We start from the raw sequence: 50,724 nt of genomic DNA, 5'->3' as shown, positions 1-50,724 counted from the left end.
GTGTGAAAGTCATACCCCACTCTCCACTCAACTGTGGAGAATGTTCTGTCCATTGGCTAGATCTGGGTAGGGATTTAAAGTTTACCACCTGTATTGTCCTTGGCTGGTGCTTTAGTTTGTGTGGGACCCCTGGGCCCAAATTTGCCTATCATAATGTTCTACCTATAGGTTTCTAGGTCCCTCTGGATCCTTCTACTTTCCTATTCTCCCATGTTTCTCTCATCTAGAGTCCCAATAGGAAGTCCTCCCCTCTGTCCCAGTTTCCTAGTAAGTGAATGCTTTCTTGGGACATGCCCTTTGGGCTAGTATGCAGAAATAAGTGAGTATATACCATTTGAGTCTTTCTGCTTCTGCTTTACTCACTCATTATGATCATTTCTAGCTCAATCCATTTGTCCACAAATTTTGGGAATTCCTTGTTTTTAATAGCTGAGTAGTATTCCATAATGTATATGTACCACAGTTTCTTTATCCATTCTTCTACTGATGGACACTTAGGCTGTTTCTATGTTCTGGCTATTATGAATAAGGCTGCTATGAACATGGTTGAGCAAATTTTCTTGCTGTGTGCTGGAGCATCTTCTGGGTATATTCCAAGGAGTGGAATAGCTGGGTCTTGCAGAAACCCTATTCCCAGTGTTCTGAGATGGCACTAGATAGATTTCCAAAGTGGCGGAACCAGTTTGCATTCCTACCAGCCATGAAGGAGTGTTCCCCTCTCTCCAAAAGAACCATCAGCAACGTATTCCCTTCTAAAATATATGCATACCAAATGCAACTGCACTCAATTTCCTAATTGAAACACAATTAGATTTGAAACAATAACTCTACACCAACACAGTGATGATCAATAGAAGTCTTATAGAAATAAATATGTTTTCAGAAAATTAGCCAAACTAAGAAACCTTGGATTTACTCTGCCTTGTAAGTCAAAGTTACCTAGCAGATTCAAGGAAATCTTTAAGACACTGAAAAAGAAAAGAGAAAATGGAAACTGTACATGTTCAAGGATTAGCAGGAATAACCTTGTGAAAACATATTCTTTACAAAAAACAAACTACATATTCATATTCTTAAAAGCACCAAGGCATAATGGCCATGTAGTACATAAATCTATACTTTTAAAAATTACTCCAGATTTTACAACAGAGGCTTTACAAGCCAGAATGGCCTGGACAAATATCTTGTAAACCCTAAGAGATCACTAATGCCAGCCCAGAATACTATACCCAACAAAAATGTCAATCACAATAGATAGAAAATACAAGATATTCCATGACAAAACCAAATTTAAACAATATCCACTAAACAAGCCCTATGGAATAAAATAGAAGGAAAATTCCATCCTAAGGAAGATACAAGAAAACACAGTAAAGAAATATTTCCAGAAGAGCAAAAACAAAGTGAGGACACACACACACACACACACACACACACACACACACACACACACAAACATACATACAATAACACCAACAACACAAAAATAACAGGAGTTAACAATGATTGGTCAGTGATATTTCTTGACACCAATTGTCTCAAATTACCAATAAAAAAGCTGCAGGCTTACAGAATGGTGGCAAAAACAAGATACATCATTCTGCTGCATATAGCAAATATATCAGCATTAAACATAGACATTACATCAGAATAAAGGGAATGAAAATGTTTTCAAAACAAACAGAAACAAGAAAAAACCTGGATCAGACATTCTAATACCTAGTAAATATAGACTTCCAACTAAAATAAGCAAAAGAATGGGGAATGCATGTCTTACTCATCAAAAGAAATATTTACCATAATGATGTCTCAATTCTGAACATGTATGCCACAAATGAAAGGGCACCAACATTTATAAAAACATATTAAATTATTAAAACTTAAATCACACACTGAACACCATATTTCATAGTAGGAGACTTCAACACCCCTCTTTCACTAATGGACAACTCATTGAGACAGAAACTAAGTAGAGAAATAATAAAGCTAATAAACATGGTGAATCAAATGGACCTAACAGATACCTACAGAACATTCCATGTAAACACAAAGGAATATACCTTCTTCTCAGCACTTCACAGAACCTTCTCCAAAATTGACCACATACATGGTCACAAAGCAAGCCTCAATAGACAGAAGAAAATTGAAATAACAACTTGTATTCTATCAGACAGCCTGGGATTAATGCTAGACTAAAGCAAAAAGAAGAAAATGAAAACCTTATAACCACATTTATGGAGCAAAACAAACGCAGTGCTAAGAGGAATGTCCAGAGAACTAAGTTCCCTCATAAGGAAATTAGCAAAGTCTCATACTAACAATGTAAAATATGCCTGAATACTCTAGAGAAAAACAAAGCAAACACAAAAGGAGTAGATGGCAGGAAATAATCAAGCTCAGGGCTAAAATCAGTAAATAGAAACAAAGAGAACAACACAAAGAATCAAGAAAAATGGGAGCTGGTTCCCTGAGAAAAATCAACTAAATAAACAATACCTTAGTCAAACAAATAAAAGGCAGAGACAGTATCCAAATTAACAAAATCAGAAATGAAAAGGGACAAAAAAACAGACACTGAGGGAATCCAAGGAATGATTAAGTCTTCAAAAGCCTGTATGCTACAATATTGGGAAATCTACAATTAAATGAACACTTTTTTTGATAGATACCATTTTAAAATGTAAATCACGTCTATCCCAGAAAATAAAAAGGGAAGGAACATTGCCAAACTCATTCTAAGATACCACAGACAATCTGATACCTAAGTAACATGAAGACTCCAAAAAAGTAAGAAAATTACTGACAAAGATCCTTTAAGAGCATCTATACAAATACTCAACAAAATACTCCCAAGCCAAATACAAGAACACATCAAAAGCATTATCGAACATGATCAAGTAGACTTCGTCCCCAGCATGCAGGAGTGGTTCAAAATATGGAAATACATCAATGTACTCAACCATGTAAACAAACTGAAAGAAAAAACTCACATTAAACACTGAAAAAACATTTGGCAGAATCCAACAACCCTTAATATTTAAGCTTTTGTAGAAATCAGGAATACAAGCCACACAGCAAATCACAATAAAGGCAATATTCTCCAAGCCTACAGCTAACTTCAAATTAAGTAGAGATAAATTTAAAGCAGTCACACAAAAATTAAGAAAAATACAAGACTGGCTACTCTCTCTGTGTCTCTATAATAATAGTACTTGAAGTTCTTGCTAGGGCAAAAAAAAAAAAAAAAAAAAAAAAAAAAAAAAAAAACACCTAAAGTTCAAGGGGATAAAAATGGGACAGGAAGAAGTCAATGTATCATTATTCACAGATAATATGATAGTACCCATGCGTTAACCAAAAATTCTAATGGACAATAGCTGGTAAGCACCCTCAACAAAATGGCACAATAAAAAAATTAACTAAAAGATCATCATTATCACTCCAGTATACAATTGACAAAAGGGCTGAGAAAGGAATTGGAGAAACAATACACTTCATAATAGCTAGAAATAATATAAAATATCTTGTTTAATGCTAACTAAGAAAGTGAAAACCTATATGACAAGAAATTAAAGTCTCTGAAGTAAGAAGTGAAGAAGATATCAGAACATAGATACATCTTCCATACTCATGGATTGGTAGGATTAACATAATAAAAATGGCCATCTAACAGAAAGCAATCTACAAAATCAACACAGTCCCCATAAGGATATCAATACTTTTTAAACAGACCTTGAAAATACAATTCTAAATTTTATTGGAAATAAAAAAACCCAGATGTGGAAAAACTGTTGAGACCTGCTTTAATGTTTTGCATAACTATAGCCCCTCTTTTGAGACCTACTTTAATTTTTAGTATAACTTTTAATACATGCTTTTGTGTTTAGCATACCTTAAGCCATTTTATTTTTAGTCTTTATTTGAATCATAAGGTAAAACTGAGTTCAAGTTCTCAGGCTTTGTTTGCCTGACACAAGATTACCCTTTTACTTCTAATTCAATAGTTGCTGCCTAGAATAAAACAACAGAAGATAAATATGTGTCCTGCCTTAATTATGGGTAATTGTATGTTCTGTTGTAGTTAAAATACAATATCAAACTATATTTTCTCCCTGAACAATGAGGAATTGGGAAGTTTCCAAAAAGTATCCTACCCTAAATCCCAGCCAACCAGCTTAAAATGCTTAGACACCTGGGCACAATGTACCTGAAATAGAATTGATTCTTTTGGTTGGTTATGGTGTTTTTCCGTTAAAAAACTCACCCTAAATATGGATCAGGGTCACAGTCTTGTTTCCCAAATCCATAGTGTGTCTCTGATCAGTCAGATTTTGCTAATCATTCAACAAATTCCATCTATCTGGCTCTGATGTCCCTGGGGTCAATGTGCAGCAATTCCTTATCCCCTTTAAAAAACAAGCCTGTATAATAAAAGAACTTCTGGAGGCATCACCATCCCTGATTTCAAGTTGTACTAAAGAACAATAATAATTAAATTTTCAATGTATTGACTTGAAAAAGGACAGGTTGTTCAATGGAATCAAGTTGAAGATCAAGAAATAGATCCACACATCTTCAGACACTCGATTTTCAGTAAAGAAGCTGAAACCATAAATTAGAAAGAAAAAGAGATCCAAGATGGCTGCGAGCAGTGTGGACCATGTTTAGTAGATCCAGTAAACAATTCAGGGAAGTGTACACAATTCTGAATCAAGAACACTGAGTTCCCCACACCACTGCATCAGGAGTGCTCCATGGTTCGAAGGGACCAGGGTGCAGAGGACCTGTGTGCCCCTGCACACAGAAAGAGCATGTATTTTCCCGAATTGGAGTGTCAGCGCCAGCGGCAGCAGCAGTGGCATCAGTGGCGGCGGCGGCGGTGGCAGTGGCGGCAGTGGCGGCAGTGGCTGATGTTTGCAGCTTGGAGCTCTCCAGAGGAGGTAGGCCGGTTGGAATTATTGCAGGAGAGGGGATTCTGGGCAGGATTTTGGCTGCATGGTGCCCTGAGACCCAATCCGTACTTTGCAGGCAGTTTAGGCCCTGAGTCCCAAACTCAGCTCAGCGCGCAGTTCCACCCAAGACAGTCGCTCAGCTCAGTGCGAAGTTCTGCCATGGAGACACTAGCTATCTCAGCTCAACACGCAGTTCCACTGCTGTGACGCAGGCTGAGCTCAGCATGCAGATTCAGCCCAGAGTCCCTAGCTGGACTTGGCGACCAGGTTAGGCCCAGAGACTCTAGCTGGGCTTCGCGCACATCGTGGCCCTGAGAATCTGGCTGGACTTTCCATGCAGTTTAGGCCCAGAGTCCCTAGCTGAATTGAGCATGCAGTGTGGGTCCAGAGTCCCTGCTTGAGCTCGAGTACGTAATTCTGCCCCTGAGACCCTGGCAGAGATCGGCAGAGTCCCTAACTGCGCGTGGCAGGCAGGTTGGGCCCAGAGACTCTAGCTGAGCTTTTTTGTACAGTCCCGGCCCTGAGACTCTGGTTGGACCCTGTGTGCAGTTTGTGTCCAGAATTCCTGGCTGAGCTTGTTGGAAGGTCCAGGCCCTGAGACTATAACTGACCATGGCATGTACTTTGAGCTCTAAGAACATAGCTGAGCTTGGCGCGCAGACCTAGCCCTGAAACTCTGGCTGAATTCTGCATGCATTTTGGGCCCAAAGTCCCTAGCTGAGCTCACCAGATGGTTCTGGATCAGAAATCTAGCAGAGCTTGGGGCGTGGTTTGAGCCCAATATCCCTTACAGGACTTGGCAGGTTACCCAGAATGCTGTGGACACTTTAATCTGACCCAGCACACATTCAGAGACCCAGAACAATTGCAGGGCTCATAGTGCAGGGGAGCTGAGGATCACTGGCTGTGAAAGTCCAAAACGATAGGGCTAGCCTCCTGCCATGCACACCAGTGAAGCATCAGAGCTTCCGGCCTAGGGAAATTGTGAGAAAACAGGTGAATCTATCATCAGACTCCCTCCACCCAAAGCTGGAAGCTAATCAACAAAAACAAAGATGGCAAGATGTCTAAAAGACAGCGTAAACATATGCAAAAACCCCAAAACAATATGGCATCTCCAGATCCCAGCTATCCCATAGAAAACAACCCAGAGAACTCAAACACGATGGAAAAACAAGAAAATGACCTCAAATCCTTAGTAATGAGGATGATAATGGAGGAAACACATACAATTCGAAATCAAATGCAGGAAGACACAATCAAACAGGTGTGAGACATAAAAGAAGCTCATAGAGTGGAACTGGAAAATTTTTGGGAAAATACAAAGAACAAGATGAAAGAAATCAATAAAACAGAAATAGAAGCAATCATTGATAGTCTCCGAACCAAAAAAAGCCCAGGGCCAGAAATTCAAGGGGGCAGTAATACCGATACTCTTCAAGCTACATCAAAAGAAAGAAATGGATGGAACATTACCAAATTCATTCTATGAAGCTATAGTCATATTGATACCTAAACCTCACAAACATGCAACAAAGAGAGAATTTTAGACCAATTTCTCTTATGAACACTGATGCAAAAATACTGAATAAAATACCTCCAAGACAAATAGAAGAACACATCAAATATATCATCCACCATGACCAGGTAGGCTTCATTCTAGGTATGCCAGGATGGTTTAATATATGGAAATACATCAATGTAATCCACCACATAAACAAACTGAAAAAAAATAAAACACATGATCATCTCCTTAGATACAGAGAAAGCGTTTGATAAAATCCAACATCCATTCATGTTTAAAGTTTTGGAGTGATCGGGGATAAAAGGCACTTCCTTCAATGTAATAAAGGCCATATATTGCAGGCGAATAGCCAAAATCAAAGTAAATGGTGAGATACTGAAGGAAATTCCTCTAAAATCGGGAACAAGGCAAGGCTGCTCACTCTCTCCACATCTCTTCAATATAGTACTTGAAGTTCTAGCCAGAGCAATAAGACAACAGAAGGAGATGAAAGGGATCCAAATGGGAAAGGCGGAAGTCAGATTATCCCTATTTGCAGATGATATGATAGTCTACATAAGTGACCCTCAAAATTCTATCAGAGAACTACTGCAGCTGATAAACACCTTCAGCAAATTGGCTGGAAACAAAATTGACTCAAAAAAGTCTGTAGCTTTCCTATACACAAATGACAAGCTTGCAGAGGAAGAAATTAGGAAAACCATACCCTTCACATTATTTATGAGTTACTCTAACTAAGCAAGTGAAGGGCTTGTTTGAAGAACAAATGTCAAAACTCAGAAGAAAGTGTTTGAAGATGACATGAGAAGATGGAATGATCTTCCTTGCTCAAGGATGGGGAGAATTAACATAGTAAAAATGGCCATCTTACCAAAAGCAATCTATAAAATGAATGCAATCCCTATCAAAATAGCTACACAATTTTTAAAGACATTGAAAGTTCAATTCTGAACTTCATATGGAAAAACAAAAACCCCAGAATAGCTAAAAAGATCTTGTAGAATAAAAGATCCTCTGAAGGAATCTCCATACCTGATCTCAAGCTATACTATAAAGCAACAGTAGTTAAAACAGCATGGTATTGGCACAGCAACAGGCTGGTTGATCAGTGGAATCGAATCAAAGACCCAGCTATGAATCCACACATATATGGTCACTTGATTTTTGACAAAGAGGCCAAATCCATTCAGTGGAAAAAGGATAGCATCTTCACAAATGGTGCTGCTCTAACAGATGTTTATGTGTAAAACGATGCAACTGGACCCATATTTGTCACCTTGCACAAAACTTAAATCCAAGTGGATCAAAGACCTCAACATAAAACCAGAGACACTAAGTCCGATAGAAGAAAAAGAGAAGACTAGTCTGGAACATATTGGCACAGGAGACAACTTCCTGAACAGAACACAAACAGCCCAGGCCTTAAGGTCAACAATTAATAAATGGGACCCCCTGAGTCTGAGAAGCTTCTGTAAAGCAGGAGACACTCTCAACAGAGCAAAGCAACAGGCTACAGACTGGGAAAAGATCTTCACCAACCCTACAACTGAAAAAGGTCTAATATGCAAAATACATAAAGAACTCCAGAAATTAAACACCACCAAACCAAATAATCCAATTGAGAAATGGGGCTCAGAATTAAACAGAGAATTCTCAACAAAGGAATATCAAATGGCTGAGAAACACCTAAAGAAATGCTCAATGTCTTTAATCAGCAGAGAAGTGCAAATCAAAGCAACTTTGAGATTCTGTCTTATACCCTTCAGAATGGCCAAGATCAAAAATTCAAGCAATCCCACATGCTTGCAAGGATGTGGAGAAATAGGAACACTCCTTCATTGCTGTTGGGAATGCAAACTAGTGCAGTGCCGATGCCGCTCCTGTCCAGCAGGAAAGACACCAACACCGGGAATTCTTCTTGCAGCAGTTTTTATTCAGGATCCTGGAGTGACCCCGGGAAAAGCTCCCACAGAACCTTTTATAGTGTGCCTGTCCTATCAGAAACTGCCACGTTGTCACTCTTGGTTGGTGCATTCGGATCACACCACCTCACGCCATGCCTTGTCAGAATCATGCCACCTTACATCATGCCTTCAGGCATGCACATAAGGGGCTTGCTCACTGCGCATGCGCAAAGGTTTACTCACTGCGCATGCACAAAAAGGGACGCACTGCGCATGCGCAAAGGGTTTTCTCACTGCGCATGCACAGAAGGGGGCGCATTGCGCCGGTGAAGCAGCAGGGGGCGCTGCTATCTGTGGCTCTCCACAGTTCTCCCTTATTCATTAAATTTTGAGCAAGTGGCACAGAGAATGCCTGGTAGGTTGTTCCCCCTGCACTGGAGAAATAGGCTGACAAGATGGTTGACCATTGGCCTTATAGCCCGTCCCTAACTACTTCTTCTTCTCCTCCCTCGCTTTATTAGAAAAGGAGGTAGATGGATCCATCATATATAGGTGAGCTTGGGTCCCTGAAGGGAGCGGGCATTAACCAGAGGGGGCAAACATTGACCTGATCCTCCTGGGGCCACATTGGCCTGTCAAGATGTCTTTTTGAGGAGGAGAGGGGGGTCCTGATCTGCTGTCTATGGGCATCCCCAACATACATTGAACAAGACAGTTTCCGACATCAACCTCTATGCAATCAGGTTTACTTCTCGGGGGACTCAGAGTCGGACAATCAGGTCCTCTCCCTGCAGTACCTCGTCCTACACCCCTTGCAGGTGCCCATGCCTTATGGCAGGCAATATCTGAGTATATGCCATTCTCACCATGCCAAGGAAGGGGAAACGGAAGCACATTAGTGTCATGGCCTTGGTCCGCCAAGTGCATGGGGGATCTATACCCGTCATTGACTACTTCTCTATCATGCCAAGCCACATTTGAGGAGATTGCCCAGCCTCCAGTGCAGCAAATGCTTGCATCATAGAGGCCTGCGTGCGATGTTGGCAGGCGTGCATCCTGCATATGCACCAGAGTGCTAGGCAACTGGCAAGGACCAGACACACTGTCAAAGCTCTTATTCTCACCCATTCCTGCCAATGAGAGAAGGCATTCTGGAACCACTGCAACAGCCCAGGGACCATGGAGATGTCAGTTCGTGTAGAATTGATGTGCACCATGGAGAGACGCAGTTCCTGCAGGGGACTATCCAGGCTTCTGCTCCAGTTACCTGCAAGAAACTGGGAGAGACTGCTAGACAGGTTAATAATCTGAAAACATAAGCTTCCTTTAAGGGGAAAGCCCATATTTTCTGTATCAGGTGAAATCTCTTTTGTTAATGAAACATTGGTGGTGAAGATTCTTGGGAAAATTGCGGTTGTATGTTTTGGAAAACCCGACAAGATTCCCCACCTATACTCAGGCTGTGTCATGGAGCCCGGAATGTTTATAAGGCCTTGCAATGTAGTAGAACTATGGCCAATTAGTAGTCCCACCGTGTCTTTTGGTAGAGGGCCAGTGAAATCAGTGGCTACCAACTGAGGCCCCATTTGTGGGGTCAGTACGAGTCTGGTGGTGGAACAGAGGTCGAGGCCTGCGCTCCCTCTAGTAGCTCTCTGGGGCGTTGCCATTCTATGGGAGAACGCAGACTCGGCCACTGTTCTGGAGCTCTGGTCTCCTCCATTGCCCCATATATTTGAGGGCCCTGAGGACGAGGGCCCCATGTCCTGTTTTTTGGCTGTGCTCCCCTAAATCCTGCCGCTAGTGGTTGACCATTAATGTCTTTTAATGACTGGCATTCATTAGCCCAATGATTTCCTTTCCTGCATTTGGGACAGAGGCCAGGTGTACGTGGAGGAGGATTTTGACTAGTCTGATTAATCCCCCTGGGACACTGGTGTCTGAAATGTTCTTCTTTGCCGCACTTGAAGCAATTTTGAGGACCAGTAATTCCCTTTCTATTCCTTCCCTGGGCTGCCTGCATCGTGGCTGCAGCCAATCCTGTATTTGATAATGGTCCTCCTATCTCTCTGCAGATCTTTAACCACACATCTAAAGATTTATGTTTGTATGGATTTATAGCTTGTCTACACTCCTTGGTACATTGCTCAAAAATAAGTTGTTTTATCAAAGGCATTGCAGTATCTGGGTCGCCAAAGATCTTTCCAGCGGCATCAACTAATCTGGCCACAAAGTCGGCAAATATTTCATTCCCTCCTTGAATAATTTTTGTGAGATTTCCAGATACCTCCCCTCGTTTAGGAAGGGCTTTCCATGCCCTTGTGCCAATAAAATTAATTTGCTCAAAAACTTGCGCCGGATATCCTGTCTGTTGGTTAGCGAAACGTCCCTGCCCCATAAGCATATCCTGGTCCCATGCCGGTTGTCTGTTAGCTGCATTGGCAGTTGCCTGCTCAGCTGAGAACTCAATGTAATAAGCTTTCCAATCTAAATAGGCGCCAGGTGAAAGGCAGGCTCATGCTAAATTTTGCCAATCTGAGGGTGTCATGCAATACCTCCCTAGGGATTCCAACTGCGCCATAACAAAGGCTGCAGTCGTGCCATAAGCATGAACAGACTCAGCCAGTCTTTGGACAATTTTAAAATCCAAGGGTTCGTGATAACGATTCCCTTGTGCATTCTGAAAAACTGGGTAACAATGAGGGGCATTTTGCAAATGAAATTGCCTCCATACCTCAGGACAGGCAGACCTACCTCCCCCTGGTATTTGGGGCGGGGGTCTTATTCCGCCTGGAGATTTAGGTGGTTCTAGTTCAGGAGCTGACGGCTGCATAATCTTAGTCTCCTTCTTTTTTAGTATAATAATGCTATCTAGCTGTTCAGCCAACTCCTCTAATTCTTCGTCCTCGGGGCCAGAATTGTCCCCTTCAAACTGTTCCTCTTTCACTTTCCCCAAAATATAATTCCCCATTTTGTCCGAGTCCCGGAACTTTATTGTCTCAAAGCCTGAGAACTTAACAGTTATGTCCCACTGACCGGGAACTTAATTCCCCATTTTGTCCGAGCCCCGGAACTTTATTGTCTCAAAGCCTGAGAACTTAACAATTATGTCCCATTGACCGGGAACTTACCAGCTAGCTGCCCTGGCTGCCGCAAGTTCTGAGATTCCCTGTACTGGCCACCAAAATGCCGATGCCGCTCCTGTCCAGCAGGAAAGACACCAACACTGGGAATTCTTCTTGCAGCAGTTTTTATTCAGGATCCTGGAGTGACCCTGGGAAAAGCTCTCACAGAACCTTTTATAGTGTGCCTGTCCTATCAGAAACTGCCACGTCATCACTCCTGGTTGGTGCATTTGGATCACACCACCTCACGCCATGCCTTGTCAGAATCACGCCACCTTACGTCATGCCTTCAGGCATGCACATAAGGGGCTTGCTCACTGCGCATGCGCAAAGGGTTTTCTCACTGCACATGCGCAGAAGGGGGCGAATTGTGCTGGTGAAGCAGCAGGGGGTGCTGCTATCTGTGGCTCTCCACAGTGCAGCCACTTTGGAAATCTGTCTGGCACTATCTCAGAAAACTGAGAACAGCGCTTCCTCAAGACCCTCCTTAAAATATACCCAGATTATATCCTTGGAATATATCCTTTGATTACACCCAGAAAATGCTCCAGTAGAGAACAGGGACAAATGCTCAACCATGTTAGTAGCAGCCTTATTCTTAATAGCCAGAACATGGAAACAGTCTAAATGTTCCTCAGTAGAAGAATGGATAAAGAAACTTTGGTACATTTACACTATGGAATATCACTCAACTATAAAAATAATGACTTTCTGAAATTTGTTGACAAATGGATTGAACTAGAAATGGTGATAGTGAGTGAGCTAACCTAGAAGCAGAGGCTCAAATGGTTTATACTCACTTATAACTTGACACTAGGCCAAGAGGCATGTCTCATGAAAGTCTTCATTTACCAGGAAAGTGGGATAGAGATGAGGACATCCTAAATTGAGAGAAATATGGAGGTAGGGAAGAGGATGGATCCAGAGGGTCCTAGAAACCCTACTAGAAGAACACTATGATGGGCAGACCTGGGCCTAGGGGTTCTGCTTGATCTATGGCACCAACCAAGGACAATACATGCAGTCATCATCAAGCCCCTACCCAGACCTAGCCGAGGGACAGGATATTCTCCACAGTTAAGTGGAGACTGCGGACTGACTTTCACACAAACTCTGGTGCTGCGTATTTGGGCATGACCCCTTGATGGGGAGGCCTGATGGCACTTGGAGGAAGGATAGCAGACTACCAAGAAGAGACTTGATACCCTAGCATCATACTCAATGGGATGAGGTCCCTATCAGTCCCAGCCATAGGGAAGGGGAATGGGGAAATAGCGGGAGGGAGAGAGAAATGGGAGGGTGCATGGGATGTAATAGCAACTGAGATGTAATATGAATGATTTTATTTTTCAATAAACAAAACAAAACAAAACAAAAAAGAAAATACCAAGACATAAAAGGTTTAAAAAATATCCAGTATTGTTACCAAGATATACTGCCAAATCCATGTGTTTAAGTCTCATGCTTATCCTGCATCAAAAATTGTGTTGAAGAATTTGTCAGTGAACATTTTATTCTGCAAATTTAATACTCTTTGTCTAAGCTTGTTTGCATGGACTGAAACACAGTTTTCTACACTTCCCAGTATTTTACTCACCTGTGATTACTGCCTAGGGGGTTTCCCTGTGCATTTTCAGTGCATACAGTCTTATAATAGACAAGTTATGCCTAATTTTTTACTATTTGAACATTGTTAATCTGAAATAAAGAAAGTCAAAGCAAGCTGGAGTTTGACTTGTTAAGTTTTTTTTATTGTTGTGCTTTCTATTGTTGGATTATTTGGGCTTTCATTCACTTTATTTATACATATTTTCTTTGACATCTCAATATATTTGTGTGTGTTGAGGGTCCTTTCATTGCCATATCACATCCCAGACTAAACCAATTTCCTTAGTATTTTTGTGGCTGAGAAATAGTGCCATGCACAAGATGGTTTTCATCAGTATAGGTGAAATGACACCATCTAATGCCTTTAAATTATTATACAATTTTATAGAACTGAGGATTTTTCTCACACACTAACGTTTTCTGAGTAGAGTAAGCAGTGGGTGCATATATTGGACTAGATTCAGGGGTGAATCACAATGACACATTCACTCAATGATTAATGCAGGATGAACAAGAAAGAGTAGGAATGTCAAAGCTTCGAAGCTCAGAAGGTAAACAGGGGCTTGATTTTTTATTGACATTAGTAGATAATTTGGAAGCTAGGAGTGCAGAAGGACTATTGGCTCTTCCAAAGTCAAAATAATCTGATTATTTTGGGTGAAGCCAATGTAATGTTGTGCAGATACAAATATAACACAGAGACAATTTTTGAGACACCTATAGTCAGTTTGAATAGTTCACTACATTGGATGTCTGTTTTTTCTTTTTATTTTTTAAAGAAAAACATTAACTACTTATTTTCCCAGTGTGTGCATTTCGTGAACATATATAAGATTTCTCTAAATTCACCTACTACAGCAAACTCTGACAGCATGCTTTCAACAAACAAGTTGTTCTCATATGAAAAATTTCTTGCTTCAAGCAAACAGGGCAACATTGAAAATCTAGGATTTGAAAATATTAGCAAAGACAGATTAAGATAAAAAATGATATAGACAAAAATATTGTAGAACAAAAATATTCCCAAGGTAAAGATGACAATCTTATTGTGAAATCCAATGAATGTAACACAGTCTAGATTTGTCATTCTAAGAACAGCTAAAACAGCTCATTGAAGAAGTAGAACCCTGAGCTGTTGATGTCTATCTTCTTGGCTGAAATCAAGGTCCCTGTGGCTAAAAGAAGATACAAAACATATTTTCCAACTTGTTTTTAAGCAGAACACAGAGCCTCAGATGCAGAGCCCAAGGAAAGGAAGAATTTCAGAACTCTCAGTGGCACTGGATGCGGTGCCAGGAGGAACTTGGGGGTAATTAGTGTCACAGCTGCACTCATCAACAAAGTGAGAGGCACAAATGTTTTCACACACTTGAGCTGAATATATACCTCCTGGACATCATTAGATCTGTTTCTACCAGGCTTCTGGATTGGCACGTATATGTGTAAATACGATGTTCTGGGTTTTTATCATTGGGATCCTGCATAGTCTCAATTCTGTGCAGGCCTTTAGTGATAATGAGTGCTATGTAATGATTAATGAAAGTTTTTACTATGAAGGAGATGTGACCGTTGGTGCATTTTTTTCTCTTCATATTTACTACACAGGCAACAGAATTCCTGGTAAAACATTTGTGCACTATTATCAGGACCTTCACATACAGTAAGTACAATTATTCATTGTAAGAGTTCCTAATTTTTGTGACTTAAAATATTAAATGAGTTCAAACATGCTTGTGATTTTTTCTTTTTTTATGCATTTGATTCTCAAACTCACTCTCCCATTCTCACATTTCTTCATGTAAATTTTGTCTTCTTTTCATCTTGCAAAGTAAAAGTAATAATTTTTGGTGTTCATTTTGGTTTCATAAAATTATATTGGAACTTCCTTATCTTCCATTGTCATGTATGCAATGTCAGATGATTTGAATATTTTTATTGTTGTGATTTCATGTTATGGATAATTTAATCTGAGTATTACCATGTATATCTTGGCTCTCTTTAAGTGGAGATGTTTTCCTGTGAGAAGAAATTATGTTACTGAATGCAGAGACTCCTGAGTGCCCGGAATGTTGTTAGAGTGACAAATCTTGACTGTGCTACATGCATTGGATTTCACAATAGGATTGCCATCTTTACATTGGGAACACTTTTTGATCTACAATATATTTGTCTATATTATTTTTTGCATCTTAATGTGTCTTTGCTAATATTTTTAAAATCTTAGATTTTCAATGTTGCCCAGTTTGCTATACGTGTTTCAAGTGCTTTTTTGAATTTATATGGATGTGCTCACCAACATACATGTTGTGTTAGGATGGTTACTTAAGACTGCTTGTTGACATTTCTGAAAAGCCCAAAATTTAGGCATTAAATCAGAAACGTTTGGTTTACTTAGACGAATAAATTACAAATATGCAAGTGTGTCCATTTATAGAGGAAATAAACTGTTCTTACCACATACTGACATCCCAAATCTCTAAAGAAGTTTTCACCAGCACCATGACTAGAACAATAGAGCTTGCACATATCTGAACACAAGAGAAATATCTATAGGAAGACAATAGGAAGACATTCACAAAATGATATATAATTATCAAGAATATCAATGTGTCCTTATTATGTATTTGTAAAAAGCTTAGTATGTAGTAAGTAAAAATTCAAGAACAGTGGAGAAATAAATAAATTAAGAGGTAAATCATCATCAGATATTTCAGGTGGTAAAACACATAGTTTAGTATTATAATAACACCAATGTCCACAGATGCAAGATTTCATAACTAGATATAATAATTCATATCTTGGTAGTGTAATTCAAGGTAGAGCTAATTTCTTAAGAATCACATATTATCTCAACTAAAATCACAAAATTGCTTCTATGTCTCGGAGAGTGGGGACTTTGGATGCTAGCTAGAGCCCATTTTACTTCACACAAACTAATGTCACTTGTTACTCTTTTGCTCTGTACAGTCAGCAGCTCAGGAACCAATGTACATCTGTATGTGGTTTTCATATCATGAAACAACAAGCCCATATGCAAAAAGATTAAACTTTTTACTACATAAGCCATGATAACAAAAAGATCGTATCCTGTAAAAAATTAACTTTTTAAAATTTTATTTTATTTAAAATTTTTTATTATTTTTTAATTTGTTCAGTTTACATTCAACTTGTAGCTTCTCCCTCATTGCCTCCCAGTTCCACCCCTCCCTCTACTCAACCACCCATTAGTCTTCAGAAAGTGGAGACTTCCTCCCATTTCTTCTGACCTCAGTCTATCAAGTTTCCTCTGGACTTGTTGTAGCCTCTTCCTCTGTGGACTGGCAAGGCTGGCCCACTAGTGGCAAGTGATCAAGGAATGGGCTTAAGAGTCCATGTCAGAAGTCGTCCCTACTCCCCATGTTATGGGACCCAGACGGAGAGTATCCTGCCTATCTACTACATCTGAGCAGAGGGTCTAGGTCCTCACTGTGCATGGTCCTTGGTTTGTGCATCGGTCTCTGCAGCAACAGCACACTGGTCTTCTTGAGAGCTTCTATTGCCTCTAAGTCCTTCTACCCCCATACTCTTCTGTAAGACTCCCTGTACTCCACCTCAGATTTGTCTGTGAATCTCAGCATCTGCTGCAATCCCCAACTGTGTTTAGTTTTCCAGATGCAGTAGATATTTAAAAATAATACAAGAAATTTCTCAGATTTCTTATTTTTCTTATGGATTTGTCTGCATGTCTGTTCCTATCATTATCAAAAGAATTTTTTCAAATTACCACTTACTAAGATTATTTTGAGCACCTATTGTTTTATTATTTTTATTTTCTATATCTGTGTGTGTGTTTCATATGCTATTTCATGGTTTTTACTTATATTTTTGTTTTGTGGAACAGGCTCTCATTAACTTTTCACAGCCCCATAAATCCTGGAACTTACTACTTAAACAAGGTGGCCTAGAATTCAGAGATCTATCTTTCTTTGCCTGCTGAGTGCTGGATTTAAGGCATGCATTGCTATTCTCTGCTAGACGGCTTACCCTTTGTGTGTTTGTTTCCCTGTGTTGCCCTGGCCCTCATGTAATTCTGTATGTATGCAAGGCTGGCATAAAATTAAGAGATCCATTTTTCTGTGCTTCATGAGTGCTGGGATTAGTGGTGTGTAACATGCTTGTTAATATTCTAAAGATAGACAGACAGACAGACAGACAGACAGACAGACACACAAGAGAGAGAGAGAGAGAGAGAGAGAGAGAGAGAGAGAGAGAGAGAGAGAGAGAGAGAGAGAGAAAGAACAGAGCAGAGAAAGTGCAAGAACAAGATTTGGGTAGGTGGGGAGATAGGAGCAAAAAAGAAAAAGTCTTTCGTTATAAATGAAAGATATTGTATATGTTTGTGAATACATAGATAATTTAAATATATTAATCAAGATGAATATTTAACCAATCTATGAAATGCTGTATTCAAATTCTTTGTATGAAAAGAATGAAAAGGAAACAAATAAAATTGTGTTGAATTTTAAAGTGCTTTAATTATCATCTCTGAGTTGTATATGTTCCTGATACACTTTGTTCTTTAAAACATAAATCTAAAATATAGTGATGAAATCTTGCCTATAAAGTTACCATCTCACAATCATTGTTTTGTTTTGAGTCTTGGAGCCAATCTTCTGTTATGTCATGAAATACATATTAGTGAGTATATTATTTATTTTGTGTGCAAGGCTTTGCTTCTATGCATAGACTTGTCAAGGTGATAAATATCATCCTATTCATATATGCATGCAGTTGAACCTATTCCGTCCATTGGCAATATCTGTATTGATTTTTCTGGTCATGTGTAATTCTGACAAGTGTTCTTCCATTAGGCATATTTTTATATTGTTTGGCTATTAAAAGTATCTATTGATTGCTTAATATTTTCATAAAAAGGCTTTGATATATTCACCCATGCCACCACATCCTACTCTATCCACTTTCTCTGTACTTATGCTGCCTACCAGAAAATTATATATTTATTTTATTTTTTGCATTTATGTACAGTTTGTGTTTTAGAAGTGCTATTGTAGTTAGGGCATTCCCTTGATTATGGTTCACTTCCTAGGTGTCACAACAGTGAAGAACCTATCTCACATTAGAATCTCAGGTAGCGGTGAGATTTTGTTCCCATTTTCTTCTACACACTGTGACCTTCTGTTGTTTAAGCACACATGATCTTGAACATGCTCTCATAATCACTGTAAGTTCAAATGTGCAAGTAGTGTGTTGTAGAGATATTGCTTCCTTGAGATTAACCTCAACCTCTGACACTTACATCTTCCCACTTCCCACTATAGCTATAATTTTAGTTATAATCCCTCAGTATTGATGATAGTGTGATATGTAACCCATATTTATGTCTGAGAAATTTATAGTCTCTTAATATGCCCTGATATGTCATTGATTTTTGTGTTATTTGCCGTGTGTTGTAAAAAGAAGCATCTCTAATGATGGTTATGTGATGTACTAATCAATGGGTTCAACAGTAAATCATAAGGAATTAATTTTACACTGTGTCTATTTAGCAGAATAGCAATGTTAAATGCAACCCTTGTCTATGACCTACCTAGTTATAAGCTCTTGCCCATATTTACATGGATAAGCATATGTTCCATACAATTAAAGGAACCTCATATCAAATAAGACAAAAGCTGGTTTCACATATAACATGGGTACCCATTTTTGTACCAGCAGACACATTATATAAGGCCAGGCTCTCTGTGTCTTCCATGATTCACAGATGAGTGAAAGTGATAATAACATTTATTTACTTTGGTAGCATGCATAGCATCTTCCAGAACTATTAATCTAGCCAGGATAAGTAAAGCATTCATGCAAGTACCAGCTTGATTTCTGCATCTACTCTAATTCTAGTATGTAGAATCTTCAGAAAGGGAGTATTGTGGTTAAGTTCTGCAGGAACTTGTACCTTCCTGATTCATATATTATAGATAATGTACATGAAAATGTATCATATTTCACTTTTGTAATATTATTCAGAATGATTATTTTAATTGCATGCAAGTTTACAAAGATGGACATACTTCTGGTGTAATTAATTATCGTGCCTCCTGTTTTTCTTAGTTTTTAATGTTTTTTTATTGAAAAATAAAATCATTCATATTACATTTCAATTGCGATCCCATCCCGTGCATCCTCTGATTCCTACCTCCTTCCCACTTTCACGTCATTCCCCTTCCCTCTGACTGTGACTGATGGGGATGTCCTCTCCTTGAATATGATGCTAGGGTATCAAGTTTCTTCTTGGTAGTCTGCTATTCTTCCTCTGAGTACCATCAGGCCTCCCCATCAAGGGGACATGGCCAAGCCTCCTGTTTTTCATTTGAGAGTTATTTATAGTAGATTTATAATTACACTATTTCATTGCTAGTCTCTGCATTCCTACTTTAGTCTTTTTGGTTTGTCCCACTACACCTAAATTTTGTGGTATTCATAATTTCACTCTGCTAAATACAAGTACATTCTTACTTGTTAGTTTGCAATTATAATATATAAAAACTTTTGTTTCATTTCATGTCAAGTTTCTAGACAAATGCATTAAGTGAAAGGCATATAAACACACCTCAGAACATATAATCTGTAAGTCTCAGAAGCATCCCAGAAAGGGAGTGTCGAGTAGGGAAGAAACACTACCATCTTCTTTGAGCCAGCATGTATATCAGAAATACAGCAGACTTGTAACTATGCTAAAGAAAAAATACGTTTTGGAAAAGGAGTAGGGAATAAAAAAAACTGAGGTATAATCATTTGGTGAAGCAAACTAAAAACAAAACAAAACCAACCAAAACAAAGCATTTATGTTTCTGGAGCGCCAGAATTCAGAAGAAAAATATATATTCAATGACGCTTTTTCTTTTCTTTTCAAATATATTTAATTTCAATCCATATATATATTCAAAATATTAAAAATAATATTGCTTTTCTATGAAACTTTTAAAAATGTCTTAAGATGAAGTGTTCCTATACCTAACTAAAAACCATTTTCCTGAATATAACCTTAAGAAAACTTTTATGAGCAGCAAACTTTGACACTAAATGATTTAGTATTTCTTTTTGTTTACAGTATATGGAATCATTAAAAGCATAATTTTTATGACCATGTTGCTGTAAGACAGGTAAAGAATTACCTTATAAGGTAAAATGTCAAGGTACAAGTGTGAGGATCTGAGTTCAGATCTCCCGAAGAACACGAACGTACTCTTGCAAGCCATTGATTATGTGGAGGGCAAAACTAGGGACAGGTGACTCCAAACATGTTTTCTGGCCAGTGTCACAGGTTTATGTGCTAAAGACACCAAATGTGGGGTCAGTAGGTGCGATACACTTTCTTCTTCATAGTACTGTGTGAGAAATGACAGAAAGAATCTTAATAATCTCAAACCAGACAGATTTACAGAGTGTGTTTCAGGCCAGCCAGGGCTACATGGTTAGAATCTGTCTTAATGAATCAAAATGTCAGTCAGTCAAACCCAGTCTCAAAACAAACAAAGAAACATACAAATTCATTCATTCATTCATTCATTCAGTCAGTCAGTCAGTCACTAATTAAACAAATGAGTAAGATACACACTGTGGGGCCACTTGGGAGTTACATTAGCTCCTGTGTACCAGTATAGCAAAGTAACATTAACAACATTAGGGACTGGCTCTCTCCCATGGGTTGGGTCTTAAATATGAATATCTTTAGTTGACCATTTCTTAAATATTTGCTCTTTATTTCTCCCAGCACATCTCAGGCAAGACAAATTTTGTGTTGAAGGTTTTTTTGGTGGTTTGTTATTCCTATGCCTCCATTGGAAGTTCTGCCTGGCTACAGGAGGTGGCCATTTTAGGCTCTGTATCCCTGATGCTAGGAGTCTCAGCTAGGATACTCCCTATTGATTTCCTGTGGCCCCCATCATAGGTCTCTGGCATATCCCAGAGACACACTTCACCTACACTTTATGGTCTCTCACCCAGCCCTCTCTCCCTCACACTTCCTTCTCTTGATTTCCACCCCTGCTTCCCTCCACATACCCACTCCTACCAAGTTTTCACCCTCAATCCACCTCCAAGGCCTATTTATTTCTCCTTTTCAGTGAGGTTAAAGCCTCTTTCCTTGGGCCTTCTTTGTTATTTAGCTTCTTTGGGTCTGTGGGTTATCCTGTAATTTATGGCTAACATCTACTTATAAGTGAGTAGATACCATGCATATCTTTTGCAGTTTGGGTTACCTTACTCAGCATATTTTCTAGTTCCAACTATTTTTAAATGATTATTTAATGATGCTTTAAAAAATAGTTGAGATGTATACCACATTTTCTTTTTCCATTATTCAGCTAAGGGACATCTAGGTTGTTTTCAGTTTTTGCTTATTACAATGAAAGCTGTTATGAACATAGTTGAAAAAGTGTGATTTTGGTATGGGGGAATATCTTTCTAGTATATTCTGGAATTGGTAACTCCTCCTAGAGGCTTTACCCAGAAAATGATAGAAACTGATTCAAGGACCCACAACCAAACATTAGACAGTGTTCCTGGAGTCCTTTGGAAGAGTTGGAGGTAATGTTTGATGGAGTGGCAGCGGTCAAGAAGTCCATAAGAAGAACTTTAGAATTATGTAATCTGTTCATGGGGCCTCAGAGAGACTGAACCAATGTTAATAGAGCATGCATGCCCTGGTCCTTGTCAACCAGCATGTATGTAGCAGATGCACAGTTTGGTATTCATATGCGTTCCCCATAAAGGGAGTGGGGAACCCTTGTGACTCTGATAACTCTCTTTGAATGCCATTAACCTAAATGGGTTGCCTGGCCCGTCCTTGGTATGAGACAACGCATGTGGTCCTGCAGAGAGTAAATTTATTAGGAAGGGTTGGTACCCATGGGGGCCTCAACTTTCTCTTAGGGAGATGGGAGAGGAGAAATGTGGGGAGGATATATGTGGAGAGGTCCTAGAAGGAAAGGATGGGGGTTGTCCTGGACAGGATGTAAAATGAGTAAATAAATAAATAAATAAATGGGGAAAACAGAAACTGTGTTAATGTGGACAGAGTGGACTGATCTTGGAATTCCCTTCTCTGTCGTGCACTTCTAGTTACATAGAGAAACCTGTACCTGTACAGAAACTCACATCCACAAAATTGATGGACACACTTCATTAAAACACACAAAAGTAAAATATATTTGGGCTTGGAGTCAAGTGAATTAGAATCAGCAATTGAGATACAGAGGCAGGAAGATACTTATGAGTTGAAGACCCACCTGGTCTACATAGTGTGCTCCAGGCCACGTTATTAAAAGAAATCATAGAAATAGGAACTGCAGCAATATATGATTTGAATTAAGTTTGTGCGTTTTTGTAAGTAATACACTGCCCCATAAGTAAGGGTTTAGGGTCTATATTTAATGCCTTTTGATAATTATAAATGGAGAATTTCCAAGACATAGTCATCAAGAGATCTGATGTTTTGTCAGAACCTACTTACTTATTCATTGGCAGTCTCATAAAATTTTTCACACATAAAAGATAAAGCAATATAATAAGAGAGTCCCTCAGACCATAAGTCATGAGTGTTAATCATCCCTAATCCTATATACTTAAATCCCAACCATAATTTCAGTCATATATGAGACTATGTTAAAATAATGATTTCAGAGAAGCATCAGCATTTGAATGGTAAACATGATTGCAATTAAATCTGAAGGTTGTATGGTCTATGTCTTCCTCTTGTAATTTGATAATATTGTTGCAGGTATAAGTTGAAGAACTACCAGTTTCTTTTGGCCTTGCGGTTTGCCATTGAGGAGATCAACAGAAATCCACAACTTCTACCCAACACAACCCTGGGTTTTGATTTCTATAATATTCGATATACTGAAAAGATTGTCCTCCTTGGTGTCTTTGTTTGGCTCACAAGAATGATCAACCCCTTTGCTAATTATCACTGTGGAAAGATGAAAAATTCACCTGCTGTACTCACAGGACCATCATGGGCAACATCTGCCCACATTGGGACACTGCTACAACTGTACAAAATACCACAGGTAGGTATGAGGCTCAGGAACTAGAGTCAAGAATACTTTTAATATTATAGGTGTGTTTGAAAATGTAAAATAGGGGCATTTGAGTTAATCAGCCATCAAAGAAAAGTATGAAGGTACTTGATGGTCCATATTTCCAGTATTTGAAATAGGAAAGAAAGAGAGGTAGATGAGACCAGCTATATTATTTAAAATGAAGACATATCAACTTTTTTTGTGGAAAACTAGGCCTTTTAAAATATGAAAGAAAACACCTTCTCCCTGATTGTTTACATCTTTTGAATCAGATGTGATATTATGTTTGATGTCAATTTTCTTTCTTTTGTTTCCAATTGTGTTTTCTCTTCAGCTCACATTTGGGCCATATGATTCTACCTTGAATGACCGAAGTCAGTTCAATTCTCTCTATCAGATTGCGCCCAAAGACACAACTCTGTCTCTTGCCATAGTCTCTTTGATGGTCCATTTTGGCTGGTCCTGGGTTGGTCTGATTCTCCCAGATGACCACAGAAGTACTCAGACTCTGTCAGACTTGAGAGAAATTATGGAGAACAAAAGTATTTGTGTAGCCTTTGTGAAAATGATTCCTGGTACCTGGAATTCTTTTTCCAATGCATTATGGAAAAATTTGGCAAAGATACCAGAATCATCAGCAAATGTGATAGTTATTTATGGGGACATTGTTTCTTTACAAGGTTTAATGAGACATATCGCACAACTCCTAGTGACATGGAAAGTCTGGGTCTTGAACTCTCCATGGGATGTTGACACCCATTCTGATTATTTCATGGTAGAGTCATTTCATGGGAGTCTCATTTTCTCACACCCTCATGAAGACATGGTTGACTTTACAAATTTTCTTCGAACAGTTAATCCCTACAAATATCCAGAAGACAATTATCTTCCTAAGTTTTGGTATTTGTTCTTTAAGTGTTCATTTTCTGAATTTGATTGTCAACTTTTGGAGAACTGCCAACCCAATGCTTCTTTGGACTTATTGCCCAGACAGTATTTTGACCCAGCCATGAGTGAAGAGGGCTACAATATATACAGAGCTGTGTATGCTGTAGCCTACAGTCTCCATGAGATGCATCTTCAGCAAATACAACTACAACCCCATGAAGATGGAAAAGAAATGGAAATTTCCCCCTGGGTGGTATAATTTCTGTCTCTGTGTTTTAATATCTGTAATGTGACATTTTTATTAATCTGCAAGGCATTCAAATTTTGCATCATAAGATTTGGAATATGCTGTCAGTAAGCAAGGGAGAAAACTCTTGTTTCCCTGTCTGGAGGTCAATTCAAACACGTTAGAAAGTGTCTTTTATAGATGGCATGCCAGGAAGAAAGAAAACTCATTAAGTCAATATTAAGTTCACTAACCTGCTGAATCTGAGTTTTCTTTATCATATTTTCATTGTGAAAAATTGAATTTTCCATATGTATTCCTTAGAGGAGAAGTGAGAGCTGTACATCTTTAAGGTTTAAAATGCTTCTGTGGACTGCCACAGGCTTTTGAAATTAAGGACCACTATAAAGTGCATGTTTGATTCAGCAGCCTCATTTTAAGGATAGAAATTCTGAATATACTCCAAAAGTAAACAGGTGTGGCTATCTTTTCAAAGAAGTTTGAATATGCTGGATCCACACAACTTTAAATCTTAGCTTTATTTAATTCAATGACTTCTCTCAAACATTGTGATATTTTCATAAATTAATGAATTTCAGTCAAAGAATCTTTCATTTACTCCACTACTTTTTTACCTCCCTTACAGATGCTTTTTTTTTATCATGAGGTGTTGAATCTCAGACATGCTTTATACTATGTTCTTATGTAAATGCTTTTAGTATCTCACATAGACTTTAACCTATGGTTCTGAATTTGTTTTAGCTTTTTCCTTTCTTAAAGAACAGTCTTCTGAGAAATCATCTGAGAGGCAACACAGTAATGGATGGGAGAAGAAACTTAGATTCTGGGTATGCCATTCACAATTTTTGGAATTTTCCAAAGGGTCTTGAATTAAAGGTGAAAGTAGGAAGTTTTTCTGCAAATGCTCCCCAGGATCAACAGCTTTCTTTATCTGAGCAGCTGATACAATGGCCTCCAAGGTTCACAAAGGTGAATTGTGTCTTATGCCTCTCATTTGATCTTTCCAAAAAACAAATATAATTCTCAGGATATAGTGATCCTGGGAGTTAATCAGTAGTCATATACCAATAAGAAACTTCCCATAAATAGAGCAGGCATAGACTATTTTATCATTCCTTGTGTCTGATCAGTGTAATAGTTGTTTTGTATTTTATAATTCCCACACATTTCTCAAGATCTGAGTCTGTTACATTTTTCTCACTTCCTGAAAACATGGCTACAAGGTTTATTTTGTCACCCAGCCAAGGAAATTTTAGTGAAAGTTAAGGTGGCATTTTTGTTTTGTCAGACTCTGAAAAGTTAGACTAGCATGACAGAAGTGTGTGTGTGTGTGTACATGAGTATGTGCAATCTTTGACTTGCTATTTCATATAGTCAACAAGAGCAACTTAAGGAAGGGCAGGTTTGTTTTGACTGACATCTGATATTGTTAGAATGCAGTATATTATTGTGGGAAAAGAAAGGAGGTGATGACATCACATTCATAGACCATGATCACACATCAAAGAATTTGGTTCTCCTTATGTATCTCCTATTCCTTCCATCTATGACACTAGTCAATGAAATATTGACCTCATTTTGTGGTTACTCTTTCCAGAGAAAATAACCTTTCTATAAATCTCTTCACAGTCTGGAAAAGGGACTGCCTCTTATATGAACTTTGAATTCCCAAATTTGAGTATTTCCTCTTGGTGTAGACTCCTAATGGACACACAGAAGAATGTTAATTTATCAGTATGGCCTAATAATATTTATTGTCAGGCCTATAATTTTTATTACATCAGTATAACTAGCTATCCATCAATCAAGACACAGATACTTGTTCCATTTTAAAACAGCCTTAGTTCACCTGGAGCAGGGCAGATATTTTTCCCCTAAACTTCTTCCCATAGTAGAGGACCTATGGGATACCTACCCCAATCCCATGCCATCTGCTTCTAATAATTTCTATTAAGCTACCCCATTCCATAATCCCACATACGTGCTAATGTTCATCTGGGCCAAATCTCTATACATGCCAGCCATGTGATTCTCTTCCATCTAACCCATGGCAGACTTATCCTCTCTTCTCCTCAGGTCTCTCTTCTTCTCAAGGATCTCTCTGTCTCCCCACGGCCAGGAACCTTAGCCATGCCTATTTCATTTCCCCTGCCCAGGTGGTGTGAAGGCCTTTTATTAATTAGCATCAAAATACATCAGACCAACAGAGGAAGGCGAAGCAGGATGTCCAGATGAGACGTGATAGACTGTGGTCATAGGTTTGGGAGGAGGTCCCCTTCTGTCAGAGATCTAGAGGACAGGAATAGAGTGGAAGAGGAAGGAGGGTGGGAATGGGAAGATACAAGCTAGGGGATAACAATTGGAGTATAATCTGGATAAATTATAATGAATTAGAAAAAACTCCTCACAAAATTGCCCAAAGATTTGTTTCCATAATTTATCCAAGGTCTGTTGAGTTGTCAATCAACATTGACAATCACATTAAATATAAAAGTAATTTCCAGTAAGAATAGAGACAGGCTCAAACAAGTTTTTCACTGGCTTCGTCAGAGTTATTCCTAGATACTTTATATTGCTTGTGGCTATTGTGAAGGGTGTAGTTTCCCTAATTTCTCTCTTAGCACATTTGTCATTTGTATATAGGAAGGCTACTGAGGTTTTGAGTTAGTTTTGTATCCAGCCACTGTGCTGAAGGTGTTTATCAGCTATAGGAGTTCTCTGGTGAAATTTTGGGGGTTTCTTATATAACTCATTGGCACAGGAGACAACTTCCTGAGCAGAACTCCAGCAGCACAGGCACTAAGATCAACAATTGATAAATAGGACCTCATGAGGCTGAGAAGCTTCTGTAAGGCAGAAGACACTATCAACAGAACAAAGTGACATTCTACAGACTAGGAAAAGATTTTCACCAACCATACATCTGACAAAGGTCTCATATCCAAAACATATAAAGAGCGCTATAAATTAAACTTCACCAAACCAAATAACCCAGTTAAGCAATGGGGTTCAGTATTACAACATGATGTGATTTTTGTGTAGAAACTAACGAGAGAGTGAAATAGCTAGCATTGCAAATATAAAGTTAATTTATGTTTCATATATTATGTTTGATCACCAAGTTAATTGATGTTAAACTGTTGACTACTATGACAATTATTATACACATGTTCGATAAAATGCAAAAATTTAAGTATTATTTTAATACTGTGAATTATTTTTATCAATTAAATATTTTCCAAAAACTGGGGCTTTGAATTAAACAGAATTCTCAACAGAGCGATATCTAATGGCTGAGGAACTTAAAGAAATTCTCAATATCCTTAGTCAGTCATCAGAGACTGCAAATCAAAATAACTCTGAGGTTCTGTCTTACACCCATCCGAATGACTAAGATCAAAAACATAAACGACAGTAAATGCTGGTGAGGATGTGGAGACAGAGGAACACTCCTTCATTGCCGGTGGGAGTGCAAACTTGTACAACCACTTTGGAAATCAATATGGCGCTATCTCAGAAAACTGGGAATAGGGCTACCTCAAGACCCAGCTATTCCACTCTTTGGAATATACCAAGAAGATGCTCTACCACATAATAAGGACTTGTGATCAACCAAGTTCATAACCTTATTCATAATAGTCAGAACCTGGAAACAATCTAAATGTCCCTCAGTCAAAGAATAGATAAAGAAACTGTGGTAGATTTAAACTATGGAATATTACTCAGCTATTAAAAACAAGGAAACCCTGAAATGTATGGGCAAATGGATAGAACTAGAAATGATCATCCTGAGTGAGTTATCCCAGACCCAGACAGAATCACTTGGTGTATACTTACTTAGAGTTGAGCACCAGCCCAAAAGTGATGTCCCATGAAAGTCTTACCAGGAGATCAAGATAGATGCACGTACTTCCTAATGGGACTCTAGATAAAGGAAATATGGGAAAGAGGGGAAAAAGAAGGATCCAGTGTATCCTAGAAACCCATAAGAAAACTATCATGATAGGTGAATGGGGACCTGGGCGTTCTGCTCAACCTACAGCACTAAACAAGGACAATATATGAAGTAAATATTGAACCCATATTCAGATCTACCCAGTGATCAGGACGTTTTCCACAGTTTTGTGGAGAGTGGGCAATGAGTCAGACATGAACTCTCGTGCTCCATATTTGATCACCTCCCCTTGGTGGAGAGGCCTGGTGGCACTCAGAGAAAGGATAAGCAGGCTACCAGGGTGAGACTTGATAGGCTGTGGCCATATTGTGGTGGAGGAGATAACCATCTGTCACAGATATTGGGGAGGGAAATAGGGTGAAAGAGGGAGGGAGGGAGGAATGGGAGGGTACAAGTGAGGGGACAACAACTGAGATGTCATCTAAATAAATTAATAAAAAAAGAATAGAGATAGGTTGAATCTAAAATCATATCATGACTTTTTAGAACACTACTTTAATGACTTACTCTTAAGATAAGCTTCATCTATTTAAATACGTGGGCTGTGTAGCCCAAAAGTTCCCAAAATTTGTTAAGTGTAAGCATTTGCAAATGAACTGTTCAATGATAGTCATAAACTTTGCTTTTACTAAAACTTCTCACTAAAGTCCAAGCATTTGCTAATCACTTTCATTTATTTCAGATTCCTCAGTCTTTGTGCAATGAGTGCTGTAGGCCTGGATTTAGGAAAGCCGCCCAGCAGGGCAAGGCTGTCTGCTGCTATGCCTGCATTTCTTGTGCAGACAATGAGATTTCCAACGAGACAGGTAAGTGCTGGTTTACAGAGAACTTCCATTTTGTCCACAGGTGTCTGCAGGACATAATCAACAAATGAAGAAGAAGTGAAGAGAGCTAAAAGATACATTTTTCTTCCTTAATTAGAAATTGAAGGATTTCTGATATTTTTATTTCCCTTTGAAAGGACACATTCTAGAAATTTATATCATTCTTTGTTTACATTGTTGTTCCATTCAGGCACTGTTCCCTGAAGAGACCCATCTTGCCCATAAATTAACACTCCATTTCATTTTATCATGAAAACAGTGTTCTGAGCACTAATCCATGCTCACTTACATGTAGGATTCACTTAAAGCTTGGATCTCTAACATAACAACTTCTTTATGATTATTATCAGTACAGGATTTATTGTATTTGTATTTGTATTTGTTTTTCTGTTTTATTTTACCTAGCAGGTAAATGAAGTGTTCAGTTTGATGTCCCAAAGACATATATTTTATCTTCAGAAATACTAAGCTTATTTTGTTTTACTGTAAATAGATTGTTTCATACCATAGGTTCTTCTTATTATATAATTGTCTTCCCTTTATTAAACAGATTTTCCCCACACAGTGAATACATTTTCCCTTCCCTCTACTTCTCCCAATTCTCCAGTCCCTCTTCTATCATGAGACATCCACTCCTTATCTGTATCTCAGAAAAAGGCTCTAAGTGACACCAACAAAGCTCAATAAAATAACATGTGATAAGATAAAACAAAAACCATCATTTTGAAAAAGACAAGGAAACAGAAAAATAAAACCTCAAGAGAGTGCACAATAATTGGAGACGTACTTGTTATGATTCAGGTGTCTCAAAAAAGTACACAACTGAATGCTATGGTGCATGCAGATGATCTAGGGCAGATGTATGTAGGCCTAGTGAATCCTTCTCTGTGTATTCATATAAGCATTACTTGGTTGTTAATTAGAGCCTTGTTCTTCTGATATCTGTTGCCTTGGTCCCCTCCTTACTCTTCCCCATCTCCTATGGGGCTCCCTATGCTCTGAGTGAGTGTATAGATGGAAACATCTCACTTAGATCTGTTTTATACTCTTCCTCTCTCCCTCCCTTCTTCTCTCTTTCTCTAGGTGATGTGTGTGTGTGTGTGTGTGTGTGTGTGCGTGTGTGTACTGTCTGGACCTGGGTATCTGTATTTATTTTCTTCAGTTATAGGAGTAAACAAGGAAGCCTCTCTAATGACGACTGGATAAGGTACTGATCTATGTGTATAGAAGAATATAATCAGGAGTCATTTGATGAGACCAATAGTATAGGTGTTCCCCACACCTTTGAGGTATCTACTCTCTGAGTATTGGTTGATCAAGTAATATCAGGAATGATTACTCCCTCGTTTAGTGGGCTTTGTGTCAAATCAGAAATTAGTCGGTTCCTCCAACAATGTTTGTATCACCATTAGCCTAGCATATTTTGTGGGCAGGACTAAATGTAGTTCAAAACTTATGTGGTTGATTGGGTGCTTATTCTTTTTTATCACAGCCTACAAAGTATCTTTCTTTAGCATAGATGTGAAACATGGGGTTGAAGGTTAATTGTAGCATGAACTTGGCATCTCCATGTAAACAGGTTGTGGTGTTGTGTTGTCTCAGAAGTGGGGCCTTGTGTCTGTGAAGAACAACCAGTTGTTTTTTAAACAGCCTGTATTATTTGGGGATTTTAATGATACCATTGCAGCTAACAACTCAAATTCATGAAACCCAGTCCTATTACTCAAAGCTTCACTTGTTGACAAGAAATGGCTATTGGGTCTCTATCTCCATCATTATTTAGAGATTTCATTATGATCACTATGTGTTCATATTGCTCCTAAAACTCCCTTCATTTCTAGCTGTTTTTGTCCACATTTTCTCTCTCAATTTCTTTTCACCTCACTCTTCCTACCTGTTCTTCCCACTTTCATTCCTCCTCTCTCCAGTTCACATAAATTCTGTTCTATTTTCTTCTCCCTTGGATATCCATGTAACCTCCTTAGTGTCTTTCCCCATTTCAAATCCCTCTAGGTCTATAGATTGTAGCTTTCCTATCATATATTTAACAGCTAATATACAGATATAATCAAAGGCATATTATATTTATCTCTCTGTGTCTGGCTTACCTCAGTCAGTATAATTTTTTCTACTTTTATCCATTCTCTTCAATTTTGATGTCATGTTTAATTACTGAGAAATAATACTTAATCATTTAAATTTATCTTATTTGATTTATTGATTCTTGTGTTATTTCAAGTTTCAGGATTTTGTGAATAGAGCAGTGATGAACACATTTAGTCAAGTATCCTTGTGGTAAAATAAAGTATATTTTAAAGAGTAATAAAGCTGGATCCTGGGGGAAATTGATTTTCACGTCTATGATAATTTGGCATCCTGATATCCACAGTTGCTCTATTAATCAATAGCAATGGAAGAATGTTCTCATTTCTCCATGTTCTTGCTAGCATGACTATCATTGTATTACTGTTTGTAAGCATTCTGACAGGTGACAGATGGAAACTCAAAATAGTTTTGATTCATATGATATATTCCTTTTTTATAGTTCATTTTTTCCACCGGAATATTAAAAAATAATTTATTCACTTTATATTTAAATTGTTATCCCCTCCCATGTAACTTCCCATTCTCCCTCCCTCCTTCTTTTGCCCTATTCCCCTCCCCTGGACATGTGACAGAAGGGTACTCTCTCCCTCACCATATGATCACAGCCTATCAGGTCTCAACCAGATCAGCCTGGCTCCCCTTCCTCTGAGTGCCACAGGTCTTCCCAGCAGGGGGAAGTGGTCAAATAGGACACAGCTGAGTTCCTGTGAGGGTCAGTCTCATTCTCCCTACAACCATGGAGAATAGGCTATCCATTGGGTAGATCTGAACAGTGGGGAGCTAGGTTTACTTCATACATTGTCCTTGGTTGGAACAGGAGTTTGTGCAGGATGCCAATGGGTCCATATCACGAAAACTGTTTACTTCATTTACATTTTCAAATTTTGTGGCACATAGACTTTTGAAGTACAACCTAATGATTCATTGGATTCCCTCAATATGTGGCACTATATCTCCATTTTCACTTCTGATTTTGTTCATTTGAATACTATCTCTTTGCCTTTTAGTTAGTTTAGCTAAGGTTTTGTCTATCTTGTTGATTTTTTCAAAGAACTAGCTCTTGGTTATATTGATTCTTTGAATTGCTGTCTTTGTTTGTAATTTATTTATTTCAACCCTAGGTTTATGATTTCCAGGCATTTACTCCTCTTGGGTGTGTCAGCTTCCATTTGTTCTAGAGCTTTCAGGTGTGCTTTTAGGTTGCCAGTATGAGATCTCTCAAATTTCTTTGTAAAGACACTCAGTGCTATGAACTTTCCTCTTAGCACTGCTTTCATAGTGTTCCATAAGTTTTGGTGTGTTGTGCCTTCAACTTCAATGAATTCTAGGAACTTCTAATTTCTATTTTTTAAATTTTGTTTCTTTAGTGAGAAAGGAAGGTTAGACTCAGGGGTATCTCTCTCTTCCCTTATCTTTCTTTCCTAGGTTAGGAGATAGGGGCTAAAAACAGAAAGGGGGAATATAGAAATATATTGGGGCAGTAGGACAAGAAGTAGATTATTGAATCTACTACTCAAATGAATGCCTTAATTGTTAGTCACAATGTTATATTTTAATTAACTGGTGTAAAACCTTGCATATTGATGCAAAATAAGTTTAATTTTGGTTCATCTGTATAGAATTAAGATTTAAGATTTTCATCACACACTATATATGTATATACATATATGTATGTATATATACATGTATATTTCTACTCTAATATTAAGTATTGTACCCAAACATCTCAAGTATAATACAAGTCTTTCTCCTAATGCTTTGGAAGTGGTATGTAGACTGCTTAGGATAATTAAATAATACAAGTTAAATGCTAGTTGACAAAATGATGGTCTATTTCCATCACAAGAATATACATCCTATATTTAACAGATAAATAGGATTCTATAGGTAGATAGGGTAAAATGGTTAGATAAGGTCTTCAAAAACCTCAGAGGCCTACAGAATATGGCATTTAAAGATGCTCATATTGGTTTAAAGATTCTTTGTCAACAAGACAATTTAACTTCTGGCAACAGCCAGCCTATCTCAAAGATGATGAGCATCAAGGAACCTGCTTACAGAGATGGCTTCAAATGTGGCAAAGAAGCCACTGGAAAAATGTCCTTGTTTCTGCACAGACAGAATTCTGCCTACAATGGGCAAGCTTGGATGCTGGCAGAGTTGATGGCCCAACACTGGCAAAATGGGGTAAGCAAGTCCTTCATAGTTCCTGCCTCACAAATATGTCTGTCAGATGTACTGGGACAGAAGGCTGAAGATGATGCTCCTTCCAGTGTTATAGAGAGATTTGGATGAGTGTTCAGGCTTCAAACTGTCCCTGTCATATTCTCATTGTGGAAACTGCTTACCTGTACTACCTGTCTACTCAGAAAATTAATTTTATTCCTTCTCAGGTCTCTGAGGTACTTGAAAACCAGATAGCTTAGTTTTATCAATAAGCTCAGTTATTTATGGGTAATCATGTTTTTAGGACTAGATAGATGCTTTAAGTTGATAAAGATGAGACATGATAGATATTGATTTACATTGACTATTTTAGTCTCACTAAGATAGGAAAGATGTTCTCTTTAAGTTTACCAAAAACAAATAAGCAAAATACTATGAATATAACATTTATATAGTTCCTGATTTTTAGTGGTTTTTCTTGCCATAGGTAGTTTACTGTATATATGTGTAATAATATAAATGTATGTTTAAAAATTAAAAAATAAAAAAGACACAGATAATGTAAAATGCAAGATGAAGCGTCTTAAGACATACAACAGTACCCAAAAGTGGTGTGATATTTTTAATTTTTTGATAAGAGAAAGAAGAAAACTAAAATTTTGACAACAGTTTGACTTTTTTAAACAAGTGAGACCAAATTTATTGTTCCTTTCTTAAATGTTAAATGGTAACATAAAAATGAGCCTAGTGGGTATTTAATCTGAAGTATGATAGAAAGACTGTACTCATAGCAAAGCCCCACTTCTCTACTTACTTGATTATAAAAACATTCTTACACAAATCTTTATGAAATAATTACCCCTAAGAAGGTCTGTATAATCATGGCTACACACTAGACATCTTAATGAGCTCAAGAGCTAATATAAACACTATGACTTAAGAGCTTGGGTGCAGACTCTGGTATGACCTGTTTTAATGGCTTCAGGGCATCAGGAGACAAGATGGTTCATCTACAAGCCTACGTAATATGACCAGCTAAGTATACACCCACAGTGCCCCATGGCCAGGTTTAGTGGATAGGTCCAAAAGGAAGCTGTTAGCTTCTTATTGGGAATATGAAGGCTTTGTAAATGGCAGATGCTGTTGAGAAACCTGTGTCAGCAATGCCATGGGGATGAGTCTGTGAGTGCTTGATCACTGATTTTCCTGTCTTAACTTTGCTGAATATATAAATTATAAAATAAAAAAAATGATAGAAGCAAGAGAGAAAGAGAAAGAAATATTTGAATCTAATATAATTTTCTTTGATTTGTTACTGTCCCAGACATTAAACACTTACAAGCAAACCCCTTACATAACAACCAAAGTTTTAGAATGTTCTGAACACTCAAGAAACTCCCGTCCTCTTTGGAAAGAGAGTATTGTGTTCTTTAGATTGCTTCCTTCTCTCTGGGGATAGTGGTATTCTTGGTAGCCCTAAGAAAATTGGTATTCTGGCCAGGTCCTGGGAAAGCTAGGTTCCCCTCTAGCTGTACAGTGGCTTTGGGCCTATTTGTGATAGTCTCTGGGGCTGGTCCACCTGAGGACAGCTTATTTTTCTTCATTGTTGTCTAGTTTATTTGCTCTAAAAACATATACTTTTAAAGTTAACATTACTGGATGTTTTTGCATTAACACTTATATGATATGTGTGGTAAGAACAAATCAGCTAAGGATGATTCTCTATTCTACATGTGAACAGAAATAAGGCATCTGTCAATCCTTAGAAGTCAGTTTAGACCACATAATCAAATTGCAATAGGGTGTTATATGGCCTCCTCTATGACATATAAAGGAATGGCATGTAGTAATAAGTCATGAGGTCCCTGCAGCCAATATGTTTTATTAGCTACTGCAGAGACAACATATCTCAGCCAGTCTCCCAAGCTGTTCCAATGTATGAGAATGAGCATTCAAGCCACGTGGTTTGGGATTCTCCTTGTTCTCTTCCTTCACTTCTTTCATGTCAGAGGACACAGTTTTCAAGAACTTATCTGTGGACAAACATGAAATTAGTTAATTTTTAAGGTATTCATAGCATTTTGTTTCCTGTGGAGACCAAAGCATAGTCTCTTCCCCAATGCAACTCATTTCCTGATTTCTATTGTGAGGTTTACACATCTTTAAAGTATATATGTCAAAATAATTCAGCGATCCTTTCTAAGACCCAGTGTGTATTTCAGCAGCTCTGTTACCTGTATTATTGATATTTAAAATTCTAAAGTTGATAAAGCAGTATGTATTCTATCTTTTGAAGACCTCATATTCCTCTTCTGTTTTATGGGCATCTCTTTTAAAATGAGTTTTATCATCCCACAATGATTGACACATAGGATTGTAAGGTATACCTGCTTAATTTTTTTATGTTATATTATTTTAAAAAATTTTTGAGTTTACCGGATAGACATGTCAGAGAATTATGAGTTTTAATCTGCTATAATATCTTTAAATATAGTCATCCCTTCTGATGTATGTGTAATACAGGTTCAGCCTTTTTAGAACTCAAGGCAGAAGGCCATTGGAATTCTGAGTAGGTAGCAATTAAATGATGGTCATACTTTAATTTTCCAATCTGCAAAATGAGACTTATCAATTCTGACAAGTCTCATTTCTTTGGTATCTTAAACATTACTTCCAGCAGGTAATGGTGGTTTATTATACAGAGAACAAGTAGGAGAACCTTTTCATAATTTTTGTTGCTATCTTCCAATGCACACCCTGTACAGCTGACTCAGACACGTGTTTATTTGAAAGCAGGGTACAGAGAGCTAGGCACTCTTTTAAATACTGGCAGACAGCCAGTGTCATCCTATACTGCCCTTTTAAGGAGTGCTCCACACTCAACACTTACACACTTGCAGCCGTCTTTCTGAATCAAATGGACTGGTTCTGGTGAAGAGTCAATCTACCCTGATGTTCTCCTCCCCAAGTTACAGGAAGACATGGACAGCTTGCTCCTTCCTGCTTATCATTCCATGGACAAAACAGAGAATTGGCCACCCCTCCCCCATTATATGTACCAGACATATGAAGCAAGGGTAAGCAAACTGCACTAATTACACTGCATATAAGATTGCCCCTGATTTTGGAAAGGAATTTTCAGGGTTAAAAGTCATCTTATATGTTTGAAAATATGGTATTTGTGCATCACTTCAACAAGCTCCTTGTGGGCAGCAGTCAATTTCTCCATGTTCAATGAGTTGCATGGAAGTTGTACTCAGCAATGATGCCCCATTCTTTCAGTTTCTGGAGAGCCAACCTTTCTTTGTCTTTAAATCAGCCTGTATTTTTTGAGGGACCTTGTTGACCAAACACTGAAATGAATGCCCCTCAGTCCCACCATAAATGTAGTAACCTGGCTAAAGGGAAAGGGCAGGAGAGATTCTTTAAACTTTATTGTTAGGAGTTCTTATAGGATCATCATCACGGATTGAAGGATATTTACACATAAACACAAATGCCTTCATAATTTCTGGCAACCTCTACCAACACTCTGTCTCTCTCTACCCAGATTTGATTCCTATGGCTACTTCCTCTAACTTACAATCTACCTATAAAATAGATTCTATTTCCTTCTCCCAGGGTGACACAGTTGTTCCCACTAAATAATGCAGCTTTAACATAATTCAGCTCTTCACAATCTGTGGGATACAGTCCCTCCTTGGACTAAAGGCTCTTCTAGAAGGTTCACCTAAGAATATCAGAAAAAAAGATACTTGTATTACAATTCATAATAGTAGCAATTTGCAGTTGTGTAGTAGAAAAAAAATAATATTATGACCAAGAGGTCACCAGAACATAAGGAATTGCATTAATGATACACTGCATTAGGAAGTTTAAGAACAACTAACCTAACCTCTCTGGATCAATAGATTGTAGCTTGGTTTTCACTTACTTAAGAGCTGATATCCACTTATAAGTGATTCTTGTCATAATTGTCTTTATTCATTTGGTTTATCCCAGAATGATGCTTCTATCCATTTGCCTTAAAATTTCATGATATAACTTTAAAAGAGCAGAACAATGCTCCAATGTGTAAGTGTACCACATTTCTTTATCCATATTGCTGTTGAGGGTTATCTAGCTTATTTCCAGTTTCTGCCTAATATGAATAAAGTTACAATGATCATGGTTGAGCAAGTGTTCTTCTGGTAGGTGGTTATAATTGTATGGCCAGATATTGTGGTAAATTAATACTCAACTTTCTGAGAAACTGCCATATTTATTTCCCTACAGGCTTTACAAGTTTGGACTCTCAACAAAATTGGAGAATTATTCTTACTCTCCCTCCTTTCCACCATGAGGTGTCAATTGTGTTATTGAAATAAGCCATTCTGACAAGTGTAGGATGGAATCTCAAAGTAGTGTTCTCGTATTTAAATTAACTTTAAAAAATTATTTTCTTTACATACCAATTGCAACCCCCTCCCTCATTTCCTCCTGATACCAGCCTCCTGCCCTCCTCTCCCTTAACTATTGTGAAGGGTGATGCTTCCCTAATTTCATTCTCAGCCAATTTGTCTCTTTTTATACAGGAGGGCTATTGATTTTTTGAGTTAATTTTTTCCAGCCACATTGCTGAAGGTTTTATCAGTGTAGTAGTGTCTTCGTAGAATATTTTGGGGTCACTTATGTGTACTATCATATTATCCATGAGTAGTGATACTGTGACTCCTTACTTTCCAATTTTACATCCCTTACCCCCCTTTATTGTCTTCTTTTTTAATTTTTTGAGACAGGGTCTCTCTGTGTAGCCTTGGCTGTCCTGGATTCACTTTGTAGACAAGGCTCGCCTCAAACTCACAGAGAACTCCCTGCCCATGCCTCCCGAGTGCTGGGATGAAAGGTGTGTGCCACCATGCCTGGCTTCCTTTGTTGTCTTATTGCTCTAGCTAGGATTTCAAGTACTAAACTGAAGAGATACAGAGAGAGTGGACAGCCTTGTTTTGTCCCTGATTTCAATAGTATTACTTTAAGTTTGTCTCCATTTAATTTGATGTTGGCTATAAGCTTGCTGTAAATTGTCTTTGTTATGTGTCTTGTATCCTTGATCTCTTGAAGACTTTTTATATGAATGATTGTTGGATTTTGTCAACTGACATTTTGGCATCTAAGGAAATGTTATGTGTTTTTTTTTTCTTTCAGTATTTTATATGGAGGGTAACACTGATGGATTTCTGTATATTGATCTACACCTGCATGCCTGGCATGAAGTTTACTTGACTAGGGTGAATGATATTTTCGATGTGTTCTTATATTCAGTTTGCGAGTATTTTATTGAGTATTTTTGCATCAGTGTTCATAAGTAAACTGGTCTGAAAGTGTCTTTCATTGGTTGATGTGTAGTTTAGATATCTAGGGGACTGTGGCATCATAGAATCAGTTTTCTGATATTTCTTATGTTTCTATTTTGTGGAATACAGATAAAAGTATTGGTATTATCCCTCCTTTGAAGGTCTGGTAGAAATCTTTACTGAATCCATCTTGCCATGGGCTTTTTTGTTTGGGAGATTTTGATTACTGCATCTCTTTCCTTGGGGGATATAGTACTATTTAACTTGTTTAGATGGTCTGGATTCAACTTTGGTAAGTGGAATCTATAATGAAGATTGTCCATTTCATTGATAATTTCAAGTTTTGAGGCACATAGACCTTTGAAATAAGACCTACTTCTTTGGATTTCCTCTATTTCTAGTGTTATGCCCCCTTTTTCTTCAGATTTTGTTGATTTGGATAGTGTCTTTATGCTTTTTCCTTATTTTGGCTAAGGGTTTGTCTATCATGTTGATTTCCTCAAGGAACTGGTTCTTAGCTTCATTGATTTTTTGGAAATGTTCTCTTTGTTTCTAACTTTCTTCTTTCACCCCAAGTTTGAATATTTCCAGCCTTTTACTCCTTTTGGTTGTATCTGATTCATTATATTCCATGTCCTCTAGGTGTGCTGATAAGTTGGTCTTCTGAGATGCCTCCAATATCTTTATGAAGGCACTGATTGCTATAAACTTTCTCTTAGCACAAATTTCATTGTGAGTCATAATTTTGGGTATGTTGTGCCTTCATTTTTGTTGAACTTTAGGAAGTCTTTACTTTCTTTCTTTCTTCCTTACGTGACCCAGTTGTTTTCAGTAGAGATTTGTTCCATTTCAATGTATATGTAGGCTTTTGTTATTTCTATTGTGGTTAAGGTCCAGCTTTAGCCCATGGTGGTCTATAAACTACAGGGATTATTTCAACCTTCTTTGTGCTTAAATATATCATCAGTTTTGGAGAAAGTTCCATGAGGTGCCCTGAAGAAGGTATATTCTTTTATGTTTGAATGAAAGGTTTGTAGACATCTGATAGGTATATTTGATTCATGACATCTGTTAGTGTATTATTTCTCTGTTTAATTTCTCTTTTATTCACCTGTTTTTTTCAAGATTGGAGTTTTAGAGTCCCCAACTATTAATGTGTGGGGTCAATGTGTTGTTAGTCTTATCAAAAAAATTTCCAAACATATTTGCCCTTATATTTGGGGCAAAGAATTGAGATGCCCTCATGGTGGATTTTTCTGTTTGATGAGTATGAAGTGTCATTCATCTCTTTTGAGTAAATTTGGGCAAAATCTGTTTTATTACCTGTTAAAATGGCTACTAAAGGTTTTTTCTTATGTTTCTTTGGTTGGAACCTTTTTAATAGCCCTCTACTCTCGGAAATGTTTATATTGTGCTGAGGTTTCTTTCTTGCTTTTGCAAGATGGTCCTCTTCATGTAACCAGTCTCTTTGTCTGTGTTGTTTTATTAGAGAGCTGAGTACATTGATGTTGAGAGGTATTAATAGCCAGTGATTATAAGTTTATTTTTTTTATGTTGGCTGTTGTGGATTATTTGTCTTCTTGACTTATTTAAGTTAATTTATATTTTTATTTATTTTATTAATTTATTCTTGTTATATCTCAATATTTATCCCATACCTTGTATCCTCCCATTCTTCCCTCCCTCCCATTTTCCCCTTATTCCCCCCCCCCATGACTGTTCCTAATGGGGATTACCTCCCCCTTTATATGCTCATAGGGTATCAAGTCTCTTCTTGGTAACCTGCTGTCCTTCCTCTGAGTGCCACCAGGCCTCCCCCTCCAGGGGACATGGTCAAAGGTGAGGCACCAGAGTATATGAGAAAGTAATATCCCACTCTCCACTTTACTGTGGAGAGTGTTCTGTCCATTGTCTAGATCTGGGTAGGGGTTTAAGGTTTACCGCCTGTATTGTCCTTGGCTGGTGCCTTAGTTTGAGCAGGACCCCTGGGCCCAAATCTGCCTATCATAATGTTCTACTTGTAGGCTTCTAGGACCCTCTGGATCCTTCTACTTTGCCATTCTCCTGTGATTCTCTCATCTAGAGTCCCACTAGAATGTCCTCCCCTCTGTCTCAGTTTCCTGGTAAGTGAAGGCTTTCGTGGGATATGCCCCTTGTATCCTGTGTGTAACAACCTTCTTGGATTGGAGTTTTTCTTCTAGTATCTTCTATAATGCTGAGTTTATGCATATATATTGTTCACATTTTGTTCTGTTGTGGAATATCTTGTTTTCCCCATCTATGGTGATTGAAAGTTTCCTAGACCTGTGGTCTCTTAGGGTTTGCAAGATGCTTTCCTAGGATCTTCTGTCTTTTATGTTCTCTGCTGAGAGCTCAGGAGTGGATTCTGATTGGTTTGCCATCATATGTTACTTGGTCTTTTCCGTTTGTAGCTTTTAATATTTTTCTTTTTTCCATACATTTAGTGTTTTCATTATTACATGGTAAGATGAATTTGATTTCTGGTCTAATCTATCTGGCTTTCTGTAGGCTGCTTGTGTGCTTATAGGCATTTCTTTCTTTTGACTGGTGGAAATTTTCTTCCATAATTTTGTGAAAAATTTCTGGTCCTTGGAGCCAGAATTAGTCTCTTTCTTCTGTTCCTATTATTCTTAGTATTTCTCTTTTTATGGTATCCTTTATTTCTTGTATGTTCTTGTCACATATTTTTTGTATTTATATTTTCAGACAGAAGCTTTACTTTTTTTCTTGCATCTTCTATATTTGAGATTCTGTTCTCCATCACTTGTATTGTGTTTGTGTGTTTTTAGTTCCTATTTTCTTCCCTATGTTCTCCGTCTCCAGGGTTACCTCAATTTGTGCTTTCTTTATTAGTTCCATTTCCATCTCCAGATATTGAAATGTTTTATGAATTCTGTCATATATTTGTTTGTATTGTCCTGTATTTCACTGAGTGATCTATTTATTTCTTCTTTTAAAGCCTTAATCTATTTGGCTGTGTCTTCCTGTATCTTTAAGGGATTTATCTGTAAAAGTATTGATCATCTTCATTAGAAAAGCTTTAATGTCATTTTCCTGTGTTTCAGTTGTGTTATGGTATTCAGTGCTGTTTGCAAGTGCATAACTGTGTTCTGGAGATTCCATGTTTCTCTTACTTTCATTAATTTTATTTTAAGCTGGCATCTATTTGTGTTGGCATTGACTGCTAGTAACTGGTGTCTACTGGTGTTTTGGGGGGCACAGAAATGCCCTGGGCAAGGAGCTGGCACTCTCCTCATATTGGAAAGTATAGTCTCTGATTGGTAGGTGGTTCTCATGGAACCACCTGCTGCTCTTTCAAGATGTCTGATCCTCAGGACTGACTTGGCTTCCCTGAATCATGGGGTCCTCTTTTCACCAGCAAAAGTCTTGGAGCCTGCCACCCCACCTCTGTCTTTTTAGTTCTGAGATTAACAAGGTCCAGTTGCCCAGACACTGTCCTTGATGGACACAGCCCAGAACAAGAGACTGAATGTTCCTGCAGGAGCCTTCCTGGGGTTGGTGGATATGTTCTTTGAATGCCGTTTTTTCATGGAATTTTTTTTTCAGATCACCTCTGATGTTTGGTACTCAGGTCCAACTGGGCTCATAGGGAACCTTCACTTGTCAGGTGAATTCCTGAAGTCACAAACCAGCACTGAGTTCCTGAGACACTGTGCTCGTACCTTTTGTTTGTTGGGTGCCACTATCCCGGAGACTCTGTGAACCCAGAGTTCTGGTTGTTTTCCTCTGGGAGACTGGTTGCTCTTTAGAGCAGCACATGAGGCTGCTTCTTTGGATTCCTGTCATGATGAGGCCAAAGGTTGGAGCCAGACACATTGGTATCTGGAAGGTATCCACCTACAGGAAAGTAGGAGTGAGTGGGAGGCTGGAGGCTGAGACTTTTAACAGGGATTAGCTAGGTGACCTGACGTTTTACTCACTGTTTCCTTCAGTGTGGGCTTTCACTTCACCTTGGAGACACAAACACTGGAGTCTTTGGATCCACTGCCAATGCCTTTGGTCATTCTGGAGTCACTGCTGTTGTGCTGTTGTGGTATTGGTTCCTACATCTTGGATTCCCCAACCCCAAAAGTAGCTGTGATTTGCATTTCTTTTTCCTGATGGCTAAGAATTTTGAACATTTCCTTAAGATTTTCTTTAACTGCAGTATTGAATCTTGTATTGACCATTCTCATTTTACATCTGTACACCATTTTTTGATATCTAATTCCCTAACTTCTTTATATAATCTGTAGTGATCTTTCAGATATGGAGTTGGAAAAACTAATATCTCATTCTGTAGGAAGCTGCTTTGTATAAATAACTGTCATTTGAATAAAAAATAATCGCTTTTTTGAGGTTCCATTTAGTAATTGTTCACCTTCTTGCTTTGATATCAGTGTTGTGTTCAGAGAAGATTTGCTTTTACTAATGCATTCAAAGATATTTTCAATGTTATTTTCTTTTAGGATAGTTGATTTTGTAGTTTTTTTAATGATGTCCTCGACTCTTCTGGCTCCATCAATCTTCCTTCCCCTCTTCCACAGGATTCCGCAAGCTCCATATAATTTTCAGCTGTAGGTCTTTGCATCAGTTTCCATCAATTCCTGGCTGGATGACCATTATACTCTTTGATGACAGTTATGCTAACTCCTATCTGCAAGTAGAGCAGAATATCATTAATATTGTTAGAGTTCTTCAAAATTTTGCTCTCTCCTTTGCACCTGTACCTCTTGTGATCAGGACAAACTATGGGTCTAAAGTTTGTTAAGCTACTTTCTTAGTGTCTTCTTTATGAGCCATATCTACTTATGAGAGGATATTAATAATAAAGTATAAGATAACCATGCTACAAAACACAGTTCAAAAGCAGCTAAGTAAATATAGTACCCAATGGGGAACACTTTATTCTCACTGAAAAGGAGAAATGGGTTGATGGAGTGGGAGACCTAGGCTTGGGTAAGGATGAAAATATGAGACAGAACATTGGTAAGGAGAGAGGGTGTAAATACTGGGTAAGACCACTGCATTGGTGGTGGTGGTGGGTCATCTATGGAATGAATTAAAAATTAGGACAATGGAAATTCCTATGAATCTGTGAGGGTGGCCTTAGCTTTAACTCCTAGCAATGGAGGATATGAAGCCGGAATGGATCATCTCCTGTGACCAGACAAGACTTCTAATGGAGGAATCATAACACCAACACTGCTAATGTATCTTCTTTTATATTCAGTCTTTTATATATTTGGAGTTGAGTTTTGTATAAGGTGATGAGCATAGAAATTTGTACATCTTCTCCACACATACATTCAGTTGCACCACTACCAACCATATTATGAAGATGTTCTTTTTCCAGTATGTATTTTGGACTCTTTATCATATGTGTTTCGATTTATATCTGGGATTGAAATGCAATCCCAGTAACCAACTTTTTATATTATGTCAATACCATCCTGTTTTTATTAGTTTCAGTGTTACAACTTGCAATCATGGATGTTGATACCTCCAGCAGTTTTTTTAATTGTTCATGAATGTTTTGGGTATCCTGAGTTTTATTTTTCCATATGAAGTTGAGAATCTTTTTAAGTTCTGTAAAGACATGTGTTGGAATTTTAAAGGGGATTTCATTGAATCTGTTTAACCATTTGGTAGGATGGCTAAATTTACTTTGTTAATCACATCAATACACGAACACAGAAGAATTTTCAAACTTCTCATACCTTTTTCAATTTCTTTTCAAAGACAAATATTTTGGTACAGAAAGCTTAGTTGATATCCAACTTTAATTAATGCTAGCCTTATAATATGGAGGGGATTATTTCAATGTCATTTTATCTGTTGAGTCTTGTTTTGTGCCTAAGTATGTTTTCAGTTTTGGAAAAAATCTTATGAGATGCTATGAAGAAGGTATATTCTTTTGTGTTTCTGTGAAGTGATCCGTTACTATGTTAGGTCCTTTTGTTTAAAACATCTGTTAGCACCAGTATTTCTTTGTTTAGCTTTTGTCTGTGTGACCTGTTCAATGGTGAGAGTGTAGTATTGAGACTTCCCAGTATCAGTGTGTGAGTGTCAATATTTGGTTTAAGCTGTAGTAATGGTCCTTTTACAAATGTGGTGTTCTTGTGTTTGGATCATAGTTGTCAATCCAAATTTCACCTGGTGAGTACTATTTTTGTGAGGGTGTAGTATTTTTTCCATCTCTTTTGAAATTTAATGTGGGTTCATACCTGCAAGTATGAAATACTCTTTCAAAAATACATATTCCATGAATTTTTTGAATAGGTAGGACCACATAAATATTCAGGATCCACAGAGTAAAAGTAATTTATGCATGAATACAAGATCTTACACAATTTTCTGTTAGTGACTATATTTTGAACCCATATGTCACTTAAATTAGGATGAACACATTCATGTTCAAAATTAAAATTCCAAAATATCACTGAATCCGTGATTCCGAAATAGGAAGAAAAAACCTATTTGAAAAATAAGTTTTATCATTATATAATTAGTTAATGAAACATATATCATGTGAACAATTTAAGGCAGAGGCCAAATGCTATACTTAAAGCATATGTTATACAATGGAAAAGCAACAGCAAATGCTCATAATAGGAACAAAGTTATAAGTTGTGGCTATTGAGAAATTAGCTGAAAAAAATTCTCTTGAGAACAAACTCATTACAGTTCCATAATAACTAAGGCAAAATAAAAAGCAAGATATCAAAAGCAAAAATTGATTTTTCCTGACAATAAATTCGTATTTATCTCAATGTATGAAACAGAGAAAACTCACTAATGAGGTGATGTGTTTCAGAAATACTCAATGATCAATGTAATAAAAATATGAGATTATGACCCTACATGTACACACACACACACACACACACACACACACACACACACACACACACACACATATATGTATAATCACAAATGTTTAGGATCAGAGTGTTCAGAAATTTTTTGAATACCATGATATATTTCAGTAGTTATGTCCCTATATGTTGGAAATAATTTCATAGCTATGTGTAACAACATATTATGTGTGATGGGTTTAAGGTTAAGAATGAAGTGCTATTTATCATTTCAAAATCTTTGTGATTTTGAGTTTGAGTATCTTTAAGATTTACATTTGAGCCAAATTTAAAAACCTAATGAATTTTGTGAAAATAAGTAAATATGGATAACAAATCTGAGAACATTCCATAAAAATGAATTAAAAACTGACCATATTTTATAAAACTTAAATCAAATTAAGGATTTTTATAAGGTGATAGAAGAATCAAATTAGGATATTACAATATAATCCTGTAATCTTATGACATAAATTGGATGCAATAGAGTCACAAATTCAGGGCATGTATACAAAGACACAGGAAATGTATGGGTCTTCTTAAACTTTGTTACCATTGACAGAGAGGGCTGTATAGATTTAAAATGTTTCTGAAGCAATAAACAAAGGTAATTCAGGAAGCACTTCAATGAGCTTAGGCTGAGTAACAACCCAGTGGGAAAGGGAACACCAAGGAACTGAATGATTCCAGCCATCTTTATTTCTGAATAACAGATATGGATCAATGTGTGAAATGTCCAGAAAGTCACTATGCAAATTTGGAGAAGAACAATTGCCTCCAGAAATCTGTGAGCTTTTTGGCCTATGAAGACCCCTTAGGCATGGCTCTCGCCACCACTGCACTGTGCTTCTCTGTACTCACAGCTGTGGTTCTTATAATCTTCCTGAAGCACAGAGACACACCCATTGTCAAGGCAAATAATCGGGCTCTCAGCTACACCCTGCTACTGACACTAATCATCTGTTTCCTCAGTTCCTTGCTCTTCATTGGTCAGCCCAGCACAGCCACCTGCATCTTGCAGCAGACAACATTTGGAATTTTGTTCACTGTGGCTCTCTCCACAGTGTTGGCAAAAGCTATTACAGTGGTTATTGCATTCAATGTCACTGTTCCAGCTAAAATGGTCAGATGGTTAATGGTATCAAGGGCTCCTAATTTCATAATTCCAATCTGCACGCTGATCCAACTGGTTCTCTGTGGAATCTGGCTGGTCACCTCTCCACCCTTCATTGACCAAGACACTCGTGCTGAACATGGCCACATCATCATTGTGTGTAACAAGGGTTCAGCAGTTGCCTTCCACTGTGTCCTGGGATACCTCTGCTCCTTGGCACTTGGGAGCTACATCATGGCCTTCTTGTCCAGGAATCTTCCTGACACATTCAATGAAGCCAAGTTCCTGTCCTTCAGCATGCAGGTGTTCTTCTGTGTCTGGATCACATTCCTTCCTGTCTACCATAGCACCACAGGGAAGGTCATGGTGGCAATGGAAGTCTTTTGTATCTTGGCTTCCAGTAGTGCACTCCTTGGCTTGATTTTTGCCCCAAAGTGCTACATTATTTTGTTAAGGCCAGATAAGAACTGCTGTCTTGACATCAGGCACAAAACCCATTCATGAAGGAATTGTCATTTAAAATTTAGGTAAAACATGTTAGTAAATTAAACACAATGGCTGAAATCTGTGGCATACTATTTTACATCACTTATTCAGGTACAATATGGTATGATTCTGTGGGTTCATAATTCTTCATTTAAGTGTGTCAAAGTCTCTTTGTAGTGGGACCGTTATTTTTTTTATGCTTGAAATTCATACCATTCTTTTTTCAGTAAAAGAATATTATTATGAAATCTTTTTTGTCTACGCCACATAAGTAGACAAACATGGGAAAAGCTCCTGGAAAACTGCCATCTTTTGCCTAGAAAATGCTGCTGTTGATGGTGTGCCATTATTTCCAATGATATTGTATTTATTTTGTCCTTCTTTAATAAAAAACCAATATTTCACTTTATGTATTTTATTTTATGTTTTTCTCTCCTTAGTTTTTCTTATATTCACTAGAGTAAATTGAGCATTATGACTGTAGTAACTTATACATTCAAAAATGACGCTATAAAAAGGTTCAGCCATTCAGCAATCATACTGTTCTGTTATTTACCATTTCTTTCCATTGAGTCACTGGTGTCATCATCTGAGTCTTTGTTGGTAGAGAGACTCTGTTTTTTTATGACTTTATTAGTTCACAACCCCACTAATTTTCTTTTCTTCAGGTACAGATTCTGTAGAAAGGTTGGATTTTCTCCATCCATCTTCTTTAAGTCAAGTCAGTTTTCCAAGTATACACAATGGGTTTTCAGTACGCTGAGGAAAAATACAAACATAATCTCAGCTCTACTGACGTACTGAATTGAGGCATTTCCCATGAGCTGACAAAACATGTCTCTAAAGAACAGTGACAGTGAGTTCATTTCGGAAGGAGAAAAAAAGATCTGCAGCAGTATGCTTTTCTTGTCTAATTTTTAAAATATTAGAGTATGACAAATTGAAGAAAAAATCATTATGAAGAGTAGTAATACTTCTCTTTCTCCATCATTTATTTTTAAATAATTTTCAAATTGTCCATATCTTGGTAGTATGTGCAGAATCATTGTCAGTTTTTAATATTTTTCAAGGAAATAAAGTAGCAAATGATATGAGTAAAATGTTGACCGCATCCTTCATGGATTCTCTTGATATGAGAACAGTCAAAATAAGCTACGAATAAGTAGGCACCATCTCATGGAAACTCTTTAACACCCTCAAACTGTGAAAATGAGTAAGACCCATGTGCCAAATATGATTTGACTGTAATCCTCCTGGTGTTATAGTATGAGATGGTGAGGGCTTGATAGTATTCAATTCAAATGGTAGACAATTCTTAACTATCAAGGAAGCCTGTGGTTCAGTTACCGAGCAATGTTATTTCAGTGCTGAAGCATACTGATGAAAGCATTCCTGAGATTCCTGTGCTTCCTTTAGGATGCTGTTTCTAAGAAATAACCAAGGAATGAAAGGGAATCTTCCTTTGCATTTTTCTCAGACAGAAGTCATGGAAGATTAGGATGTGACTTGATATAACCAATATAAACTAGATTTTTCTGATTCTGCAGTTGCTGAAGATTTAATTGTAGTAAATTATGTATAGAGGTGCCTGATGAAATAATCCATACCACTGTAGATGCTGCACTGCCAGTACTGCTGTTGTGTGTCAAAATATAAGTTTAGAATTTGAGAGTTAGATTTTAAAGTAATGTAAATGATGTGCAATTCTACTTGTTTTGCAGAAGTGCTTTGGTGAGTAAAACTCACAACTCCTTTTTCTTATTAACAGTCTTCCTCCCCTTCCTCTGGTTGATGGGTTTGATGTGAGGTTGAAGTGTTTAAGAACCCCAGATAAGGTAGATTTTGAAAAATATAAGCGTACAGAAACACAACAAAATAGTAGGCAGAGATCAGGAATACTGTGGCAGATGGTAATTAAGGATGGAAGGAACCACAGCAATCAGAGCACTAGAATCAACTAACCTGGGCACATAGAGGCTCATAGTGGCTGAACCACAAACAACACAGTATGCATTGAACAAATCCAGTCTCCCCACACAGATGAAAGGGATGTACCGCTTGGTCTTTATGTGGGACCCCTAACTCTAGGAGCAGGGACTGTCTAACGCTATTGCCTGAACTTGCCTTCCTTTTCTTTAACTAGGCTGCCTTGTCCATGCGCAATATGAGAAGATGCTGCAGATCTTCTTTTTCACGGCTACATCAAAGTGCTTTAAATAGTTTAGAAAAAGAATCTATAAGAAGTTTCCTATGCTAGTAAATGATGGTCCTGGGTTTCAAATGTCAATAGGACAACTAAGGAATGCTAGTAAGGTAAGCTGCAAGTATCTTTGATTCTGGGTCATATGTGACTTTTACAGATTACCTGAGCCTTCCAATTATTCTTATTTTAGTGTGTGTGGTTGCATGAGATTTTAACTGAGACCACAGGAATACATATTTAGAGGATATAGAGATTTAAAAATTTTAATCTTAATCGTACAACTCATAAATGGATAGATACTAAAATAAGCAATGTTAACAATTTGTGCTTCTAGCTAGACATTAGGACATGAGAATCAGGGATGCACAGTTAAACCTTAAAAGTCTGGACAGGAGCCAAACTTTCACAGTCAATCTTATTTTTTGATAACTATCTAAATAACATTTTCTTCAATGTTTTTTTTCCTTAAATAGCTGTGAGAAACTATTTTGCTGTATCTTATGTTGTTCTTGGACTATGATGTCTATATCAGCAATGAAGAGATTCCATTTTCTGACATACTACAGTCATTGTAGAAATGATTTTTTTTGAAAAGTAAATGCCAAGGATCCAAGATGGCATCGAGTGGCATGGACTTTGTTTAGAAACCAGAGTAATCAAATCAGAGATTTGGACTACGTTCTTAACCAGGAACACCAAGCTTCCAACTACACCACAGCGGGAGAATTCCACTGTTTAACAGAAATAAACTACAGAAATCCTGCACATCCCTGAATGCATGCAGAGCATGGATCAACTGGCGAGCAGTGACTGTGGCGGCGGTAACCGCTCAAGCAGGTAGCTAGGTCTGTAGGCAAGATCCTACCTGCCATGGTGATTAGCGCAGTGTCTTGAATACCTGCACAGTAACAGGTCCAGGGGGATTAGAGAGCATGCTTCTGGGGGTCCCCAGTGAGACCCTGAACCTGCATGGGGAGCACAGATCCCTAGAGATCAGCTACCATAGCTGCAAAAATTCAAGCAGGTAGCCAAGATTGCTTGCAAGGCCTCGCCTACTGAGGTGATTGCTGGGGAGTCTGGAAGATTTGGACAGACATAGGTCCAGGGGGAAGAGAGAACATCCTTCTGGGGTCCACAGTGATACCCAGAACCTGTGGGTGGAGCACAACCTCCTACAGAACAGCCACTGTGGCTACAGACATTCAAGCAGGTAGCCAGGATTGCTGGCAAGGCCCTGCCTACTGAAGTGTTTACCGCAGTGTCCAGAAGATCTGGACAGTAACAGGTCCAGGGGGAACAGAGAGAGTGCTTCTGGGGGTCCACAGAGAGGCCCA

At 38.0% G+C, this 50,724-nt stretch overlaps 1 protein-coding gene across 1 annotated transcript; it reads left to right on the top strand.

Moving 5' to 3' along the window:
- Positions 1 to 14,562: 14,562 nt before the first annotated feature.
- LOC311609873 (vomeronasal type-2 receptor 116-like) lies at positions 14,563 to 47,205 on the top strand (the record flags this gene model as incomplete). Its single annotated transcript, XM_084803304.1, has 6 exons — positions 14,563 to 14,771; positions 22,887 to 23,178; positions 23,525 to 24,331; positions 25,067 to 25,294; positions 28,963 to 29,086; positions 46,301 to 47,205. 6 exons carry the CDS (start codon positions 14,563 to 14,565, stop codon positions 47,203 to 47,205), a joined length of 2,565 nt encoding a protein of 854 aa, XP_084659430.1.
- Positions 47,206 to 50,724: the final 3,519 nt, after the last annotated feature.

Source organism: Acomys minous (assembly GCF_964271855.1).
Source record: "Acomys minous genome assembly, chromosome: 2".
NCBI lineage: Eukaryota > Metazoa > Chordata > Mammalia > Rodentia > Muridae > Acomys > Acomys minous.
The sequence above is the reverse complement of the archived record's forward strand: the minus strand, read 5'-3'. Positions and strand labels throughout refer to the sequence as shown.